Here is a 72,089-nt window from a genome sequence, read left to right on the forward strand (position 1 = left end):
TGTATAAACATGGAAATATCAGCACCGCTCTCTGTATGAAAATGGAGATATCTACACCGCTATCTGTATGCACATGGAAATATCTACACTGCTATCTGTATGAACATGGAAATAGCTACACCGTTATCTGTATGAACATGGAAATAGCTACACCGCTATCTGTATGAACATGGAAATATCTGCACCGCCATCTGTATGAACATATAAATATCTACACCGCCATCTGTATTAAGATGGAGATACCTACACCGCTATCTGTATAAACATGGAAATATCTACACCGCTATCTGTATAAACATGGAAATATCTACACCGCTTTCTGTATAAACATGGAAATATCTACACCGCTACCTGTATAAACATGGAAATATCAGCACCGCTATCTCTATTAACATGGAAATATCTACAACGCTATCTGTTTGAAGATGGAAATATATACACCGCTAACTGCATGAAAATGAAAATATCTACACAGCTATCTGCATATAGATGGAAATATCTACACAGCTATCCCTTTACACATGGAAATAACTACACCGCTATCTGTATGAACATGGAAATGTCTACACCGCCATCTGTATGAACATGGAAATATCTGCACCGCCATCTGTATGAACATATAAATATCTACACCGCCATCTCTATTAAGATGGAGATATCTACACCACTATCTGTATAAACATGGAAATATCAGCACCGCTCTCTGTATGAAAATGGAAATATCTACACCGCTATCTGTATGAACATGGAAATACCTTCACTGCTATCTGTATGAACATGGAAATAGCTACACCGTTATGTGTATGAAAATGGAAATAGCTACACCGCTATCTGTATGAACATGGAAATATCTACACCACTCTCTGTATGAACATGGAAATATCTACACCGCTATCAGTATGAACATGGATATATCTAAACAGCCCTCTGGATGAACATGGAAATATCCACACCGCTATCTGTGTAAACATGCATACATCTTCACCGCTATCTGTAAAAACATGGAAATATCTACACTGCTATCTCTATGAACATGGAAATATCTACACCGCTCTCTGTATGAACATGGATATATCTACACAGCCCTCTGGATGAACATGGAAATATCCACACCGCTATCTGTGTAAACATGCATACATCTTCACCGCTATCTGTATAAACATGGAAATATCTACACCGCTATCTGTATGAACATGGAAATATCTACACCGCTATCTGTTTGAAGATGGAAATATATACATCGCTATCTGCATGAAAATGGAAATATCTACTCAGATATCTGCATATAGATGGAAATATCTACACAGCAATCTCTTTACACATGGAAATAACTACACCGCTATCTGAATGAACATGGACATATCTACACCGCCATCAGTATGAACATGGAAATATCTGCACGGCCATCTGTATGAACATATAAATATCTACACCGCCATCTGTATTAAGATGGAGATATCTACACCGCAATCTGAATAAACATGGAAATATCTACACCGCTATTTGTATAAACATGGAAATATCTACACCACTATCTGTATATAAATGGAAATATCTACACCACTACCTGTATAAACATGGAAATATCAGCACCGCTATCTCTATGAACCTGGAAATGTCTACACCGCTATCTGAATGAACATGGAAATATCTACACCGCTATCTGTTTGAAGATGGAAATATATACACCGCTATCTGCATGAAAATGGAAATACCTACACAGCTATCTGCATGAAAATGGAAATATCTACACAGATATCTGCATATACATGGAAATATCTACACAGCTATCTCTTTACACATGTAAATAACTACACCGCTATCTGTATGAACATGGAAATATCTACACCGCCATCTGTATGAACATGGAAATATCTGCACCGCCATCTGTATGAACATATAAATATCTACACTGCCATCTGTATTAAGATGGAGATATCTACACCGATATCTGAATAAACATGGAAATATCTACACCGCTATCTGTATAAACATGGAAATATCAGCACCGCTATCTGTATGAACATGGAAATATCAGCCCCTCTATCTGTGTGAACATGGAGATATCTACACCGCCATCTGGATGAACATGGATATATCTACACAGCCGTCTGGAGGAACATGGAAATATCTACACCGCTATCTGTATGAACATGGAAATAGCTACACCGCTATCTGTATGAACATGGAAATTTCTACACCGCTATCTGTATGAACATGGATATATCTACACCGCTATCTGTATGAACAAGGAAATATCTTCACCGCCATCTGTACGAACATGGATACATCTTCAGAGCCATCTGGATGAACATGGAAATATCTACACCGCTATCTGTATGAACATGGAAATATCTTCACCGCCATCTGTATGAAAATGGATATGGCTACACAGCCATCTGGATGAACATGGAAATATCTACACCGCGATCTGTATGAACATGGAAATATCTACACCGCTTTCTGTGTAAACATGCATACACCTTCACCGCTATCTGTATAACCATGGAAATATCTACACCGCTATCTGTATGAACATGGAAATATCTATACCGCTATCTGTTTGAACATGGAAATATCTAAAGCGCTATCTGCATGAAAATGGAAATATCTACACAGCTATCTGCATATACATGGAAATATCTACACAGCTATCTCTTTACACGTGGAAATAACTACACCGCTATCTGTATGAACATGGAAATATCTTCACCACCATCTGTATGAACATGGATATATCTACACAGCCATCTGGATGAACATGGAAATATCTACACCGCTATCTGTATGAAGATGGAAATATCTACAACGCTATCTGTGTAAACATGCATACATCTTCACCGCTATCTATATAAACATGGAAATATCTACACTGCTATCTGTATGAACATGGAAATAACTACACCGCTATCTGTTTGAACATGGAAATATCTACACCACTATCTGCATGAAAATGGAAATATCTACACAGCGATCTGCATATACATGGAAATATCTATAAAGCTATCTCTTTACACTTTGAAATAACTACAGCGCTATCTCTATAATCACGGAAATATCTACACCGCCATCTGTATGAACATGGAAATATCTGCACCGCCATCTGTATGAACATATAAATATCTACACCGCCATCTATATTAAGATGGAGATATCTACACCGCTATCTGTATAAACTTGGAAATATCTACACCGCTATCTGTATAAACATGGAAATATCTACACCGCAATCTGTATAAACATGGAAATATCTACACCGCTACCTGTATAAACATGGAACTATCAGCACCGCTATCTGAATGAACATGGAAATATCTACACCGATATCTGAACATGGAAATATCTACACCGCTATCTGTATGAACATGGAAATAGCTACACCGCTATCTGTATGATCATGGAAATATCTTCAACGCCATCTGTATGAACATGGATATATCTACACAGCCATCTGTATGAATATGGAAATATCTACACCGCTATCTGTATGAACATGGAAATATCTACACCGCTATCTGTATGAACATGGAAATATATTCACCGCCATCTGTATGAACATGGATATGTCTACACATCCATCTGGATGAACATGGAAAAATCTACACCGCGATCTGTATGAACATGGGAATATCTACACCGCTATCTGTGTAAACATGCATACACCTCCACCGCTATCTGTATAAACATGGAAATATCTACACCGCTCTCTGTATGAACATGGAAATATCTACACCGCTATCTGTTTGAACATGGAAATATCTAAACCGCTATCTGCATGAAAATGGAAATATCTACACAGCTATCTGCATATACATGGAAATATCTACACAGCTATCTCTTTACACATGGAAATAACTATTCCGCTATCTGTATGAACATGGAAATATCTACACTGCTATCTGTATGAACATGGAAATAGCTACACCGTTATGTGTATGAAAATGGAAATAGCTACACCGCTATCTGTACGAACATGGAAATACCTACATCGCTATCTGTATGAACATGAATATATCTACACAGCCATCTGGATGAACATGGAAATATCTACACCGCTATCTGTATGAACATGGAAATATCTACACCGCTATCTGTATGAACATGGATATATCTACACAGCCATCGGGATGAACATCGAAATATCTACGCCGATATCTGTGTAAACATGCATACATCTTCACCACTATCTGTATAAACATGGAAATATCTGCACCGCTATCGGTATGAACATGGAAATATCTACACCGCTATCTGTATAAACATGGAAATATCTACACCGCTACCTGTATAAACATAGAAATATCTACACCGCTATCTGTATAAACATGGAAATATCTACACCGCTACCTGTATAAACATGGAAATATCAGCACCGCTATCTGTATGAACATGGAAATATCTACACCGCTATCTGTATGAACATGGAAATATCTACACCGCTATCTGTATGAGCATGGAAATATCTACACCGCTATCTGTATGAACATGGAAATATCTACACCGCTATCTGTATGAACATGGAAATATCTACACCGCTATCTGAAGATGGAAATATATACACCGCTATCTGCATGAAAATGGAAATATCTACACAGCTATCTGCATGAAAATGGAAATATCTACACAGTTATCAGCATATACACGGAAATATCTACACAGCTATCTCTTTACACATGTAAATAACTACACCGCTATCTGTATGAACATGGAAATATCTACACCGCCGTCTGTATGAACATGGAAATATCTGCACCGCCATCTGTATGAACATATAAATATCTACACTGCCATCTGTATTAAGATGGAGATATCTACACCGCTATCTGAATAAACATGGAAATATCTACACTTCTGTCTGTATAAACATGGAAATATCAGCACCACTATCTGTATGAACATTGAAATATCAGCCCCTCTATCTGTATGAACATGGAGATACCTACACCGCCATCTGGATGAACATGGATATATCTACACAGCCGTCTGGAGGAACATGGAATTATCTACACCGCTATCTGTATGAACATGGAAATAGCTACGCCGCTATCTGTATGAACATGGAAATATCTACACCGCTATCTGTATGAACAAGGAAATATCTTCACCGCCATCTGTACGAACATGGATATATCTACAGAGCCATCTCGATGAACATGGAAATATCTACACCGCCATCTGAATGAACATATAAATATCTACACCGCCATCTGTATTAAGATGGAGATATCTACACCACTATCTGTATAAATCTGGAAATATCTACACCGCTATCTGTATAAACATGGAAATATCTTCACCGCTATCTGAATAAACATGGAAATTTCTACACCGCTACCTGTATAAACATGGAAATATCAGCACCGCTATCTGTAGGAACAAGGAGATATCTACACCGCCATCTGTATGAACATGGATATGTCTACACAGCCATCTGGAGGAACATGGAAATATCTACAACGCTATCTGTACGAACATGGAATTATCTACACCGCTATCTGTATGAACATGGAAATAGCTACACCGCTATCTGTATGAACATGGATATATCTACACAGCCATCTGGATGAACATGGAAATATCTACACCGCTATCTGTATGAACATGGAAATATCTACACCGCTATCTGTGTAAACATGCATACATCTTCACCGCTATCTGTATAAACATGGAAATATCTACACCGCTATCTGTATGAACATGGAAATAGCTACACCGCTATCTTTATGAACATGGAAATATCTACACCGCTATCTGTATGAACAAGGATATATCTACACAGCCGTCTGGATGAACATGGAAATATCTACACCGCTATCTGTGTAAACATGCATACATCTTCACCGCTGTCTGTATAAACATGGAAATATCTACACCGCTATCTGTATGAACATGGAAATATCTGCACCGCTATCTGTACGAACATGGAAATATCTACACCGCTATCTGTTTGAACATGGAAATATCTACACGGCTATCTGCATGAAAATGGAAATATATACACTGCTATCTGCATATACATGGAAATATCTACACAGCTATCTCTTTACACACGGAAATAACTACACCGCTATCTGTATGAACATGGAAATATCTACACCGCCATCTGTATGAACATGGAAATATCTGCACCGCCATCTGTATGAACATATAAATATCTACACCGCCATCTGTATTAAGATGGAGATATCTACACCGCTATCTGCATAAACACGGAAATATCTACACCGCTATCTGTATAAACATGGAAATATCTACACCGATATCTGTATAAACATGGAAATATCTACACCGCTACCTGTATAAACATGGAAATATCAGCACCGCTATCTGTATGAACATGGAAATATCTACACCGCTATCTGTATGAACATGGAAATAGCCACACCGCTATCTGTATGAACATGGAAATATCTTCACCGCTATCTGTATGGACATGGATATATCTACACCGCTATCTGTATGAACATGGAAATATCTTCACCGCCATCTGTACGAACATGGATATATCTACAGAGCCATCTGGATGAACATGGAAATATCTACAACGCCATCTGTATGAACATATAAATATCTACACCGCCATCTGTATTAAGATGGAGATATCTACACCGCTGTCTGTATAAACATGGAAATATCAACACCGCTATCTGTATAAACATAGAAATATCTACACCGCTATCTGTATAAACATGGAAATATCTACACCGCTACCTGTATAAACATGGAAATATCAGCACCGCTATCTGTATGAACATGGAAATATCTACATCGCTATCTGTATGAACATGGAAATATCTACACCACTATATGTATGAACATGGATATATCTAAACAGCCCTCTGGATGAACATGGAAATCTCTACACCGCTATCTGTGTAAACATGCATACATCTTCACCGCTATCTGTATAAACATGGAAATATCTACACCACTATCTCTATGAACATGGAAATACCTACACCGCTATCTGTTTGAAGATGGAAATATATACAAAGCTATCTGCATGAAAATGGAAATATCTACACAGCTATCTCTTTACACCTTGAAATATCTACACCGCTATCTGTAGGAACATGGAAATATCAGCACCGCTATCTGTATGAACATGGAAATATCTACACCACTCTCTGTATGAACATGGAAATATCTACACCGCTATCAGTATGAACATGGATATATCCAAACAGCCCTCTGGATGAACATGGAAATATCCACACCGCTATCTGTGTAAACATGCATACATCTTCACCGCTATCTGAATAAACATGGAAATATCTACACTGCTATCTCTATGAACATGGAAATATCTACACCGCTCTCTGTATGAACATGGAAATATCTACACCGCTATCAGTATGAACATGGATATATCTACACAGCCCTCTGGATGAACATGGAAATATCCACACCGCTATCTGTGTAAACATGCATACATCTTCACCGCTATCTGTATAAACATGGAAATATCTACACCGCTATCTGTATGAACATGGAAATATCTACACCGCTATCTGTTTGAAGATGGAAATATATGCATCGCTATCTGCATGAAAATGGAAATATCTACACAGATATCTGCATATAGATGGAAATATCTACACAGCAATCTCTTTACACATGGAAATAACTACACCGCTATCTGAATGAACATGGACATATCTACACCGCCATCTGTATGAACATGGAAATATCTGCACGGCCATCTGTATGAACATATAAATATCTACACCGCCATCTGTATTAAGATGGAGATATCTACACCGCAATCTGAATAAACATGGAAATATCTACAACGCTATTTGTATAAACATGGAAATATCTACACCACTATCTGTATATAAATGGAAATATCTACACCACTACCTGTATAAACATGGAAATATCAGCACCGCTATCTCTATGAACCTGGAAATGTCTACACCGCTATCTGAATGAACATGGAAATATCTACACCGCTATCTGTTTGAACATGTAAATATCTACACCGCTATCTGCATGAAAATGGTAATATCTACAAAGCTATCTGCATATACATGGAAATATCTACACAGCTATCTCTTTACACATGGAAATAACTACACCGCTATATCTATAAACATGGAAATATCTACACCGCCATCTGTATGAACATGGAAATATCTGCACCGCCATCTGTATGAACATATAAATATCTACACCACCATCTGTATTAAGAAGGAAATATCTAAAACGCTATCTGTATAAACATGGAAATATCTACACCGCTTCCTGTATAAACATGGAAATATCAGCACCGCTCTCTGTATGAAAATGGAGATATCTACACCGCTATCTGTATGCACATGGAAATATCTACACTGCTATCTGTATGAACATGGAAATAGCTACACCGTTATCTGTATGAACATGGAAATAGCTACACCGCTATCTGTATGAACATGGAAATATCTGCACCGCCATCTGTATGAACATATAAATATCTACACCGCCATCTGTATTAAGATGGAGATACCTACACCGCTATCTGTATAAACATGGAAATATCTACACCGCTATCTGTATAAACATGGAAATATCTACACCGCTTTCTGTATAAACATGGAAATATCTACACCGCTACCTGTATAAACATGGAAATATCAGCACCGCTATCTCTATTAACATGGAAATATCTACAACGCTATCTGTTTGAAGATGGAAATATATACACCGCTAACTGCATGAAAATGGAAATATCTACACAGCTATCTGCATATAGATGGAAATATCTACACAGCTATCCCTTTACACATGGAAATAACTACACCGCTATCTGTATGAACATGGAAATGTCTACACCGCCATCTGTATGAACATGGAAATATCTGCACCGCCATCTGTATGAACATATAAATATCTACACCGCCATCTCTATTAAGATGGAGATATCTACACCACTATCTGTATAAACATGGAAATATCAGCACCGCTCTCTGTATGAAAATGGAAATATCTACACCGCTATCTGTATGAACATGGAAATACCTTCACTGCTATCTGTATGAACATGGAAATAGCTACACCGTTATGTGTATGAAAATGGAAATAGCTACACCGCTATCTGTATGAACATGGAAATATCTACACCACTCTCTGTATGAACATGGAAATATCTACACCGCTATCAGTATGAACATGGATATATCTAAACAGCCCTCTGGATGAACATGGAAATATCCACACCGCTATCTGTGTAAACATGCATACATCTTCACCGCTATCTGTAAAAACATGGAAATATCTACACTGCTATCTCTATGAACATGGAAATATCTACACCGCTCTCTGTATGAACATGGATATATCTACACAGCCCTCAGGATGAACATGGAAATATCCACACCGCTATCTGTGTAAACATGCATACATCTTCACCGCTATCTGTATAAACATGGAAATATCTACACCGCTATCTGTATGAACATGGAAATATCTACACCGCTATCTGTTTGAAGATGGAAATATATACATCGCTATCTGCATGAAAATGGAAATATCTACTCAGATATCTGCATATAGATGGAAATATCTACACAGCAATCTCTTTACACATGGAAATAACTACACCGCTATCTGAATGAACATGGACATATCTACACCGCCATCAGTATGAACATGGAAATATCTGCACGGCCATCTGTATGAACATATAAATATCTACACCGCCATCTGTATTAAGATGGAGATATCTACACCGCAATCTGAATAAACATGGAAATATCTACACCGCTATTTGTATAAACATGGAAATATCTACACCACTATCTGTATATAAATGGAAATATCTACACCACTACCTGTATAAACATGGAAATATCAGCACCGCTATCTCTATGAACCTGGAAATGTCTACACCGCTATCTGAATGAACATGGAAATATCTACACCGCTATCTGTTTGAAGATGGAAATATATACACCGCTATCTGCATGAAAATGGAAATACCTACACAGCTATCTGCATGAAAATGGAAATATCTACACAGATATCTGCATATACATGGAAATATCTACACAGCTATCTCTTTACACATGTAAATAACTACACCGCTATCTGTATGAACATGGAAATATCTACACCGCCATCTGTATGAACATGGAAATATCTGCACCGCCATCTGTATGAACATATAAATATCTACACTGCCATCTGTATTAAGATGGAGATATCTACACCGATATCTGAATAAACATGGAAATATCTACACCGCTATCTGTATAAACATGGAAATATCAGCACCGCTATCTGTATGAACATGGAAATATCAGCCCCTCTATCTGTGTGAACATGGAGATATCTACACCGCCATCTGGATGAACATGGATATATCTACACAGCCGTCTGGAGGAACATGGAAATATCTACACCGCTATCTGTATGAACATGGAAATAGCTACACCGCTATCTGTATGAACATGGAAATTTCTACACCGCTATCTGTATGAACATGGATATATCTACACCGCTATCTGTATGAACAAGGAAATATCTTCACCGCCATCTGTACGAACATGGATACATCTTCAGAGCCATCTGGATGAACATGGAAATATCTACACCGCTATCTGTATGAACATGGAAATATCTTCACCGCCATCTGTATGAAAATGGATATGGCTACACAGCCATCTGGATGAACATGGAAATATCTACACCGCGATCTGTATGAACATGGAAATATCTACACCGCTTTCTGTGTAAACATGCATACACCTTCACCGCTATCTGTATAACCATGGAAATATCTACACCGCTATCTGTATGAACATGGAAATATCTACACCGCTATCTGTTTGAACATGGAAATATCTAAAGCGCTATCTGCATGAAAATGGAAATATCTACACAGCTATCTGCATATACATGGAAATATCTACACAGCTATCTCTTTACACGTGGAAATAACTACACCGCTATCTGTATGAACATGGAAATATCTTCACCACCATCTGTATGAACATGGATATATCTACACAGCCATCTGGATGAACATGGAAATATCTACACCGCTATCTGTATGAAGATGGAAATATCTACAACGCTATCTGTGTAAACATGCATACATCTTCACCGCTATCTATATAAACATGGAAATATCTACACTGCTATCTGTATGAACATGGAAATAACTACACCGCTATCTGTTTGAACATGGAAATATCTACACCACTATCTGCATGAAAATGGAAATATCTACACAGCGATCTGCATATACATGGAAATATCTATAAAGCTATCTCTTTACACTTTGAAATAACTACAGCGCTATCTCTATAATCACGGAAATATCTACACCGCCATCTGTATGAACATGGAAATATCTGCACCGCCATCTGTATGAACATATAAATATCTACACCGCCATCTATATTAAGATGGAGATATCTACACCGCTATCTGTATAAACTTGGAAATATCTACACCGCTATCTGTATAAACATGGAAATATCTACACCGCAATCTGTATAAACATGGAAATATCTACACCGCTACCTGTATAAACATGGAACTATCAGCACCGCTATCTGAATGAACATGGAAATATCTACACCGATATCTGAACATGGAAATATCTACACCGCTATCTGTATGAACATGGAAATAGCTACACCGCTATCTGTATGATCATGGAAATATCTTCAACGCCATCTGTATGAACATGGATATATCTACACAGCCATCTGTATGAATATGGAAATATCTACACCGCTATCTGTATGAACATGGAAATATCTACACCGCTATCTGTATGAACATGGAAATATATTCACCGCCATCTGTATGAACATGGATATGTCTACACATCCATCTGGATGAACATGGAAAAATCTACACCGCGATCTGTATGAACATGGGAATATCTACACCGCTATCTGTGTAAACATGCATACACCTCCACCGCTATCTGTATAAACATGGAAATATCTACACCGCTCTCTGTATGAACATGGAAATATCTACACCGCTATCTGTTTGAACATGGAAATATCTAAACCGCTATCTGCATGAAAATGGAAATATCTACACAGCTATCTGCATATACATGGAAATATCTACACAGCTATCTCTTTACACATGGAAATAACTATTCCGCTATCTGTATGAACATGGAAATATCTACACTGCTATCTGTATGAACATGGAAATAGCTACACCGTTATGTGTATGAAAATGGAAATAGCTACACCGCTATCTGTACGAACATGGAAATACCTACATCGCTATCTGTATGAACATGAATATATCTACACAGCCATCTGGATGAACATGGAAATATCTACACCGCTATCTGTATGAACATGGAAATATCTACACCGCTACCTGTATGAACATGGATATATCTACACAGCCATCGGGATGAACATCGAAATATCTACGCCGATATCTGTGTAAACATGCATACATCTTCACCACTATCTGTATAAACATGGAAATATCTGCACCGCTATCGGTATGAACATGGAAATATCTACACCGCTATCTGTATAAACATGGAAATATCTACACCGCTACCTGTATAAACATATAAATATCTACACCGCTATCTGTATAAACATGGAAATATCTACACCGCTACCTGTATAAACATGGAAATATCAGCACCGCTATCTGTATGAACATGGAAATATCTACACCGCTATCTGTATGAACATGGAAATATCTACACCGCTATCTGTATGAGCATGGAAATATCTACACCGCTATCTGTATGAACATGGAAATATCTACACCGCTATCTGTATGAACATGGAAATATCTACACCGCTATCTGAAGATGGAAATATATACACCGCTATCTGCATGAAAATGGAAATATCTACACAGCTATCTGCATGAAAATGGAAATATCTACACAGTTATCAGCATATACACGGAAATATCTACACAGCTATCTCTTTACACATGTAAATAACTACACCGCTATCTGTATGAACATGGAAATATCTACACCGCCGTCTGTATGAACATGGAAATATCTGCACCGCCATCTGTATGAACATATAAATATCTACACTGCCATCTGTATTAAGATGGAGATATCTACACCGCTATCTGAATAAACATGGAAATATCTACACTTCTGTCTGTATAAACATGGAAATATCAGCACCACTATCTGTATGAACATTGAAATATCAGCCCCTCTATCTGTATGAACATGGAGATACCTACACCGCCATCTGGATGAACATGGATATATCTACACAGCCGTCTGGAGGAACATGGAATTATCTACACCGCTATCTGTATGAACATGGAAATAGCTACGCCGCTATCTGTATGAACATGGAAATATCTACACCGCTATCTGTATGAACAAGGAAATATCTTCACCGCCATCTGTACGAACATGGATATATCTACAGAGCCATCTCGATGAACATGGAAATATCTACACCGCCATCTGAATGAACATATAAATATCTACACCGCCATCTGTATTAAGATGGAGATATCTACACCACTATCTGTATAAATCTGGAAATATCTACACCGCTATCTGTATAAACATGGAAATATCTTCACCGCTATCTGAATAAACATGGAAATTTCTACACCGCTACCTGTATAAACATGGAAATATCAGCACCGCTATCTGTAGGAACAAGGAGATATCTACACCGCCATCTGTATGAACATGGATATGTCTACACAGCCATCTGGAGGAACATGGAAATATCTACAACGCTATCTGTACGAACATGGAATTATCTACACCGCTATCTGTATGAACATGGAAATAGCTACACCGCTATCTGTATGAACATGGATATATCTACACAGCCATCTGGATGAACATGGAAATATCTACACCGCTATCTGTATGAACATGGAAATATCTACACCGCTATCTGTGTAAACATGCATACATCTTCACCGCTATCTGTATAAACATGGAAATATCTACACCGCTATCTGTATGAACATGGAAATAGCTACACCGCTATCTTTATGAACATGGAAATATCTACACCGCTATCTGTATGAACATGGATATATCTACACAGCCGTCTGGATGAACATGGAAATATCTACACCGCTATCTGTGTAAACATGCATACATCTTCACCGCTGTCTGTATAAACATGGAAATATCTACACCGCTATCTGTATGAACATGGAAATATCTGCACCGCTATCTGTACGAACATGGAAATATCTACACCGCTATCTGTTTGAACATGGAAATATCTACACGGCTATCTGCATGAAAATGGAAATATATACACTGCTATCTGCATATACATGGAAATATCTACACAGCTATCTCTTTACACATGGAAATAACTACACCGCTATCTGTATGAACATGGAAATATCTACACCGCCATCTGTATGAACATGGAAATATCTGCACCGCCATCTGTATGAACATATAAATATCTACACCGCCATCTGTATTAAGATGGAGATATCTACACCGCTATCTGCATAAACACGGAAATATCTACACCGCTATCTGTATAAACATGGAAATATCTACACCGATATCTGTATAAACATGGAAATATCTACACCGCTACCTGTATAAACATGGAAATATCAGCACCGCTATCTGTATGAACATGGAAATATCTACACCGCTATCTGTATGAACATGGAAATAGCCACACCGCTATCTGTATGAACATGGAAATATCTTCACCGCTATCTGTATGAACATGGATATATCTACACCGCTATCTGTATGAACATGGAAATATCTTCACCGCCATCTGTACGAACATGGATATATCTACAGAGCCATTTGGATGAACATGGAAATATCTACAACGCCATCTGTATGAACATATAAATATCTACACCGCCATCTGTATTAAGATGGAGATATCTACACCGCTGTCTGTATAAACATGGAAATATCAACACCGCTATCTGTATAAACATAGAAATATCTACACCGCTATCTGTATAAACATGGAAATATCTACACCGCTACCTGTATAAACATGGAAATATCAGCACCGCTATCTGTATGAACATGGAAATATCTACATCGCTATCTGTATGAACATGGAAATATCTACACCACTATATGTATGAACATGGATATATCTAAACAGCCCTCTGGATGAACATGGAAATCTCTACACCGCTATCTGTGTAAACATGCATACATCTTCACCGCTATCTGTATAAACATGGAAATATCTACACCACTATCTCTATGAACATGGAAATACCTACACCGCTATCTGTTTGAAGATGGAAATATATACAAAGCTATCTGCATGAAAATGGAAATATCTACACAGCTATCTCTTTACACCTTGAAATATCTACACCGCTATCTGTAGGAACATGGAAATATCAGCACCGCTATCTGTATGAACATGGAAATATCTACACCACTCTCTGTATGAACATGGAAATATCTACACCGCTATCAGTATGAACATGGATATATCCAAACAGCCCTCTGGATGAACATGGAAATATCCACACCGCTATCTGTGTAAACATGCATACATCTTCACCGCTATCTGAATAAACATGGAAATATCTACACTGCTATCTCTATGAACATGGAAATATCTACACCGCTCTCTGTATGAACATGGAAATATCTACACCGCTATCAGTATGAACATGGATATATCTACACAGCCCTCTGGATGAACATGGAAATATCCACACCGCTATCTGTGTAAACATGCATACATCTTCACCGCTATCTGTATAAACATGGAAATATCTACACCGCTATCTGTATGAACATGGAAATATCTACACCGCTATCTGTTTGAAGATGGAAATATATGCATCGCTATCTGCATGAAAATGGAAATATCTACACAGATATCTGCATATAGATGGAAATATCTACACAGCAATCTCTTTACACATGGAAATAACTACACCGCTATCTGAATGAACATGGACATATCTACACCGCCATCTGTATGAACATGGAAATATCTGCACGGCCATCTGTATGAACATATAAATATCTACACCGCCATCTGTATTAAGATGGAGATATCTACACCGCAATCTGAATAAACATGGAAATATCTACAACGCTATTTGTATAAACATGGAAATATCTACACCACTATCTGTATATAAATGGAAATATCTACACCACTACCTGTATAAACATGGAAATATCAGCACCGCTATCTCTATGAACCTGGAAATGTCTACACCGCTATCTGAATGAACATGGAAATATCTACACCGCTATCTGTTTGAACATGTAAATATCTACACCGCTATCTGCATGAAAATGGTAATATCTACAAAGCTATCTGCATATACATGGAAATATCTACACAGCTATCTCTTTACACATGGAAATAACTACACCGCTATATCTATAAACATGGAAATATCTACACCGCCATCTGTATGAACATGGAAATATCTGCACCGCCATCTGTATGAACATATAAATATCTACACCGCCATCTGTATTAAGAAGGAAATATCTAAAACGCTATCTGTATAAACATGGAAATATCTACACCGCTTCCTGTATAAACATGGAAATATCAGCACCGCTCTCTGTATGAAAATGGAGATATCTACACCGCTATCTGTATGCACATGGAAATATCTACACTGCTATCTGTATGAACATGGAAATAGCTACACCGTTATCTGTATGAACATGGAAATAGCTACACCGCTATCTGTATGAACATGGAAATATCTGCACCGCCATCTGTATGAACATATAAATATCTACACCGCCATCTGTATTAAGATGGAGATACCTACACCGCTATCTGTATAAACATGGAAATATCTACACCGCTATCTGTATAAACATGGAAATATCTACACCGCTTTCTGTATAAACATGGAAATATCTACACCGCTACCTGTATAAACATGGAAATATCAGCACCGCTATCTCTATTAACATGGAAATATCTACAACGCTATCTGTTTGAAGATGGAAATATATACACCGCTAACTGCATGAAAATGGAAATATCTACACAGCTATCTGCATATAGATGGAAATATCTACACAGCTATCCCTTTACACATGGAAATAACTACACCGCTATCTGTATGAACATGGAAATGTCTACACCGCCATCTGTATGAACATGGAAATATCTGCACCGCCATCTGTATGAACATATAAATATCTACACCGCCATCTCTATTAAGATGGAGATATCTACACCACTATCTGTATAAACATGGAAATATCAGCACCGCTCTCTGTATGAAAATGGAAATATCTACACCGCTATCTGTATGAACATGGAAATACCTTCACTGCTATCTGTATGAACATGGAAATAGCTACACCGTTATGTGTATGAAAATGGAAATAGCTACACCGCTATCTGTATGAACATGGAAATATCTACACCGCTATCTGTATGAACATGGATATATCTACACAGCCATCTGGATGAACATGGAAATATCTACACCGCTATCTGTATGAACATGGAAATATCTACACCGCTATCTGTATGAACATGGATATATCTACACAGCCATCTGGATGAACATGGAAATATCTACACCGCTATCTGTATGAACATGGAAATATCTACACCGCTATCTGAAGATGGAAATATATACACCGCTATCTGCATGAAAATGGAAATATCTACACAGCTATCTGCATGAAAATGGAAATATCTACACAGTTATCAGCATATACACGGAAATATCTACACAGCTATCTCTTTACACATGTAAATAACTACACCGCTATCTGTATGAACATGGAAATATCTACACCGCCATCTGTATGAACATGGAAATATCTGCACCGCCATCTGTATGAACATATAAATATCTACACTGCCATCTGTATTAAGATGGAGATATCTACACCGCTATCTGAATAAACATGGAAATATCTACACTTCTGTCTGTATAAACATGGAAATATCAGCACCACTATCTGTATGAACATTGAAATATCAGCCCCTCTATCTGTATGAACATGGAGATACCTACACCGCCATCTGGATGAACATGGATATATCTACACAGCCGTCTGGAGGAACATGGAAATATCTACACCGCTATCTGTATGAACATGGAAATAGCTACGCCGCTATCTGTATGAACATTGAAATATCTACACCGCTATCTGTATGAACAAGGAAATATCTTCACCGCCATCTGTACGAACATGGATATATCTACAGAGCCATCTCGATGAACATGGAAATATCTACACCGCCATCTGAATGAACATATAAATATCTACACCGCCATCTGTATTAAGATGGAGATATCTACACCACTATCTGTATAAATCTGGAAATATCTACACCGCTATCTGTATAAACATGGAAATATCTTCACCGCTATCTGAATAAACATGGAAATTTCTACACCGCTACCTGTATAAACATGGAAATATCAGCACCGCTATCTGTAGGAACATGGAGATATCTACACCGCCATCTGTATGAACATGGATATGTCTACACAGCCATCTGGAGGAACATGGAAATATCTACAACGCTATCTGTACGAACATGGAATTATCTACACCGCTATCTGTATGAACATGGAAATAGCTACACCGCTATCTGTATGAACATGGATATATCTACACAGCCATCTGGATGAACATGGAAATATCTACACCGCTATCTGTATGAACATGGAAATATCTACACCGCTATCTGTGTAAACATGCATACATCTTCACCGCTATCTGTATAAACATGGAAATATCTACACCGCTATCTGTATGAACATGGAAATAGCTACACCGCTATCTTTATGAACATGGAAATATCTACACCGCTATCTGTATGAACATGGATATATCTACACAGCCGTCTGGATGAACATGGAAATATCTACACCGCTATCTGTGTATACATGCATACATCTTCACCGCTGTCTGTATAAACATGGAAATATCTACACCGCTATCTGTATGAACATGGAAATATCTGCACCGCTATCTGTACGAACATGGAAATATCTACACCGCTATCTGTTTGAACATGGAAATATCTACACGGCTATCTGCATGAAAATGGAAATATATACACTGCTATCTGCATATACATGGAAATATCTACACAGCTATCTCTTTACACATGGAAATAACTACACCGCTATCTTTATGAACATGGAAATATCTACACCGCCATCTGTATGAACATGGAAATATCTGCACCGCCATCTGTATGAACATATAAATATCTACACCGCCATCTGTATTAAGATGGAGATATCTACACCGCTATCTGCATAAACACGGAAATATCTACACCGCTATCTGTATAAACATGGAAATATCTACACCGATATCTCTATAAACATGGAAATATCTACACCACTACCTGTATAAACATGGAAATATCAGCACCGCTATCTGTATGAACATGGAAATATCTACACCGCTATCTGTATGAACATGGAAATAGCCACACCGCTATCTGTATGAACATGGAAATATCTTCACCGCTATCTGTATGAACATGGATATATCTACACCGCTATCTGTATGAACATGGAAATATCTTCACCGCCATCTGTACGAACATGGATATATCTACAGAGCCATCTGGATGAACATGGAAATATCTTCAACGCCATCTGTATGAACATATAAATATCTACACCGCCATCTGTATTAAGATGGAGATATCTACACCGCTGTCTGTATAAACATGGAAATATCAACACCGCTATCTGTATAAACATAGAAATATCTACACCGCTATCTGTATAAACATGGAAATATCTACACCGCTACCAGTATAAACATGGAAATATCAGCACCGCTATCTGTATGAACATGGAAATATCTACATCGCTATCTGTGTGAACATGGAAATATCTACACCGCTATATGTATGAACATGGATATATCTAAACAGCCCTCTGGATGAACATGGAAATCTCTACACCGCTATCTGTGTAAACATGCATACATCTTCACCGCTATCTGTATAAACATGGAAATATCTACACCACTATCTCTATGAACATGGAAATACCTACACCGCTATCTGTTTGAAGATGGAAATATATACAAAGCTATCTGCATGAAAATGGAAATATCTACACAGCTATCTCTTTACACCTTGAAATATCTACACCGCTATCTGTAGGAACATGGAAATATCAGCACCGCTATCTGTATGAACATGGAAATATCTACACCACTCTCTGTATGAACATGGAAATATCTACACCGCTATCAGTATGAAGATGGATATATCTAAACAGCCCTCTGGATGAACATGGAAATATCCACACCGCTATCTGTGTAAACATGCATACATCTTCACCGCTATCTGTATAAACATGGAAATATCTACACTGCTATCTCTATGAACATGGAAATATCTACACCGCTCTCTGTATGAACATGGAAATATCTACACCGCTATCAGTATGAACATGGATATATCTACACAGCCCTCTGGATGAACATGGAAATATCCACACCGCTATCTGTGTAAACATGCATACATCTTCACCGCTATCTGTATAAACATGGAAATATCTACACCGCTATCTGTATGAACATGGAAATATCTACACCGCTATCTGTTTGAAGATGGAAATATATGCATCGCTATCTGCATGAAAATGGAAATATCTACTCAGATATCTGCATATAGATGGAAATATCTACACAGCAATCTCTTTACACATGGAAATAACTACACCGCTATCTGAATGAACATGGACATATCTACACCGCCATCTGTATGAACATGGAAATATCTGCACGGCCATCTGTATGAACATATAAATATCTACACCGCCATCTGTATTAAGATGGAGATATCTACACCGCAATCTGAATAAACATGGAAATATCTACAACGCTATTTGTATAAACATGGAAATATCTACACCACTATCTGTATATAAATGGAAATATCTACACCACTACCTGTATAAACATGGAAATATCAGCACCGCTATCTCTATGAACCTGGAAATGTCTACACCGCTATCTGAATGAACATGGAAATATCTACACCGCTATCTGTTTGAACATATAAATATCTACACCGCTATCTGCATGAAAATGGAAATATCTACAAAGCTATCTGCATATACATGGAAATATCTACACAGCTATCTCTTTACACATGGAAATAACTACACCGCTATATCTATAAACATGGAAATATCTACACCGCCATCTGTATGAACATGGAAATATCTGCACCGCCATCTGTATGAACATATAAATATCTACACCGCCATCTGTATTAAGAAGGAAATATCTAAACCGCTATCTGTATAAACATGGAAATATCTACACCGCTTCCTGTATAAACATGGAAATATCAGCACCGCTCTCTGTATGAAAATGGAGATATCTACACCGCTATCTGTATGCACATGGAAATATCTACACTGCTATCTGTATGAACATGGAAATAGCTACACCGTTATCTGTATGAACATGGAAATAGCTACACCGCTATCTGTATGAACATGGAAATATCTGCACCGCCATCTGTATGAACATATAAATATCTACAACGCCATCTGTATTAAGATGGAGATACCTACACCGCTATCTGTATAAACATGGAAATATCTACACCGCTATCTGTATAAACATGGAAATATCTACACCGCTTTCTGTATAAACATGGAAATATCTAAACCGCTACCTGTATAAACATGGAAATATCAGCACCGCTATCTCTATTAACATGGAAATATCTACAACGCTATCTGTTTGAAGATGGAAATATATACACCGCTAACTGCATGAAAATGGAAATATCTACACAGCTATCTGCATATAGATGGAAATATCTACACAGCTATCCCTTTACACATGGAAATAACTACACCGCTATCTGTATGAACATGGAAATGTCTACACCGCCATCTGTATGAACATGGAAATATCTGCACCGCCATCTGTATGAACATATAAATATCTACACCGCCATCTCTATTAAGATGGAGATATCTACACCACTATCTGTATAAACATGGAAATATCAGCACCGCTCTCTGTATGAAAATGGAAATATCTACACCGCTATCTGTATGAACATGGAAATACCTTCACTGCTATCTGTATGAACATGGAAATAGCTACACCGTTATGTGTATGAAAATGGAAATAGCTACACCGCTATCTGTATGAACATGGAAATATCTACACCGCTATCTGTATGAACATGGATATATCTACACAGCCATCTGGATGAACATGGAAATATCTACACCGCTATCTGTATGAACATGGAAATATCTACACCGCTATCTGTATGAACATGGATATATCTACACAGCCATCTGGATGAACATGGAAATATCTACACCGCTATCTGTGTAAACATGCTTACATCTTCACAACTATCTGTATAAACATGGAAATATCTGCATCGCTATCGGTATGAACATGGGAATATCTACACCGCTATCTGTTCAGACATGGAAATATCTACACAGCTATCTGCATGAAAATCGAAATATCTACACTGCTATCTGCATATACATTTAAATATCTACACAGCTATCTCTTTACACATGGAAATAACTACGCCACTATCTGTATGAACATGGAAATAACTACACCGCCATCTGTATGAACATGGAAATATCTGCACCGCCATCTCTATGAACATATAAATATCTACAAGGCCATCTGTATTAAGATGGAGATATCTACACTGCTATCTGTATAAACATGGAAATATCTACACCGCCATCTGTATGAACATATAAATACACCGCCATCTGTATTAAGAAGGGAATATCTAAACCGCTATCTGTATAAACATGGAAATATCTACACCGCTGCCTGTATAAACATGGAAATATCAGCACCGCTATCTGTATGAACATGGAAATATCTACACCGCTATCTGTAGGAACATGGAAATAGCTACACCGCTGCCTGTATAAACATGGAAATATCAGCACCGATATCTGTATGAACATTGAAATATCTACACCACTATCTGTATGAACATGGATATATCTACACAGCCATCTGGATGAACATGGAAATATCTACACCACTATCTGTATGAACATGGAAATATCTACACCGCTATCTGTGTAAACATGCATACAACTTCACCGCTATCTGTATAAACATGGAAATATCTACACCGCTATCTGTATGAACATGGAAATATCTACACCGCTATCTGTATGAACATGGAAATATCTACACCGCTATCTGTTTGAACATGGAAATATCTACACCGCTATCTGCATGAAAATGGAAATATCTACACTGCTATCTGCATATACATGGAAATATCTACACAGATATATCTTTACACATGGAAATAACTACACCGATATCTGTATGAACATGGAAATATCCACACCGCCATCTGTATGAACATGGAAATATCTGCACCGCCATCCGTATGAACATATAAATATCTACACCGACATCTGTATTAAGATGGAGATATCTACACCGCTATCTGTTGAAACATGGAAATATCTACACCGCTATCTGTATAAACATGGAAATATCTACACCGCTATCTGTATAAACATGGAAATATCTACACCGCTACCTGTATAAACATGGAAATATCAGCACCGCTATCGGTATGAACATGGAAATACCTACACCGCTATCTGTATGAACATGGAAATATCTACACCGCTATCTGTATGAACATGGAAATATCTACACCGCTATCTGTATGAACATGGATATATCTACACTGCCCTCTGGATGAACATGGAAATATCCACACCGCTATCTGTGTAAACATGCATACATCTTCACCGCTATCTGTATAAACATGGAAATATCTACACCACTATCTGTATGAACATGGAAATATCTAAACCGCTATCTGTATAAACATGGAAATACCTACACCGCTATCTCTATAAACATGGAAATATCAGCACCGCTCTCTATATGAACATGGAAATATCAGCCCCTCTATCTGTACGAACATGGAAGTATCTACACCGCTATCTCTATGAACATGGAAATATCTACACCGCTACCTGTTTGAACATGGAAATATCTATACCGCTATCTGCATGAAAATGGAAATACATACACAGCTATCTGCATTTACATGGAAATATCTACACAGCTATCTCTTTACACATGGAAATAACTACACCGCTATCTGTATGAACATGGAAATATCTTCACCGCCATCTGTAGGAACATGGATATATCTACACAGCCATCTGGATGAACATGGAAATATCTACACCGCTATCTGTTTGAACATGGAAATATCTACACCGCTATCTGTGTAAACATGCATACATCTTCAAAGCTCTCTCTATAAACATGGAAATATCTACACTGCTATCTGTATGAACATGGAAATATCTACACCGCTATCTGTTTGAACATGGAAATATCTACACCGCTATCTGCATGAAAATGGAAATATCAACAAAGCTATCTGCATATACATGGAAACATCTACACAGCTATCTCTTTACACATGGAAATAATTACACCGCTATCTGTATGAACATGGAAATATCTACACCGAAATCTGTATGAACATGGAAATATCTGCACGGCCATCTGTAAGAACATATAAATACACCGCCATCTGTATTAAGATGGAGATATCTACACCGCTATCTGAATAAACATGGAAATATCTACACCGCTATCTTTATAAACATGGAAATATCTACACCACTATCTGTATAAACATGGAAATATCTACACCGCTACCTGTATAAACATGGAAATATCAGCAACGCTATCTCTATTAACCTGGAAATGTCTACACCGCTATCTGAATGAACATGGAAATATCTACACCGCTATCTGTTTGAACATGTAAATATCTACACCGCTATCTGCATGAAAATGGAAATATCTACAAAGCTATCTGCATATACATGGAAATATCTACACAGCTATCTCTTTACACATGGAAATAACTACACCGCTATCTCTATAAACATGGAAATATCTACACCACCATCAGTATGAACATGGAAATATCTGCACCGCCATCTGTATGAACACATAAATATCTACACCGCCATCTGTATAAAGAAGGAAATACCTAAACCGCTATCTGTATAAACATGGAAATATCTACACCGCTGCCTGTATAAACATGGAAATATCAGCACCACTCTCTGTATGAAAATGGAGATATCTACACCGCTATCTGTATGAACATGGAAATATCTACACTGCTATCTGTATGAACATGGAAGTAGCTACACCGTTATCTGTATGAACATGGAAATAGCTCCACCGCTATCTGTATGAACATGGAAATATCTACACCGCTATCTGTATGAACATGGATATATCTAAACAGCCATCTGGATGAACATGGAAATATCTACACCGCTATCTGTATGAACATGGAAATATCTACACCGCTATCTGTATGAACATGGATATATCAACACAGCCATCTGGATAAACTTGGAAATATCTACACCGCTATCTGTGTAAACATGCATACATCTTCACCTCTATCTGTATAAACACGGAAATATGTACACTGCTATCTGTATGAACATGGAAATATCTGCACCGCTATCTGTATGAACATGGAAATATCTACACCGCTATCTGTTTGAACATGGAAATATCTACACCGCTATCTGCATGAAAATGGAAATATCTACACTGCTATCTGCATATACATGGAAATATCTACACAGCTATCTCTTTACGCATGGAAATAACTACACCGCTATCTGTATGAACATGGAAATATCTACACTGCCATCTGTATGAACATGGAAATATCTGCACCACCATCTGTATGAATATATAAATATCTACACCGCCATCTGTATTAAGATGGAGATATCTACACCGCTATCTGTACAAACATGGAAATATCTACACCGCTATCTGTGTAAACATGGAAATATCTACACCGCTATCTGTATAAACATGGAAATCTCTACACCGCTACCTGTATAAACATGGAAATATCAGGACCGCTATCTGTATGAACCTGGAAATATCTACACCGCTATCTGTATGAACATGGAAATATCTACACCGCTATCTGTATGAACATGGAAATATCTACAAAGCTATCAGAATGAACATGGAAATATCTACACCGCTATCTGAACATGTAAATATCTACACCGCTATCTGCAAGAAAATGGAAATATCTACACAGCTATCTGCATATACATGGAAATATCTACACAGCTATCTCTTTACACATGGAAATAACTACACCGCTATATCTATAAACATGGAAATATCTACACCACCATCTGCATGAACATGGAAATATCTGCACCGCCATCTGTTTGAACATATAAATATCTACACCGCCATCTGTATTAAGAAGGAAATATCTAAACCGCTATCTGTATAAACCTGGAAATATCAGCACCACTCTCTGTATGAAAAAGGAAATATCTACACCGCTATCTGAATGAACATGGAAATATCTACACTGCTATCTGTATGAACGTGGAAATAGCTACACCGTTATGTGTATGAAAATGTAAATAGCTACACCGCTATCTGTACGAACGTGGAAATATCTACACCGCTATCTGTATGAACATGGATATATCTACACAGCCATCTGGATGAACATGGAAATATCTACACCGCTATCTGTATGAACATGGAAATATCTACACCGCTACCTGTATAAACATGGAAATATCTACACCGCTATGTGTATAAACATGGAAATATCTACACCACTACCTGTATAAACATGGAAATATCAGCACCGCTATCTGTATGAACATGAAATATCTACACCGCTATCTGTAGGAACATGGATATATCTACACAGCCATCTGGATGAACATGGAAATATCTACACCGCTATCTGTATGAACATGGAAATATCTACACCGCTATCTGTATGAACATGGATATATCTACACAGCCATCTGGATGAACATGGAAATATCTAAACCGCTATCTGTGTAAACATGCATACATCTTCACCGCTATCTGTATAAACACGGAAATATGTACACTGCTATCTGTATGAACATGGAAATATCTGCACCGCTATCTGTATGAACATGGAAATATCTACACCGCTATCTGTTTGAACATGGAAATATCTACACCGCTATCTGCATGAAAATGGAAATATCTACACTGCCAACTGCATATACATGGAAATATCTACACAGCTATCTCTTTACGCATGGAAATAACTACACCGCTATCTGTATGAACATGGAAATATCTACACCGCCATCTGTATGAACATGGAAATACCTGCACCGCCATCTGTATGGACATATGAATATCTACACCGCCATCTGTATTAAGATGGAGATATCTACACCGCTATCTGTATAAACATGGAAATATCTACACCGCTATCTGTATAAACATGGAAATATCTACACCGCTATCTGTATAAACATGGAAATATCTACACCGCTACCTGTATAAACATGGAAATATCAGGACCGCTATCTGTATGAACCTGGAAATATCTACACCGCTATCTGTATGAACATGGAAATATCTACACCGCTATCTGTATGAACATGGAAATCTCTACAAAGCTATCTGAATGAACATGGAAATATCTACACCGCTATCTGTTTGAACATGTAAATATCTACACCGCAATCTGCAAGAAAATGGAAATATCTACACAGCTATCTGCATATACATGGAAATATCTACACAGCTATCTCTTTACACATGGAAATAACTACACCGCTATATCTATAAACATGGAAATATCTACACCACCATCTGCATGAACATGGAAATATCTACACCGCTATCTGTATAAACATGGAAATATCTACACTGCTACCTGTATAAACATGGAAATATCAGCACCGCTATCTGTATGAACATGGAAATATCTACACCGCTATCTGTATGAACATGGAAATATCTACACCGCTATCTGTATGAACATGGAAATATCTACACCGCTATCTGTATGAACATGGAAATATCTACACCGCTATCTGTATGAAAATGGAAATATCTACACCGCTATCTGTTTGAAGATGGAAATATATACACCGCTATCTGCATGAAAATGGAAATATCTACACAGCTATCTGCATGAAAATGGAAATATCTACACAGATATCTGCATATACATGGAAATATCTACACAGCTATCTCTTTACACATGTAAATAACTACACCGCTATCTGTATGAACATGGAAATATCTACACCGCCATCTGTATGAACATGGAAATATCTGCACCGCCATCTGTATGAACATATAAATATCTACACTGCCATCTGTATTAAGATGGAGATATCTACACCGCTATCTGAATAAACATGGAAATATCTACACCGCTATCTGTATAAACATGGAAATATCAGCACCGCTATCTGTATGAACATGGAAATATCAGCCCCTCTATCTGAGTGAACATGGAGATATCTACACCGCCATCTGGATGAACATGGATATATCTACACAGCCGTCTGGAGGAACATGGAAATATCTACACCGCTATCTGTATGAACATGGAAATAGCTACACCGCTATCTGTATGAACATGGAAATTTCTACACCGCTATCTGTATGAACATGGATATATCTACACCGCTATCTGTATGAACAAGGAAATATCTTCACCGCCATCTGTACGAACATGGATACATCTTCAGAGCCATCTGGATGAACATGGAAATATCTACACCGCTATCTGTATGAACATGGAAATATCTTCACCGCCATCTGTATGAAAATGGATATGGCTACACAGCCATCTGGATGAACATGGAAATATCTACACCGCGATCTGTATGAACATGGAAATATCTACACCGCTTTCTGTGTAAACATGCATACACCTTCACCGCTATCTGTATAACCATGGAAATATCTACACCGCTATCTGTATGAACATGGAAATATCTACACCGCTATCTGTTTGAACATGGAAATATCTAAAGCGCTATCTGCATGAAAATGGAAATATCTACACAGCTATCTGCATATACATGGAAATATCTACACAGCTATCTCTTTACACGTGGAAATAACTACACCGCTATCTGTATGAACATGGAAATATCTTCACCACCATCTGTATGAACATGGATATATCTACACAGCCATCTGGATGAACATGGAAATATCTACACCGCTATCTGTATGAAGATGGAAATATCTACAACGCTATCTGTGTAAACATGCATACATCTTCACCGCTATCTATATAAACATGGAAATATCTACACTGCTATCTGTATGAACATGGAAATAACTACACCGCTATCTGTTTGAACATGGAAATATCTACACCACTATCTGCATGAAAATGGAAATATCTACACAGCGATCTGCATATACATGGAAATATCTATAAAGCTATCTCTTTACCCTTGGAAATAACTACAGCGCTATCTCTATAATCACGGAAATATCTACACCGCCATCTGTATGAACATGGAAATATCTGCACCGCCATCTGTATGAACATATAAATATCTACACCGCCATCTATATTAAGATGGAGATATCTACACCGCTATCTGTATAAACTTGGAAATATCTACACCGCTATCTGTATAAACATGGAAATATCTACACCGCAATCTGTATAAACATGGAAATATCTACACCGCTACCTGTATAAACATGGAACTGTCAGCACCGCTATCTGAATGAACATGGAAATATCTACACCGATATCTGAACATGGAAATATCTACACCGCTATCTGTATGAACATGGAAATATCTACACCGCTATCTGTATGAACATGGAAATATCTTCACCGCCATCTGTATGAACATGGATATATCTACAAAGTCTTCTGTATGAACATGGAAATATCAGAACCGCTATCTGTATAAACATGGAAATATCTACACCGCTATCTGTATAAACATGGAAATATCTACACCACTACCTGTATAAACATTGAAATATCAGCACCGCTATCTATATGAACATGGAAATATCTTCACCGCTATCTGTATGAACATGGAAATATCTACACCGCTATCTGTATGAACATGGAAATATGTACACCGCTATCTGTATGAACATGGAAATATCTACACCGCTATCTGTTTGAACATGGAAATATCTACACAGCTATCTGTATAAAGATGGAAATATCTACACAGCTATCTCTTTACACATGGAAATAACTACACCGCTATCTCTATAAACATGGAAATATCTACACCGTCATCTGTATGAACATGGAAATATCTGCACCGCCATCTGTATGAACATATAAATATCTACACCGCCATCTGTATTAAGAAGGAGATATCTACACAGCTATCTGTATAAAGATGGAAATATCTACACCGCTATCTGTATAAACATGGAAATATCTACACCGCTATCTGCATAAACATGGAAATATCTACACGGCTACCTGTATAAACATGGAAATATCAGCACCGCTATCGGTATGAATATGGAAATATCTACACCGCTATCTGTATGAACATGGATATATCTACACTGCTATCTGTATGAACATGGAAATATCTTTACCGCCATCTGTATGAACATGGATATATCTACAAAGTCATCTGTATGAACACGGAAATATCAGAACCGCTATCTGAATGAACATGGAAATATCTACACCGCTATCTGTATGAACATGGAAATAGCTACACCGCTATCTGTATGAACATGGATATATCTACACAGCCATCTGGACGAACATGGAAATATCTACACCGCTATCTGTGTAAACATGCATACATCTTCACCGCTATCTGTATAAACATGGAAATATCTACACGGCTATCTTTATGAACCTGGAAATATCTACACCGCTATCTGTATGAACATGGAAATATCTACACCGCTATCTGTTTGAACATGGAAATATCTACACGACTATCTGCATGAAAATAGAAATATCTACACTGCTATCTGCATAAACATTTAAATATGTACACTTCTATCTCTTTACACATGGAAATAACTACACCGTTACCTGTATGAACATGGAAATATCTACACCGCCATCTGTATGAACATGGAAATATCTGCATCGCCATCTGTATGAACATATAAATATCTACACCGCCATCTGTATTAAGAAGGAGATATCTACACCGCTATCAGTATAAAGATGGAAATATCTACACCGCTATCTGTATAAACATGGAAATATCTACACAGCTATCTGCATAAACATGGAAATATCTACACGGCTACCTGTATAAACATGGAAATATCAGCACCGCTATCGGTATGAACATGGAAATATCTACACCGCTATCTGTATGAACATGGATATATCTACACCGCTATCTGTATGAACATGGAAATATCTTTACCGCCATCTGTATGAACATGGATATATCTACAAAGTCATCTGTATGAACATGGCAATATCAGAACCGCTATCTGAATGAACATGGAAATATCTACACCGCTATCTGTATGAACATGGAAATAGCTACACCGCTATCTGTATGAACATGGATATATCTACACAGGCATCTGGACGAACATGGAAATATCTACACCGCTATCTGTGTAAACATGCATACATCTTCACCGCTATCTGAATAAACATGGAAATATCTACACCGCTATCTGTATGAACATGTAAATATACACAGCGCTATCTGTTTGAAGATGGAAATATATACACCGCTACCTGCATGAAAATGGAAATATCTACACAGCTATATCTTTACACATGGAAATAACTACACCGCTATCTGTATGAACATGGAAATATCTACACCGCCATCTGTATGTACATGGAAATATCTGCACCGCCATCTGTATGAACATATAAATATCTACACCGCCATCTGAATTAAGATGGAGATATCTACACTGCTATCTGTATAAACATGGAAATATCTACACCGCCATCTGTATGAGCATATAAATATCTACGCGGCCATCTGTATTAAGAAGGAAATATCTAAACCGCTATCTGTATAAACATGGAAATATCTACACCGCTGCCTGTATAAACTAGGAAATATCAGCACCGCAATCTGTATGAACATGGAAATATCTACACCGCTATCTGTTTGAACATGGAAATATCTACACCGCTATCTGCATGAAAATGGAAATATCTACACTGCTATCTGCATACACATTTAAATATCTACACAGCTATCTCTTTACACATGGAAATAACTACACCGCTATCTGTATGAACATGGAAATATCTGCACCGCCATCTGTATGAACATATAAATATCTACACCGCCATCTGTATTAAGATGGAGATATCTACACTGCTATCTGTATAAACATGGAATTATCTACACCGCTATCTGTATAAACATGGAAATATCTACACCGCTATCTGTATAAACATGGAAATATCTACACCACTACCTGTATAAACATGGAAATATCAGCACCGCCATCTGTATGAACATGGAAATATCTACACCGCCATCTGTATGAACATGGAAATATCTACACCGCTATCTGTATGAACATGGAAATATCTACACCGTTATCTGTATGAACATGGAAATATCTACACCGCTATCTGTTTGAACATGGAAATATCTACACCGTTGTCTGCATGAAAATCGAAATATCTACACAGCTATCTGCAAATACATGGAAATATCTACACAGCTATCTCTTAACACATGGAAATAACTACACCGCTATCTCTATAAACATGCAAATATCTACACCGCCATCTGTATGAACATGGAAATATCTGCACCGCCATCTGTATTAAGAAGGAAATATCTAAACCGCTATCTGTATGAACATTGAAATATCTACACCGCTATCTGTATGAACATGGAAATATCTACACCGCTATCTGTGTAAACATGCATACATCTTCACCGCTATCTGTATAAACATGGAAATGTCTACAAGGCTATCTGTATGAACATGGAAATATCTACACCGCTATCTGTACGAACATGGAAATATCTAAACCGCTATCTGCATGAAAATAGAAATATCTACACAGCTATCTGCATATACATGGAAATATCTACACAGCTATCTCTTTACACATGGAAATAACTACACCGCTATCTGTATGAACATGGAAATATCTGCACCGCCATCTGTATGAACACATAAATATCTACACCGCCATCTGTATTAAGATGGAGATACCTACACCGCTATCTCTATAAACATGGAAATATCTACACCGCTATCTGTATGAAGATGGAAATATCTACACCGATATCTGTATGAACATGGAAATATCTACACCGCTATCTGTTTGAACATGGAAATATCTACACTGCTATCTGCATGAAAATGGAAATATCTACACCGCTATCTGTATGAACATGGAAATATCTACACCGATATCTGTATGAACATGGAAATATCTACACCGATATCTGTATGAACATGGAAATATCTACACCGCCATCTGTATGAACATGGAAATATCTACACCGCTATCTGTATGAACATGGAAATATCTACACCGTTATCTGTATGAACATTGAAATATCTACAGCGCTATCTGAACATGGAAATATCTACACCGCTGTCTGCATGAAAATGGAAATATCTACACAGCTATCTGCAAATACATGGAAATATCTACACAGCTATCTCTTAACACATGGAAATAACTACACCGCTATCTCTATAAACATGGAAATAGCTACACCGCCATCTGTATGAACATGGAAATATCTGCACCGCCATCTGTATGAACATATAAATATCTACACCGCCATCTGTATTAAGAAGGAAATATCTAAACCGCTATCTGTATGAACATTGAAATATCTACACCGCTATCTGTATGAACTTGGAAATATCTACATCGCTATCTGTGTAAACATGCATACATCTTCACCGCTATCTGTATAAACATGGAAATATCTACACAGCTATCTGCATAAACATGGAAATATCTACACGGCTACCTGTATAAACATGGAAATATCAGCACCGCTATCGGTATGAACATGGAAATATCTACACCGCTATCTGTTTGAACATGGATATATCTACACCGCTATCTCTATGAACATGGAAATATCTTTACCGCCATCTGTATGAACATGGATATATCTACAAAGTCATCTGTATGAACATGGAAATATCAGAACCGCTATCTGAATGAACATGGAAATATCTACACCGCTATCTGTATGAACATGGAAATAGCTACACCGCTATCTGTATGAACATGGATATATCTACACAGCCATCTGGACGAACATGGAAATATCTACACCGCTATCTGTGTAAACATGCATACATCTTCACCGCTATCTGAATAAACATGGAAATATCTACACCGCTATCTGTATGAACATGTAAATATCCACACCGCTATCTGTTTGAAGATGGAAATATATACACCGCTACCTGCATGAAAATGGAAATATCTACACAGCTATATCTTTACACATGGAAATAACTACACCGCTATCTGTATGAACATGGAAATATCTACACCGCCATCTGTATGTACATGGAAATATCTGCACCGCCATCTGTATGAACATATAAATATCTACACCGCCATCTGAATTAAGATGGAGATATCTACACTGCTATCTGTATAAACATGGAAATATCTACACCGCCATCTGTATGAGCATATAAATATCTACGCGGCCATATGTATTAAGAAGAAAATATCTAAACCGCTATCTGTATAAACATGGAAATATCTACACCGCTGCCTGTATAAACTAGGAAATATCAGCACCGCAATCTGTATGAACATGGAAATATCTACACCGCTATCTGTTTGAACATGGAAATATCTACACCGCTATGTGCATGAAAATGGAAATATCTACACTGCTATCTGCATATACATTTAAATATCTACACAGCTATCTCTTTACACATGGAAATAACTACACCGCTATCTGTATGAACATGGAAATATCTGCACCGCCATCTGTATGAACATATAAATATCTACACCGCCATCTGTATTAAGATGGAGATATCTACACTGCTATCTGTATAAACATGGAATTATCTACACCGCTATCTGTATAAACATGGAAATATCTACACCGCTATCTGTATAAACATGGAAATATCTACACCACTACCTGTATAAACATGGAAATATCAGCACCGCCATCTGTATGAACATGGAAATATCTACACCGCCATCTGTATGAACATGGAAATATCTACACCGCTATCTGTATGAACATGGAAATATCTACACCGTTATCTGTATGAACATGGAAATATCTACACCGCTATCTGTTTGAACATGGAAATATCTACACCGTTGTCTGCATGAAAATCGAAATATCTACACAGCTATCTGCAAATACATGGAAATATCTACACAGCTATCTCTTAACACATGGAAATAACTACACCGCTATCTCTATAAACATGCAAATATCTACACCGCCATCTGTATGAACATGGAAATATCTGCACCGCCATCTGTATTAAGAAGGAAATATCTAAACCGCTATCTGTATGAACATTGAAATATCTACACCGCTATCTGTATGAACATGGAAATATCTACACCGCTATCTGTGTAAACATGCATACATCTTCACCGCTATCTGTATAAACATGGAAATGTCTACAAGGCTATCTGTATGAACATGGAAATATCTACACCGCTATCTGTACGAACATGGAAATATCTAAACCGCTATCTGCATGAAAATAGAAATATCTACACAGCTATCTGCATATACATGGAAATATCTACACAGCTATCTCTTTACACATGGAAATAACTACACCGCTATCTGTATGAACATGGAAATATCTGCACCGCCATCTGTATGAACACATAAATATCTACACCGCCATCTGTATTAAGATGGAGATACCTACACCGCTATCTCTATAAACATGGAAATATCTACACCGCTATCTGTATGAAGATGGAAATATCTACACCGATATCTGTATGAACATGGAAATATCTACACCGCTATCTGTTTGAACATGGAAATATCTACACTGCTATCTGCATGAAAATGGAAATATCTACACCGCTATCTGTATGAACATGGAAATATCTACACCGATATCTGTATGAACATGGAAATATCTACACCGATATCTGTATGAACATGGAAATATCTACACCGCCATCTGTATGAACATGGAAATATCTACACCGCTATCTGTATGAACATGGAAATATCTACACCGTTATCTGTATGAACATTGAAATATCTACAGCGCTATCTGAACATGGAAATATCTACACCGCTGTCTGCATGAAAATGGAAATATCTACACAGCTATCTGCAAATACATGGAAATATCTACACAGCTATCTCTTAACACATGGAAATAACTACACCGCTATCTCTATAAACATGGAAATAGCTACACCGCCATCTGTATGAACATGGAAATATCTGCACCGCCATCTGTATGAACATATAAATATCTACACCGCCATCTGTATTAAGAAGGAAATATCTAAACCGCTATCTGTATGAACATTGAAATATCTACACCGCTATCTGTATGAACTTGGAAATATCTACATCGCTATCTGTGTAAACATGCATACATCTTCACCGCTATCTGTATAAACATGGAAATATCTACACAGCTATCTGCATAAACATGGAAATATCTACACGGCTACCTGTATAAACATGGAAATATCAGCACCGCTATCGGTATGAACATGGAAATATCTACACCGCTATCTGTTTGAACATGGATATATCTACACCGCTATCTCTATGAACATGGAAATATCTTTACCGCCATCTGTATGAACATGGATATATCTACAAAGTCATCTGTATGAACATGGAAATATCAGAACCGCTATCTGAATGAACATGGAAATATCTACACCGCTATCTGTATGAACATGGAAATAGCTACACCGCTATCTGTATGAACATGGATATATCTACACAGCCATCTGGACGAACATGGAAATATCTACACCGCTATCTGTGTAAACATGCATACATCTTCACCGCTATCTGAATAAACATGGAAATATCTACACCGCTATCTGTATGAACATGTAAATATCCACACCGCTATCTGTTTGAAGATGGAAATATATACACCGCTACCTGCATGAAAATGGAAATATCTACACAGCTATATCTTTACACATGGAAATAACTACACCGCTATCTGTATGAACATGGAAATATCTACACCGCCATCTGTATGTACATGGAAATATCTGCACCGCCATCTGTATGAACATATAAATATCTACACCGCCATCTGAATTAAGATGGAGATATCTACACTGCTATCTGTATAAACATGGAAATATCTACACCGCCATCTGTATGAGCATATAAATATCTACGCGGCCATATGTATTAAGAAGAAAATATCTAAACCGCTATCTGTATAAACATGGAAATATCTACACCGCTGCCTGTATAAACTAGGAAATATCAGCACCGCAATCTGTATGAACATGGAAATATCTACACCGCTATCTGTTTGAACATGGAAATATCTACACCGCTATGTGCATGAAAATGGAAATATCTACACTGCTATCTGCATATACATTTAAATATCTACACAGCTATCTCTTTACACATGGAAATAACTACACCGCTATCTGTATGAACATGGAAATATCTGCACCGCCATCTGTATGAACATATAAATATCTACACCGCCATCTGTATTAAGATGGAGATATCTACACTGCTATCTGTATAAACATGGAATTATCTACACCGCTATCTGTATAAACATGGAAATATCTACACCGCTATCTGTATAAACATGGAAATATCTACACCACTACCTGTATAAACATGGAAATATCAGCACCGCCATCTGTATGAACATGGAAATATCTACACCGCCATCTGTATGAACATGGAAATATCTACACCGCTATCTGTATGAACATGGAAATATCTACACCGTTATCTGTATGAACATGGAAATATCTACACCGCTATCTGTTTGAACATGGAAATATCTACACCGTTGTCTGCATGAAAATCGAAATATCTACACAGCTATCTGCAAATACATGGAAATATCTACACAGCTATCTCTTAACACATGGAAATAACTACACCGCTATCTCTATAAACATGCAAATATCTACACCGCCATCTGTATGAACATGGAAATATCTGCACCGCCATCTGTATGAACATGTAAATATCTACACCGCCATCTGTATTAAGAAGGAAATATCTAAACCGCTATCTGTATGAACATTGAAATATCTACACCGCTATCTGTATGAACATGGAAATATCTACACCGCTATCTGTGTAAACATGCATACATCTTCACCGCTATCTGTATAAACATGGAAATGTCTACAAGGCTATCTGTATGAACATGGAAATATCTACACCGCTATCTGTACGAACATGGAAATATCTAAACCGCTATCTGCATGAAAATAGAAATATCTAAACAGCTATCTGCATATACATGGAAATATCTACACAGCTATCTCTTTACACATGGAAATAACTACACCGCTATCTGTATGAACATGGAAATATCTGCACCGCCATCTGTATGAACACATAAATATCTACACCGCCATCTGTATTAAGATGGAGATACCTACACCGCTATCTCTATAAACATGGAAATATCTACACCGCTATCTGTATGAAGATGGAAATATCTACACCGATATCTGTATGAACATGGAAATATCTACACCGCTATCTGTTTGAACATGGAAATATCTACACTGCTATCTGCATGAAAATGGAAATATCTACACCGCTATCTGTATGAACATGGAAATATCTACACCGATATCTGTATGAACATGGAAATATCTACACCGATATCTGTATGAACATGGAAATATCTACACCGCCATCTGTATGAACATGGAAATATCTACACCGCCATCTGTATGAACATGGAAATATCTACACCGCTATCTGTATGAACATGGAAATATCTACACCGTTATCTGTATGAACATTGAAATATATACAGCGCTATCTGTTTGAACATGGAAATATCTACACCGCTGTCTGCATGAAAATGGAAATATCTACACAGCTATCTGCAAATACATGGAAATATCTACACAGCTATCTCTTAACACATGGAAATAACTTCACCGCTATCTCTATAAACATGGAAATAGCTACACCGCCATCTGTATGAACATGGAAATATCTGCACCGCCATCTGTATGAACATATAAATATCTACACCGCCATCTGTATTAAGAAGGAAATATCTAAACCGCTATCTGTATGAACATTGAAATATCTACACCGCTATCTGTATGAACTTGGAAATATCTACACCGCTATCTGTGTAAACATGCATACATCTTCACCGCTATCTGTATAAACATGGAAATGTCTACAAGGCTATCTGTATGAACATGGAAATATCTACACCGCTATCTGTACGAACATGGAAATATCTAAACCGCTATCTGCATGAAAATAGAAATTTCTACACAGCTAACTGCATATACATGGAAATATCTACACAGCTATCTCTTTACACATGGAAATAACTACACCGCTATCTGTATGAACATGGAAATATCTGCACCGCCATCTGTATGAACACATAAATATCTACACCGCCTTCTGTATTAAGATGGAGATACCTACACCGCTATCTGTATAAACATGGAAATATCTGCGCCGCTATCTGTATAAACATGGAAATATCTACACCGCTATCTGTATAAACATGGAAATATCAGCACCGCTATCTGTATGAACATGGAAATATCAGCCCCTCTATCTGTATGAACATGGAAGTATCTACACCGCTATCTGTATGAACATGGAAATATCTACACCGCTATCTGTATGAACATGGAAATATCTACACCGCTATCTGTTTGAACATGGAAATATCTACACCGCTATCTGTATGAACACGGAAATATCTACACCGCTATCTGTTTAAACATGGAAATATCTAAACCGCTATCTGCATGAAAATGGAAATATATACACAGCTATCTGCATATACATGGAAATATCTAAACAGCTATCTCTTTACACATGGAAATAACTACACCGCTATCTGTATGAACATGGAAATATCTTCACCGCCATCTGTATGAACATGGATATATCTACACAGCCATCTGGATGAACATGGAAATATCTACACCGCTATCTGTATGAACATGGAAATATCTACACCGCTATCTGTGTAAACATGCATACATCTTCACCGCTAACTGTAAAAACATGGAAATATCTACACTGCTATCTGTATGAACATGGAAATATCTACACCGCTATCTGTTTGAACTTGGAAATATCTACACGGCTATCTGTATGAAAATGGAAATATCTACACAGCTATCTGCATATACATGGAAATATCTACAAAGCTATCTCTTTACACATGGAAATAAGTACAGCGCTATCTCTATAAACATGGAAATAGCTACACCGCCATCTGTATGAACATGGAAATATCTGCACCACCATCTGTATGAACATTTAAATATCTGCACCGCCATCTATATTAAGATGGAGATATCTACACCTCTATCTGTATAAACTTGGAAATATCTACACCGCTATCTGTATAAACATGGAAATATCTACACCGCAATCTGTATAAACATGGAAATATCTACACCGCTACCTGTACATACATGGAAATATCAGCACAGCTATCTGTATGAACATGGAAATATCTACACCGCTATCTCTATGAACATGGAAATATCTACACCGCTATCTCTATAAACATGGAAATATCTACACCGCCATCTGTATGAAAATGGAAATATCTGCACCGCCATCTGTATGAACATATAAATATCTACACCGCCATCTGTATTAAGAAGGAGATATCTACACCGCTATCAGTATAAAGATGGAAATATCTACACCGCTATCTGTATAAACATGGAAATATCTACACAGCTATCTGCGTAAACATGGAAATATCTACACGGCTACCTGTATAAACATGGAAATATCAGCACCGCTATCGGTATGAACATGGAAATATCTACACCGCTATCTGTATGAACATGGATATATCTACACCGCTATCTGTATGAACATGGAAATATCTTTACCGCCATCTGTATGAACATGGATATATCTACAAAGTCATCTGTATGAACATGGAAATATCAGAACCGCTATCTGAATGAACATGGAAATATCTACACCGCTATCTGTATGAACATGGAAATAGCTACACCGCTATCTGTATGAACATGGATATATCTACACAGCCATCTAGACGAACATGGAAATATCTACACCGCTATCTGTGTAAACATGCATACATCTTCACCGCTATCTGAATAAACATAGAAATATCTACACCGCTATCTGTATGAACATGGAAATATCCACACCGCTATCTGTTTGAAGATGGAAATATATACACCGCTACCTGCATGAAAATGGAAATATCTACACAGCTATCTATTTACACATGGAAATAATTACACCGCTATCTGTATGAACATGGAAATATCTACACCGCCATCTGTATGTACATGGAAATATCTGCACCGCCATCTGTATGAACATATAAATATCTAAACCGCCATCTGTATTAAGATGGAGATATCTACACTGCTATCTGTATAAACATGGAAATATCTACACCGCCATCTGTATGAGCATATAAATATCTACGCCGCCATCTGTATTAAGAAGGAAATATCTAAACCGCTATCTGTATAAACATGGAAATATCTACACCGCTGCCTGTATAAACAAGGAAATATCAGCACCGCTATCTGTATGAACATGGAGATATCTACACCGTTATCTGTATGAACATGGAAATATCTACACCGCTATCTGTATGAACATGGAAATAGCTACACCGCTATCTGTATGAACATGGATATATCTACACAGCCATCTGGATGAACATGGAAATATCTACACCGCTATCTCTGTAAACATGCATAGATCTTCACCTCTTTCTGTATAAACATGGAAATATCTACACCGCTATCTGTATGAACATGGAAATATCTACACCGATATCTGTATGAACATGGAAATATCTAAACCGCTATCTGTTTGAACATGGAAATATCTACAGCGCTATCTGCATGAAAATGGAAATATCTACACTGCTATCTGCGTATACATTTAAATATCTACACAGCTATCTCTTTACACATGGAAATAACTGCACCGCTATCTGTAAGAACATGGAAATATCTGCACCGCCATCTGTATGAACATATAAATATCTACACCGCCATCTGTATTAAGATGGAGATATCTACACTGCTATCTGTATAAACATGGAATTATCTACACTGCTATCTGTATAAACATGGAAATATCTACACCGCTATCTGTATAAACATGGAAATATCTACACCACTACCTGTATAAACATGGAAATATCAGCACCGCTATCTGTATGAACATGGAAATATCTACACCGCCATCTGTATGAACATGGAAATATCTACACTGCTATCTGTATGAACATGGAAATATCTACACCGTTATCTGTATGAACATGGAAATATCTACACCGCTATCTGTTTGAACATGGAAATATCTACACCGCTGTCTGCATGAAAATCGAAATATCTACACAGCTATCTGCAAATACATGGAAATATCTACAAAGCTATCTCTTAACACATGGAAATAACTACACCGCTATCTCTATAAACATGCAAATATCTACACCGCCATCTGTATGAACATGGAAATATCTGCACCGCCATCTGTATGAACATATAAATATCTACACCGCCATCTGTATTAAGAAGGAAATATCTAAACCGCTATCTGTATGAACATTGAAATATCTACACCGCTATCTGTATGAACATGGAAATATCTACACCGCTATCTGTGTAAACATGCATACATCTTCACCGCTATCTGTATAAACATGGAAATGTCTACAAGGCTATCTGTATGAACATGGAAATATCTACACCGCTATCTGTACGAACATGGAAATATCTAAAACGCTATCTGCATGAAAATAGAAATATCTACACAGCTATATGCATATACATGGAAATATCTACACAGCTATCTCTTTACACATGGAAATAACTACACCGCTATCTGTATTAACATGGAAATATCTGCACCGCCATCTGTATGAACACATAAATATCTACACCGCCATCTGTATTAAGGTGGAGATACCTACACCGCTATCTCTATAAACATGGAAATATCTACACCGCTATCTGTATGAACATGGAAATATCTACACCGATATCTGTATGAACATGGAAATATCTACACCGCTATCTGTTTGAACATGGAAATATCTACACTGCTATCTGCATGAAAATGGAAATATCTACACCGCTATCTGTATGAACATGGAAATATCTACACCGATATCTGTATGAACATGGAAATATCTACACCGATATCTGTATGAACATGGAAATATCTACACCGCCATCTGTATGAACATGGAAATATCTACACCGCTATCTGTATGAACATGGAAATATCTACACCGTTATCTGTATGAACATTGAAATATCTACAGCGCTATCTGAACATGGAAATATCTACACCGCTGTCTGCATGAAAATGGAAATATCTACACAGCTATCTGCAAATACATGGAAATATCTACACAGCTATCTCTTAACACATGGAAATAACTACACCGCTATCTCTATAAACATGGAAATAGCTACACCGCCATCTGTATGAACATGGAAATATCTGCACCGCCATCTGTATGAACATATAAATATCTACACCGCCATCTGTATTAAGAAGGAAATATCTAAACCGCTATCTGTATGAACATTGAAATATCTACACCGCTATCTGTATGAACTTGGAAATATCTACATCGCTATCTGTGTAAACATGCATACATCTTCACCGCTATCTGTATAAACATGGAAATATCTACACAGCTATCTGCATAAACATGGAAATATCTACACGGCTACCTGTATAAACATGGAAATATCAGCACCGCTATCGGTATGAACATGGAAATATCTACACCGCTATCTGTTTGAACATGGATATATCTACACCGCTATCTCTATGAACATGGAAATATCTTTACCGCCATCTGTATGAACATGGATATATCTACAAAGTCATCTGTATGAACATGGAAATATCAGAACCGCTATCTGAATGAACATGGAAATATCTACACCGCTATCTGTATGAACATGGAAATAGCTACACCGCTATCTGTATGAACATGGATATATCTACACAGCCATCTGGACGAACATGGAAATATCTACACCGCTATCTGTGTAAACATGCATACATCTTCACCGCTATCTGAATAAACATGGAAATATCTACACCGCTATCTGTATGAACATGTAAATATCCACACCGCTATCTGTTTGAAGATGGAAATATATACACCGCTACCTGCATGAAAATGGAAATATCTACACAGCTATATCTTTACACATGGAAATAACTACACCGCTATCTGTATGAACATGGAAATATCTACACCGCCATCTGTATGTACATGGAAATATCTGCACCGCCATCTGTATGAACATATAAATATCTACACCGCCATCTGAATTAAGATGGAGATATCTACACTGCTATCTGTATAAACATGGAAATATCTACACCGCCATCTGTATGAGCATATAAATATCTACGCGGCCATATGTATTAAGAAGAAAATATCTAAACCGCTATCTGTATAAACATGGAAATATCTACACCGCTGCCTGTATAAACTAGGAAATATCAGCACCGCAATCTGTATGAACATGGAAATATCTACACCGCTATCTGTTTGAACATGGAAATATCTACACCGCTATGTGCATGAAAATGGAAATATCTACACTGCTATCTGCATATACATTTAAATATCTACACAGCTATCTCTTTACACATGGAAATAACTACACCGCTATCTGTATGAACATGGAAATATCTGCACCGCCATCTGTATGAACATATAAATATCTACACCGCCATCTGTATTAAGATGGAGATATCTACACTGCTATCTGTATAAACATGGAATTATCTACACCGCTATCTGTATAAACATGGAAATATCTACACCGCTATCTGTATAAACATGGAAATATCTACACCACTACCTGTATAAACATGGAAATATCAGCACCGCCATCTGTATGAACATGGAAATATCTACACCGCCATCTGTATGAACATGGAAATATCTACACCGCTATCTGTATGAACATGGAAATATCTACACCGTTATCTGTATGAACATGGAAATATCTACACCGCTATCTGTTTGAACATGGAAATATCTACACCGTTGTCTGCATGAAAATCGAAATATCTACACAGCTATCTGCAAATACATGGAAATATCTACACAGCTATCTCTTAACACATGGAAATAACTACACCGCTATCTCTATAAACATGCAAATATCTACACCGCCATCTGTATGAACATGGAAATATCTGCACCGCCATCTGTATGAACATGTAAATATCTACACCGCCATCTGTATTAAGAAGGAAATATCTAAACCGCTATCTGTATGAACATTGAAATATCTACACCGCTATCTGTATGAACATGGAAATATCTACACCGCTATCTGTGTAAACATGCATACATCTTCACCGCTATCTGTATAAACATGGAAATGTCTACAAGGCTATCTGTATGAACATGGAAATATCTACACCGCTATCTGTACGAACATGGAAATATCTAAACCGCTATCTGCATGAAAATAGAAATATCTAAACAGCTATCTGCATATACATGGAAATATCTACACAGCTATCTCTTTACACATGGAAATAACTACACCGCTATCTGTATGAACATGGAAATATCTGCACCGCCATCTGTATGAACACATAAATATCTACACCGCCATCTGTATTAAGATGGAGATACCTACACCGCTATCTCTATAAACATGGAAATATCTACACCGCTATCTGTATGAAGATGGAAATATCTACACCGATATCTGTATGAACATGGAAATATCTACACCGCTATCTGTTTGAACATGGAAATATCTACACTGCTATCTGCATGAAAATGGAAATATCTACACCGCTATCTGTATGAACATGGAAATATCTACACCGATATCTGTATGAACATGGAAATATCTACACCGATATCTGTATGAACATGGAAATATCTACACCGCCATCTGTATGAACATGGAAATATCTACACCGCCATCTGTATGAACATGGAAATATCTACACCGCTATCTGTATGAACATGGAAATATCTACACCGTTATCTGTATGAACATTGAAATATATACAGCGCTATCTGTTTGAACATGGAAATATCTACACCGCTGTCTGCATGAAAATGGAAATATCTACACAGCTATCTGCAAATACATGGAAATATCTACACAGCTATCTCTTAACACATGGAAATAACTTCACCGCTATCTCTATAAACATGGAAATAGCTACACCGCCATCTGTATGAACATGGAAATATCTGCACCGCCATCTGTATGAACATATAAATATCTACACCGCCATCTGTATTAAGAAGGAAATATCTAAACCGCTATCTGTATGAACATTGAAATATCTACACCGCTATCTGTATGAACTTGGAAATATCTACACCGCTATCTGTGTAAACATGCATACATCTTCACCGCTATCTGTATAAACATGGAAATGTCTACAAGGCTATCTGTATGAACATGGAAATATCTACACCGCTATCTGTACGAACATGGAAATATCTAAACCGCTATCTGCATGAAAATAGAAATTTCTACACAGCTAACTGCATATACATGGAAATATCTACACAGCTATCTCTTTACACATGGAAATAACTACACCGCTATCTGTATGAACATGGAAATATCTGCACCGCCATCTGTATGAACACATAAATATCTACACCGCCTTCTGTATTAAGATGGAGATACCTACACCGCTATCTGTATAAACATGGAAATATCTGCGCCGCTATCTGTATAAACATGGAAATATCTACACCGCTATCTGTATAAACATGGAAATATCAGCACCGCTATCTGTATGAACATGGAAATATCAGCCCCTCTATCTGTATGAACATGGAAGTATCTACACCGCTATCTGTATGAACATGGAAATATCTACACCGCTATCTGTACGAACATGGAAATATCTACACCGCTATCTGTTTGAACATGGAAATATCTACACCGCTATCTGTATGAACACGGAAATATCTACACCGCTATCTGTTTAAACATGGAAATATCTAAACCGCTATCTGCATGAAAATGGAAATATATACACCGCTATCTGCATATACATGGAAATATCTAAACAGCTATCTCTTTACACATGGAAATAACTACACCGCTATCTGTATGAACATGGAAATATCTTCACCGCCATCTGTATGAACATGGATATATCTACACAGCCATCTGGATGAACATGGAAATATCTACACCGCTATCTGTATGAACATGGAAATATCTACACCGCTATCTGTGTAAACATGCATACATCTTCACCGCTAACTGTAAAAACATGGAAATATCTACACTGCTATCTGTATGAACATGGAAATATCTACACCGCTATCTGTTTGAACTTGGAAATATCTACACGGCTATCTGCATGAAAATGGAAATATCTACACAGCTATCTGCATATACATGGAAATATCTACAAAGCTATCTCTTTACACATGGAAATAAGTACAGCGCTATCTCTATAAACATGGAAATAGCTACACCGCCATCTGTATGAACATGGAAATATCTGCACAACCATCTGTATGAACATTTAAATATCTGCACCGCCATCTATATTAAGATGGAGATATCTACACCTCTATCTGTATAAACTTGGAAATATCTACACCGCTATCTGTATAAACATGGAAATATCTACACCGCAATCTGTATAAACATGGAAATATCTACACCGCTACCTGTACATACATGGAAATATCAGCACAGCTATCTGTATGAACATGGAAATATCTACACCGCTATCTCTATGAACATGGAAATATCTACACCGCTATCTCTATAAACATGGAAATATCTACACCGCCATCTGTATGAAAATGGAAATATCTGCACCGCCATCTGTATGAACATATAAATATCTACACCGCCATCTGTATTAAGAAGGAGATATCTACACCGCTATCAGTATAAAGATGGAAATATCTACACCGCTATCTGTATAAACATGGAAATATCTACACAGCTATCTGCGTAAACATGGAAATATCTACACGGCTACCTGTATAAACATGGAAATATCAGCACCGCTATCGGTATGAACATGGAAATATCTACACCGCTATCTGTATGAACATGGATATATCTACACCGCTATCTGTATGAACATGGAAATATCTTTACCGCCATCTGTATGAACATGGATATATCTACAAAGTCATCTGTATGAACATGGAAATATCAGAACCGCTATCTGAATGAACATGGAAATATCTACACCGCTATCTGTATGAACATGGAAATAGCTACACCGCTATCTGTATGAACATGGATATATCTACACAGCCATCTAGACGAACATGGAAATATCTACACCGCTATCTGTGTAAACATGCATACATCTTCACCGCTATCTGAATAAACATAGAAATATCTACACCGCTATCTGTATGAACATGGAAATATCCACACCGCTATCTGTTTGAAGATGGAAATATATACACCGCTACCTGCATGAAAATGGAAATATCTACACAGCTATCTCTTTACACATGGAAATAATTACACCGCTATCTGTATGAACATGGAAATATCTACACCGCCATCTGTATGTACATGGAAATATCTGCACCGCCATCTGTATGAACATATAAATATCTAAACCGCCATCTGTATTAAGATGGAGATATCTACACTGCTATCTGTATAAACATGGAAATATCTACACCGCCATCTGTATGAGCATATAAATATCTACGCCGCCATCTGTATTAAGAAGGAAATATCTAAACCGCTATCTGTATAAACATGGAAATATCTACACCGCTGCCTGTATAAACAAGGAAATATCAGCACCGCTATCTGTATGAACATGGAGATATCTACACCGTTATCTGTATGAACATGGAAATATCTACACCGCTATCTGTATGAACATGGAAATAGCTACACCGCTATCTGTATGAACATGGATATATCTACACAGCCATCTGGATGAACATGGAAATATCTACACCGCTATCTCTGTAAACATGCATAGATCTTCACCTCTTTCTGTATAAACATGGAAATATCTACACCGCTATCTGTATGAACATGGAAATATCTACACCGATATCTGTATGAACATGGAAATATCTAAACCGCTATCTGTTTGAACATGGAAATATCTACAGCGCTATCTGCATGAAAATGGAAATATCTACACTGCTATCTGCGTATACATTTAAATATCTACACAGCTATCTCTTTACACATGGAAATAACTGCACCGCTATCTGTAAGAACATGGAAATATCTGCACCGCCATCTGTATGAACATATAAATATCTACACCGCCATCTGTATTAAGATGGAGATATCTACACTGCTATCTGTATAAACATGGAATTATCTACACTGCTATCTGTATAAACATGGAAATATCTACACCGCTATCTGTATAAACATGGAAATATCTACACCACTACCTGTATAAACATGGAAATATCAGCACCGCTATCTGTATGAACATGGAAATATCTACACCGCCATCTGTATGAACATGGAAATATCTACACTGCTATCTGTATGAACATGGAAATATCTACACCGTTATCTGTATGAACATGGAAATATCTACACCGCTATCTGTTTGAACATGGAAATATCTACACCGCTGTCTGCATGAAAATCGAAATATCTACACAGCTATCTGCAAATACATGGAAATATCTACAAAGCTATCTCTTAACACATGGAAATAACTACACCGCTATCTCTATAAACATGCAAATATCTACACCGCCATCTGTATGAACATGGAAATATCTGCACCGCCATCTGTATGAACATATAAATATCTACACCGCCATCTGTATTAAGAAGGAAATATCTAAACCGCTAACTGTATGAACATTGAAATATCTACACCGCTATCTGTATGAACATGGAAATATCTACACCGCTATCTGTGTAAACATGCATACATCTTCACCGCTATCTGTATAAACATGGAAATATCTACACCGCCATCTGTATGAGCATATAAATATCTACGCCGCCATCTGTATTAAGAAGGAAATATCTAAACCGCTATCTGTATAAACATGGAAATATCTACACCGCTGCCTGTATAAACAAGGAAATATCAGCACCGCTATCTGTATGAACATGGAGATATCTACACCGTTATCTGTATGAACATGGAAATATCTACACCGCTATCTGTATGAACATGGAAATAGCTACACCGCTATCTGTATGAACATGGATATATCTACACAGCCATCTGGATGAACATGGAAATATCTACACCGCTATCTCTGTAAACATGCATAGATCTTCACCTCTTTCTGTATAAACATGGAAATATCTACACCGCTATCTGTATGAACATGGAAATATCTACACCGATATCTGTATGAACATGGAAATATCTAAACCGCTATCTGTTTGAACATGGAAATATCTACAGCGCTATCTGCATGAAAATGGAAATATCTACACTGCTATCTGCGTATACATTTAAATATCTACACAGCTATCTCTTTACACATGGAAATAACTGCACCGCTATCTGTAAGAACATGGAAATATCTGCACCGCCATCTGTATGAACATATAAATATCTACACCGCCATCTGTATTAAGATGGAGATATCTACACTGCTATCTGTATAAACATGGAATTATCTACACTGCTATCTGTATAAACATGGAAATATCTACACCGCTATCTGTATAAACATGGAAATATCTACACCACTACCTGTATAAACATGGAAATATCAGCACCGCTATCTGTATGAACATGGAAATATCTACACCGCCATCTGTATGAACATGGAAATATCTACACTGCTATCTGTATGAACATGGAAATATCTACACCGTTATCTGTATGAACATGGAAATATCTACACCGCTATCTGTTTGAACATGGAAATATCTACACCGCTGTCTGCATGAAAATCGAAATATCTACACAGCTATCTGCAAATACATGGAAATATCTACAAAGCTATCTCTTAACACATGGAAATAACTACACCGCTATCTCTATAAACATGCAAATATCTACACCGCCATCTGTATGAACATGGAAATATCTGCACCGCCATCTGTATGAACATATAAATATCTACACCGCCATCTGTATTAAGAAGGAAATATCTAAACCGCTATCTGTATGAACATTGAAATATCTACACCGCTATCTGTATGAACATGGAAATATCTACACCGCTATCTGTGTAAACATGCATACATCTTCACCGCTATCTGTATAAACATGGAAATGTCTACAAGGCTATCTGTATGAACATGGAAATATCTACACCGCTATCTGTACGAACATGGAAATATCTAAAACGCTATCTGCATGAAAATAGAAATATCTACACAGCTATATGCATATACATGGAAATATCTACACAGCTATCTCTTTACACATGGAAATAACTACACCGCTATCTGTATTAACATGGAAATATCTGCACCGCCATCTGTATGAACACATAAATATCTACACCGCCATCTGTATTAAGGTGGAGATACCTACACCGCTATCTCTATAAACATGGAAATATCTACACCGCTATCTGTATGAACATGGAAATATCTACACCGATATCTGTATGAACATGGAAATATCTACACCGCTATCTGTTTGAACATGGAAATATCTACACCGCTATCTACATGAAAATGGAAATATCTACACTGCAATCTGCATATACATTTAAATATCTACACAGCTATCTCTTTACACATGGAAATAACTACACCGCTATCTGTATGAACATGGAAATATCTGCACCGCCATCTGTATGAACACATAAATATCTACACCGCCATCTGTATTAAGATGGAGATACCTACACCGCTATCTGTATAAACATGGAAATATCTACACCGCTATCTGTATAAACATGGAAATATCTACACCGCTATCTGTATAAACATGGAAATATCAGCACCGCTATCTGTATCAACATGGAAATATCAGCCCCTCTATCTGTATGAACATGGAAGTATCTACACCGCTATCTGTATGAACATGGAAATATCTACACCGCTATCTGTATGAACATGGAAATATCTACACCGCTATCTGTTTGAACATGGAAATATCTACACCGCTACCTGTACAAACATGGAAATATCAGCACCGCTATCTGTATGAACATGGAAATATCTACACCGCTATCTCTATGAATATGGAAATATCTACACCGGTATCTGTATGAACATGGAAATATCTACACCGCTATCTGTTTGAACATGGAAATATCTACACTGCTATCTGCATATACATTTAAATACTTACACAGCTATCTCTTTGCACATGGAAATAACTAAACCGCTATCTGTATGAACATGGAAATATCTACACCGCCATCTGTATGAACATGGAAATATCTGCACTGCCATCTGTATGAACATATAAATATCTACACCGCCATCTGTATTAAGATGGAGATACCTACACTGCTATCTGTATAAACATGGAAATATCTACACCGCCATCTGTACGAACATATAAATATCTACACCGCCATCTGTATGAAAATATAAATATCTACACCGCCATCTGTATTTAGATAGAGATATCTCCACTGCTATCTGTATAAACATGGAAATATCTACTCCGCTATCTCTATAAACATGGAAATATCTACACCGCCATCTGTATGAACATGGAAATATCTGCACCGCCATCTGTATGAACATATAAATATCTACACCGCCATCTGTATTAAGATGGAGATATCTACACTGCTGTCTGTATAAATATGCAAATATCTACACCGCCATCTGTATGAACATATAAATATCTACGCCGCCATCTGTATTAAGAAGGAAATATCTAAACCGCTATCTGTATAAACATGGAAATATCTACACCGCTGCCTGTAGAAGCAAGGAAATATCAGCACCGCTATCTGTATGAACATGGAAATATCTACACCGCTATCTGTATGAACATGGAAATATCTACACCGCTATCTGTATGAACATGGAAATAGCTACACCGCTATCTGTATGAACATGGATATATCTACACAGCCATCTGGATGAACATGGAAATATCTACACCGCTATCTCTGTAAACATGCATAGATCTTCACCGCTATCTGTATAAACATGGAAATATCTACACTGCTATCTGTATGAACATGGAAATATCTACACCGCTATCTGTATGAACATGGAAATATCTACACCGCTATCTGTTTGAACATGGAAATATCTACATCGCTATCTGCATGAAAATGGAAATATCTACACTGCTATCTGCATATACATTTAAATATCTACACAGCTATCTCTTCACACATGGAAATAACTACACCGCTATCTGTATGAACATGGAAATATCTGCACCGCCATCTGTATGAACATATAAATATCTACACCGCCATCTGTATTAAGATGGAGATATCTACACTGCTATCTGTATAAAAATGGAATTATCTACACCGCTATCTGTATAAACATGGAAATATCTACACCGCTATCTGTATAAACATGGAAATATCTACACCACTACCTGTATAAACATGGAAATATCAGCACCGCTATCTGTATGAACATGGAAATATCTACACCGTTATCTGTATGAACATGGAAATATCTACACCGCTATCTGTTTGAACATGGAAATATCTACACCGCTGTCTGCATGAAAATGGAAATATCTACACAGCTATCTGCAAATACATGGAAATATCTACACAGCTATCTCTTAACACATGGAAATAACTACACCGCTATCTCTATAAACATGGAAATATCTACACCGCAATCTGTATGAACATGGAAATATCTGCACCGCCATCTGTATGAACATATAAATATCTACACCGCCATCTGTATTAAGAAGGAAATATCTAAACCGCTATCTGTATGAACATTAAAATATCTACACCGCTATCTGTATGAACATGGGAATATCTACACCGCTATCTGTGTAAACATGCATACATCTTCACCGCTATCTGTATAAACATGGAAATGTATACAAGGCCATCTGTATGAACATGGAAATATCTACACCGCCATCTGTACGAACATGGAAATATCTAAACCGCTATCTGCATGAAAATAGAAATATCTACACAGCTATCTGCATATACATGGAAATATCTACACAGCTATCTGTTTGAACATGGAAATACCTACACCGCTATCTGTATGAACACGGAAATATCTACACCGCTATCTGTTTAAACATGGAAATATCTACACCGCTGTATGCATGAAAATGGAAATATCTACACAGCTATCTGCAAATACATGGAAATGTCTACACAGCTATCTCTTAACACATGGAAATAACTACACCGCTATATCTATAAACATGGAAATAACTACACCGCTATCTGTATGAACATGGAAATATCTGCACCGCCATCTGTATGAACACATAAATATCTACACCGCCATCTGTATTAAGATGGAGATACCTACACCGCTATCTGTATAAACATGGAAATATCTACACCGCTATCTGTATAAACATGGAAATATCTACACCGCTATCTGTATAAACATGGAAATATCAGCACCGCTATCTGTATGAACATGGAAATATCAGCCCCTCTATCTGTATGAACATGGAAGTATCTACACCGCTATCTGTATGAACATGGAAATATATACTCCGCTATCTGTATGAAGACGGAAATATCTACACCGCTATCTGAACATGGAAATATCTACACCGCTATCTGTATGAACACGGAAATATCTACACCGCTATCTGTTTAAACATGGAAATATCTAAACCGCCATCTGCATGAAAATGGAAATATATACACAGCTATCTGCATATACATGGAAATATCTACACAGCTATCTCTTTACACATGGAAATAACTACACCGCTATCTGTATGAACATGGAAATATCTTCACCGCAATCTGTAGGAACATGGATATATCTACACAGCCATCTGGATGAACATGGAAATATCTACACCGCTATCTGTATGAACATGGAAATATCTACACCGCTATCTGTGTAAACATGCATACATCTTCACCGCTATCTGTAAAAACATGGAAATATCTACACTGCTATCTGTATGAACATGGAAATATCGACACCGCTATCTGTTTGAACATGGAAATATCTACACGGCTATCTGCATGAAAATGGAAGTATCTACACAGCGATCTGCATATACATGGAAATATCTACAAAGCTATCTCTTTACACATGGAAATAAGTACAGCGCTATCTCTGTAAACATGGAAATAGCTACACTGCCATCTGTATGAACATGGAAATATCTGCACCGCCATCTGAATGAACATGTAAATATCTACACCGCCATCTATATTAAGATGGAGATATCTACACCACTATCTGTATAAACTTGGAAATATCTACACCGCTATCTGTATAAACATGGAAATATCTACACCGCAATCTGTATAAACATGGAAATAACTACACCGCTACCTGTACAAACATGGAAATATCAGCACCGCTATCTGTATGAACATGGAAATATCTACACCGCTATCTGTGTAAACATGCATACACCTTCACCGCTATCTGTATAACCATGGAAATATCTACACCGCTATCTGTATGAACATGGAAATATCTACACCGCTATCTGTTTGAACATGGAAATATCTAAACTGCTATCTGCTTGAAAATGGAAATATCTACACAGCTATCTGCATATACATGGAAATATCTACACAGCTATCTCTTTACATGTGGAAATAACTACACCGCTATCTGTATGAACATGGAAATATCTTCACCGCCATCTGTATGAACATGGATATATCTACACAGCCATGTGGATGAACATGGAAATATCTACACCGCTATCTGTATGAAGATGGAAATATCTACAACGCTATCTGTGTAAACATGCATACATCTTCACCGCTATCTATATAAATATGGAAATATCTACACTGCTATCTGTATGAACATGGAAATATCTACACCGCTATCTGTTTGAACATGGAAATATCTACACCGCTATCTGCATGAAAGTGGAAATATCTACACAGCGATCTGCATATACATGGAAATATCTACAAAGCTATCTCTTTACACATGGAAATAACTACAGCGCTATCTCTATAAACATACAAATATCTACACCGCCATCTGTATGAACATGGAAATATCTGCACCGCCATCTGTATGAACATATAAATATCTACACCGCCATCTATATTAGGATGGAGATAACTACACCGCTATCTGTATAAACTTGGAAATATCTACACCGCTATCTGTACAAACATGGAAATATCTACACCGCAATCTGTATAAACATGGAAATATCTACACCGCTTCCTGTATAAACATGGAAATATCAGCACCGCTATCTGTATGAACATGGAAATATCTACACCGCTATCTGAACATGGAAATATCTTCAACGCTATCTGCATGAAAAGGGAAACATATACACAGCTATCTGCATATACATGGAAATATCTACGCAGCTATCTCTTTACACATGGAAATAACTACAGCGCTATCTCTATAAACATACAAATATCTACACCGCCATCTGTATGAACATGGAAATATCTGCACCGCCATCTGTATGAACATATAAATATCTACACCGCCATCTGTATTAAGAAGGAGATATCTACACCGCTATCTGTATAAAGATGGAAATATCTACACCACTATCTGTATAAACATGGAAATATCAACACAGCTATCTGCATAAACATGGAAATATCTACACCGCTACCTGTATAAACATAGAAATATCAGCACCGCTATCGGTATGAACATGGAAATATCTACACCGCTATCTGTATGAACATGGATATATCTACACCGCTATCTGTATGAACATGGAAATATCTTTACCGCCATCTGTATGAACATGGATATATCTACAAAGCCATCTGTATGAACATGGAAATATCAGAACCGCTATCTGAATGAACATGGAAATATCTACACCGCTATCTGTATGAACATGAAAATAGCTACACCGCTATCTGTATGAACATGGATATATCTACACAGCCATCTGGACGAACATGGAAATATCTACACCGCTATCTGTGTAAACATGCATACATCTTCACCGCTATCTGTATAAACATGGAAATATCTACACGGCTATCTTTATGAACCTGGAAATATCTACACCGCTATCTGTATGAACATGGAAATATCTACACCGCTATCTGTTTGAACATGGAAATATCTACACGACTATCTGCATGAAAATGGAAATATCTACACTGCTATCTGCATAAACATTTAAATATGTACACTTCTATCTCTTTACACACGGAAATAACTACACCGTTACCTGTATGAACATGGAAATATCTACACCGCCATCTGTATGAACATGGAAATATCTGCACCGCCATCTGTATGAACATATAAATATCTACACCGCCATCTGTATTAAGAAGGAGATATCTACACCGCTATCAGTATAAAGATGGAAATATCTACACCGCTATCTGTATAAACATGGAAATATCTACACAGCTATCTGCATAAACATGGAAATATCTACACGGCTACCTGTATAAACATGGAAATATCAGCACCGCTATCGGTATGAACATGGAAATATCTACACCGCTATCTGTATGAACATGGATATATCTACACCGCTATCTGTATGAACATGGAAATATCTTTACCGCCATCTGTATGAACATGGATATATCTACAAAGTCATCTGTATGAACATGGAAATATCAGAACCGCTATCTGAATGAACATGGAAATATCTACACCGCTATCTGTATGAACATGGAAATAGCTACACCGCTATCTGTATGAACATGGATATATCTACACAGCCATCTGGACGAACATGGAAATATCTACAACGCTATCTGTGTAAACATGCATACATCTTCACCGCTATCTGAATAAACATGGAAATATCTACACCGCTATCTGTATGAACATGGAAATATCCACACCGCTATCTGTTTGAAGATGGAAATATATAAACCGCTACCTGCATGAAAATGGAAATATCTACACAGCTATATCTTTACACATGGAAATAACTACACCGCTATCTGTATGAACATGGAAATATCTACACCGCCATCTGTATGTACATGGAAATATCTGCACCGCCATCTGTATGAACATATAAATATCTACACCGCCATCTGTATTAAGATGGAGATATCTACACTGCTATCTGTATAAACATGGAAATATCTACACCGCCATCTGTATGAGCATATAAATATCTACGCCGCCATCTGTATTAAGAAGGAAATATCTAAACCGCTATCTGTATAAACATGGAAATATCTACACCGCTATCTGTTTGAACATGGAAATATCTACACCGCTATCTGCATGAAAATGGAAATATCTACACTGCTATCTGCATATACATTTAAATATCTACACAGCTATCTCTTTACACATGGAAATAACTACACCGCTATCTGTATGAACATGGAAATATCTGCACCGCCATCTGTATGAACATATGAATATCTACACCGCCATCTGTATTAAGATGGAGATATCTACACTGCTATCTGTATAAACATGGAATTATCTACACCGCTATCTGTATAAACATGGAAATATCTACACCGCTATCTGTATAAACATGGAAATATCTACACCACTACCTGTATAAACATGGAAATATCAGCACCGCCATCTGTATGAACATGGAAATATCTACACCACCATCTGTATGAACATGGAAATATCTACACCGCTATCTGTATGAACATGGAAATATCTACACCGTTATCTGTATGAACTTGGAAATATCTACACCGCTATCTGTTTGAACATGGAAATATCTACACCGCTGTCTGCATGAAAATCGAAATATCTACACCGCTATCTGCATGAAAATGGAAATATCTACACCGCTATCTGTATGAACATGGAAATATCTACACCGCCATCTGTATTAAGAAGGAAATATCTAAACCGCTATCTGTATGAACATTGAAATATCTACACCGCTATCTGTATGAACATGGAAATATCTACACCGCTATCTGTGTAAACATGCATACATCTTCACCGCTATCTGTATAAACATGGAAATGTCTACAAGGCTATCTGTATGAACATGGAAATATCTACACCGCTATCTGTACGAACATGGAAATATCTAAACCGCTATCTGCATGAAAATAGAAATATCTACACAGCTATCTGCATATACATGGAAATATCTACACAGCTATCTCTTTACACATGGAAATAACTACACCGCTATCTGTATGAACATGGAAATATCTGCACCGCCATCTGTATGAACACATAAATATCTACACCGCCATCTGTATTAAGATGGAGATACCTACATCGCTATCTCTATAAACATGGAAATATCTACACCGCTATCTGTATGAACATGGAAATATCTACACCGATATCTGTATGAACATGGAAATATCTACACCGCTATCTGTTTGAACATGGAAATAACTACACCGCTATCTGCATGACAATGGAAATATCTACACCACTATCTGTATGAACATGGAAATATCTACACCGATATCTGTATGAACATGGAAATATCTACACTGATATCTGTATGAACATGGAAATATCTACACCGCCATCTGTATGAACATGGAAATATCTACACCGCTATCTGTATGAACATGGAAATATCTACACCGTTATCTGTATGAACATGGAAATATCTACACCGCTATCTGTTTGAACATGGAAATATCTACACCGCTGTCTGCATGAAAATGGAAATATCTACACAGCTATCTGCAAATACATGGAAATATCTACACAGCTATCTCTTAACACATGGAAATAAATACACCGCTATCTCTATAAACATGGAAATATCTACACCGCCATCTGTATGAACATGGAAATATCTGCACCGCCATCTGTATGAACATATAAATATCTACATCGCCATCTGTATTAAGAAGGAAATATCTAAACCGCTATCTGTATGAACATTGAAATATCTACACCGCTATCTGTATGAACATGGAAATATCTACACCGCTATCTGTGTAAACATGCATACATCTTCATCGCTATCTGTATAAACATGGAAATGTCTACAAGGCTATCTGTATGAACATGGAAATATCTACACCGCTATCTGTACGAACATGGAAATATCTAAACCGCTATCTGCATGAAAATAGAAATATCTACACAGCTAACTGCATATACATGGAAATATCTACACAGCTATCTCTTTACACATGGAAATAACTACACCGCTATCTGTATGAACTTGGAAATATCTGCACCGCCATCTGTATGAACACATAAATATCTTCACCGCCATCTGTATTAAGATGGAGATACCTACACCGCTATCTGTATAAACATGGAAATATCTGCGCCGCTATCTGTATAAACATGGAAATATCTACACCGCTATCTGTATAAACATGGAAATATCAGCACCGCTATCTGTATGAACATGGAAATATCAGCCACTCTATCTGTATGAACATGGAAGTATCTTCACCGCTATCTGTATGAACATGGAAATATCTACACCGCTATCTGTATGAACATGGAAATATCTACACCGCTATCTGTTTGAACATGGAAATATCTACACCGCTATCTGTATGAACACGGAAATATCTACACCGCTATCTGTTTAAACATGGAAATATCTAAACCGCTATCTGCATGAAAATGGAAATATATACACAGCTATCTGCATATATATGGAAATATCTACACAGCTATCTCTTTACACATGGAAATAAATACACCGCTATCTGTATGAACATGGAAAAATCTTCACCGCCATCTGTATGAACATGGATATATCTACACAGCCATCTGGATGAACATGGAAATATCTACACCGCTATCTGTATGAACATGGAAATATCTACACCGCTATCTGTGTAAACATGCATACATCTTCACCGCTAACTGTAAAAACATGGAAATATCTACACTGCTATCTGTATGAACATGGAAATATCTACACCGCTATCTGTTTGAACATGGAAATATCTACACGGCTATCTGCATGAAAAAGGAAATATCTACACAGCTATCTGCATATACATGGAAATATCTACAAAGCTATCTCTTTACACATGGAAATAAGTACAGCGCTATCTCTATAAACATGGAAATAGCTACACCGCCATCTGTATGAACATGGAAATATCTGCACCGCCATCTGTATGAACATTTAAATATCTGCACCGCCATCTATATTAAGATGGAGATATCTACACCTCTATCTGTATAAACTTGGAAATATCTACACCGCTATCTGTATAAACATGGAAATATCTACACCGCAATCTGTATAAACATGGAAATATCTACACCGCTACCTGTACATACATGGAAATATCAGCATCGCTATCTGTATGAACATGGAAATATCTACACCGCTATCTCTATGAACATGGAAATATCTACACCGGTATCTGTATGAACATGGAAATATCTACACCGCTATCTGTTTGAACATGGAAATATCTACACCGCTATCTGCATGAAAATGGAAATATGTACACTGCTATCTGCATATACATTTAAATATCTACACAGCTATCTCTTTACACATGGAAATTACTAAACCACTATCTGTATGAACATGGAAATATCTACACCGCCATCTGTATGAACATGGAAATATCTGCACCGCCATCTGTATGAACATATAAATATCTACACCGCCATCTGTATTAAGATGGAGATACCTACACTGCTATCTGTATAAACATGGAAATATCTACACCGCCATCTGTACGAACATATAAATATCTACACTGCCATCTGTATGAAAATATAAATATCTACACCGCCATCTGTATTTACATAGAGATATCTCCACTGCTATCTGTATAAACATGGAAATATCTACTCCGCTATCTCTATAAACATGGAAATATCTACACCGCCATCTGTATGAACATGGAAATATCTGCACCGCCATCTGTATGAACATATAAATATCTACACCGCCATCTGTATTAAGAAGGAGATATCTACACCGCTATCAGTATAAAGATGGAAATATCTACACCGCTATCTGTATAAACATGGAAATATCTACACAGCTATCTGCATAAACATGGAAATATCTACACGGCTACCTGTATAAACATGGAAATATCAGCACCGCTATCGGTATGAACATGGAAATATCTACACCGCTATCTGTATGAACATGGATATATCTACACCGCTATCTGTATGAACATGGAAATATCTTTACCGCCATCTGTATGAACATGGATATATCTCTAAAGTCATCTGTATGAACATGGAAATATCAGAACCGCTATCTGAATGAACATGGAAATATCTACACCGCTATCTGTATGAATATGGAAATAGCTACACCGCTATCTGTATGCACATGGATATATCTACACAGCCATCTGGACGAACATGGAAATATCTACACCGCTATCTGTGTAAACATGCATACATCTTCACCGCTATCTGAATAAAGATGGAAATATCTACACCGGTATCTGTATGAACATGGAAATATCCACACCGCTATCTGTTTGAAGATGGAAATATATACACCGCTACCTGCATGAAAATGGAAATATCTACACAGCTATCTCTTTACACATAGAAATAACTACACCGCTATCTGTATGAACATGGAAATATCTACACCGCCATCTGTATGTACATGGAAATATCTGCACCGCCATCTGTATGAACATATAAATATCTACACCGCCATCTGTTTTAAGATGGAGATATCTACACTGCTATCTGTATAAACATGGAAATATCTACACCGCCATCTGTATGAGCATATAAATATCTACGCCGCCATCTGTATTAGGAAGGAAATATCTAAACCGCTATCTGTATAAACATGGAAATATCTACACCGCTGCCTGTATAAACAAGGAAATATCAGCACCGTTATCTGTATGAACATGGAAATATCTACACCGCTATCTGTATGAACATGGAAATATCTACACCGCTATCTGTATGAACATGGAAATAGCTACACCGCTATCTGTATGAACATGGATATATCTACACAGCCATCTGGATGAACATGGAAATATCTACACCGCTATCTCTGTAAACATCCATAGATCTTCACCTCTTTCTGTATAAACATGGAAATATCTACACCGCTATCTGTATGAACATGGAAATATCTACACCGATATCTGTATGAACATGGAAATATCTACACCGCTATCTGTTTGAACATGGAAATATCTACACCGCTATCTGCATGAAAATGGAAATATCTACACTGCTATCTGCATATACATTTAAATATCTACACAGCTATCTCTTTACACATGGAAATAACTGCACCGCTATCTGTATGAACACGGAAATATCTGCACCGCCATCTGTATGAACATATAAATATCTACACTGCAATCTGTATTAAGATGGAGATATCTACACTGCTATCTGTATAAACATGGAATTATCTACACCGCTATCTGTATAAACATGGAAATATCTACACCGCTATCTGTATAAACATGGAAATATCTACACCACTACCTGTATAAACATGGAAATATCAGCACCGCTATCTGTATGAACATGGAAATATCTACACCGCCATCTGTATGAACATGGAAATATCTACACTGCTATCTGTATGAACATGGAAATATCTACACCGTTATCTGTATGAACATGGAAATATCTACACCGCTATCTGTTTGAACATGGAAATATCTACACCGCTGTCTGCATGAAAATCGAAATATCTACACAGCTATCTGCAAATACATGGAAATATCTACAGAGCTATCTCTTAACACATGGAAATAACTACACCGCTATCTCTATAAACATGCAAATATCTACACCGCCATCTGTATGAACATGGAAATATCTGCACCGCCATCTGTATGAACATATAAATATCTACACCGCCATCTGTATTAAGAAGGAAATATCTAAACCGCTATCTGTATGAACATTGAAATATCTACACCGCTATCTGTATGAACATGGAAATATCTACACCGCTATCTGTGTAAACATGCATACATCTTCACCGCTATCTGTATAAACATGGAAATGTCTACAAGGCTATCTGTATGAACATGGAAATATCTACACCGCTATCTGTACGAACATGGAAATATCTAAACCGCTATCTGCATGAAAATAGAAATATCTACACAGCTATCTGCATATACATGGAAATATCTACACAGCTATCTCTTTACACATGGAAATAACTACACCGCTATCTGTATGAACATGGAAATATCTGCACCGCCATCTGTATGAACACATAAATATCTACACCGCCATCTGTATTAAGGTGGAGATACCTACACCGCTATCTCTATAAACATGGAAATATCTACACCGCTATCTGTATGAACATGGAAATATCTACACCGATATCTGTATGAACATGGAAATATCTACACCGCTATCTGTTTGAACATGGAAATATCTACACCGCTATCTACATGAAAATGGAAATATCTACACTGCAATCTGCATATACATTTAAATATCTACACAGCTATCTCTTTACTCATGGAAATAACTACACCGCTATCTGTATGAACATGGAAATATCTGCACCGCCATCTGTATGAACATATAAATATCTACACCGCCATCTGTATTAAGATGGAGATATCTACACTGCTATCTGTATAAACATGGAATTATCTACACCGCCATCTGTATTAAGAAGGAAATATCTAAACCTCTATCTGTATGAACATTGAAATATCTACACCGCTATCTGTATGAACATGGAAATATCTACTCCGCTATCTGTGTAAACATGCATACATCTTCACCGCTATCTGTATAAACATGGAAATGTCTACAAGGCTATCTGTATGAACATGGAAATATCTACACCGCTAACTGTACGAACAAGGAAATATCTAAACCGCTAACTGCATGAAAATAGAAATATCTACACAGCTATCTGCATATACATGGAAATATCTACAAAGCTATCTCTTTACACATGGAAATAACTACACCGCTATCTGTATGAACATGGAAATATCTGCACCGCCATCTGTATGAACACATAAATATCTACACCGCCATCTGTATTAAGATGGAGATACCTACACCGCTATCTGTATAAACATGGAAATATCTACACCGCTATCTGTATAAACATGGAAATATCTACACCGCTATCTGTATAAACATGGAAATATCAGCACCGCTATCTGTATGAACATGGAAATATCAGCCCCTCTATCTGTATGAACATGGAAGTATCTACACCGCTATCTGTATGAACATGGAAATATCTACACCGCTATCTGTATGAACATGGAAATATCTACACCGCTATCTGTTTGAACATGGAAATATCTACACCGCTACCTGTACAAACATGGAAATATCAGCACCGCTATCTGTATGAACATGGAAATATCTACACCGCTATCTCTATGAACATGGAAATATCTACACCGGTATCTGTATGAACATGGAAATATCTACACCGCTATCTGTTTGAACATGGAAATATCTACAGCGCTATCTGCATGAAAATGGAAATATCTACACTGCTATCTGCATATACATTTAAATATCTACACAGCTATCTCTTTACACATGGAAATAACTAAACCGCTATCTGTATGAACATGGAAATATCTACACCGCCATCTGTATGAACATGGAAATATCTGCACTGCCATCTGTATGAACATATAAATATCTACACCGCCATCTGTATTAAGATGGAGATACCTACACTGCTATCTGTATAAACATGGAAATATCTACACCGCCATCTGTACGAACATATAAATATCTACGCCGCCATCTGTATGAAAATATAAATATCTACACCGCCATCTATACTTAGATAGAGATATCTCCACTGCTATCTGTATAAACATGGAAATATCTACACCGCCATCTGTATGAACATGGAAATATCTGCACCGCCATCTGTATGAACATATAAATATCTACACCGCCATCTGTATTAAGATGGAGATATCTACACTGCTGTCTGTATAAATATGGAAATATCTACACTGCCATCTGTATGAACATATAAATATCTACGCCGCCATCTGTATTAAGAAGGAAATATCTAAACCGCTATCTGTATAAACATGGAAATATCTACACCGCTGCCTGTATAAACAAGGAAATATCAGCACCGCTATCTGTATGAACATGGAAATGTCTACACCGCTATCTGTATGAACATGGAAATAGCTACACCGCTATCTGTATGAACATGGATATATGTACACATCCATCTGGATGAACATGGAAATATCTACACCGCTATCTCTGTAAACATGCATAGAACTTCACCGCTATCTGTATAAACATGGAAATATCTACACTGCTATCTGTATGAACATGGAAATATCTACACCGCTATCTGTATGAACATGGAAATATCAACACAGCCATCTGGATAAACTTGGAAATATCTACACCGCTATCTGTATGAACATGGAAATATCTACACCGCTATCTGTATGAACATGGATATATCAACACAGCCATCTGGATAAACTTGGAAATATCTACACCGCTATCTGTGTAAACATGCATACATCTTCACCTCTATCTGTATAAACACGGAAATATGTACACTGCTATCTGTATGAACATGGAAATATCTGCACCGCTATCTGTATGAACATGGAAATATCTACACAGCTATCTGTTTGAACATGGAAATATCTACACCGCTATCTGCATGAAAATGGAAATATCTACACTGCTATCTGCATATACATGGAAATATCTACACAGCTATCTCTTTACGCATGGAAATAACTACACCGCTATCTGTATGAACATGGAAATATCTACACTGCCATCTGTATGAACATGGAAATATCTGCACCACCATCTGTATGAACATATAAATATCTACACCGCCATCTGTATTAAGATGGAGATATCTACACCGCTATCTGTATAAACATGGAAATATCTACACCACTATCTGTATAAACATGGAAATATCTACACCGCTATCTGTATAAACATGGAAATATCTACACCGCTACCTGTATAAACATGGAAATATCAGGACCGCTATCTGTATGAACCTGGAAATATCTACACCGCTATCTGTATGAACATGGAAATATCTACACCGCTATCTGTATGAACATGGAAATATCTACAAAGCTATCAGAATGAACATGGAAATATCTACACCGCTATCTGAACATGTAAATATCTACACCGCTATCTGCAAGAAAATGGAAATATCTACACAGCTATCTGCATATACATGGAAATATCTACACAGCTATGTCTTTACACATGGAAATAACTACACCGCTATATCTATAAACATGGAAATATCTACACCACCATCTGCATGAACATGGAAATATCTGCACCGCCATCTGTTTGAACATATAAATATCTACACCGCCATCTGTATTAAGAAGGAAATATCTAAACCGCTATCTGTATAAACCTGGAAATATCAGCACCACTCTCTGTATGAAAAAGGAAATATCTACACCGCTACCTGAATGAACATGGAAATATCTACACTGCTATCTGTATGAACATGGAAATAGCTACACCGTTATGTGTATGAAAATGGAAATCGCTACACCGCTATCTGTACGAACGTGGAAATATCTACACCGCTATCTGTATGAACATGGATATATCTACACAGCCATCTGGATGAACATGGAAATATCTACACCGCTATCTGCATGAAAATGGAAATATCTACACTGCTATCTGCATATACATGGAAATATCTACACAGCTATCTCTTTACGCATGGAAATAACTACACCGCTATCTGTATGAACATGGAAATATCTACACCGCCATCTGTATGAACATGGAAATATCTGCACCGCCATCTGTATGAACATATAAATATCTACACCGCCATCTGTATTAAGATGGAGATATCTACACCGCTATCTGTATAAACATGGAAATATCTACACCGCTATCTGTATAAACATGGAAATATCTACACCGCTATCTGTATAAACATGGAAATATCTACACCGCTACCTGTATAAACATGGAAATATCAGGACCGCTATCTGTATGAACCTGGAAATATCTACACCGCTATCTGTATGAACATGGAAATATCTACACCGCTATCTGTATGAACATGGAAATATCTACAAAGGTATCTGAATGAACATGGAAATATCTACACCGCTATCTGTTTGAACATGTAAATATCTACACCGCAATTTGCAAGAAAATGGAAATATCTACACAGCTATCTGCATATACATGGAAATATCTACACAGCTATCTCTTTACACATGGAAATAACTACACAGCTATATCTATAAACATGGAAATATCTACACCACCATCTGCATGAACATGGAAATATCTGCACCGCCATCTGTTTGAACATATAAATATCTACACCGCCATCTGTATTAAGAAGGAAATATCTAAACCGCTATCTGTATAAACCTGGAAATATCAGCACCACTCTCTGTATGAAAAAGGAAATATCTACACCGCTATCTGAATGAACATGGAAATATCTACACTGCTATCTCTATGAACATGGAAATAGCTACACCGTTATGTGTATGAAAATGGAAATAGCTACACCGCTATCTGTACGAACATGGAAATATCTACACCGCTATCTGTATGAACATGGATATATCTACACAGCCATCTGGATGAACATGGAAATATCTACACCGCTATCTGTATGAACATGGAAATATCTACACTGCTATCTGTATGAACATGGATATATCTACACAGCCATCTGGATGAACATGGAAATATCTACACCGCTATCTGTGTAAACATGCATACATCTTCACCACTATCTGTATAAACATGGAAATATCTGCACCGCTATCGGTATGAACATGGAAATATCTACACCGCTATCTGTATGAACATGGAAATATCTACACCGCTACCTGTATAAACATGGAAATATCTACACCGCTATCTGTATGAAGATGGAAATATCTACAACGCTACCTGTGTAAACATGCATACATCTTCACCGCTATCTATATAAACATGGAAATATCTACACTGCTATCTGTATGAACATGGAAATAACTACAACGCTATCTGTTTGAACATGGAAATATCTACACCACTATCTGCATGAATATGGAAATATCTACACAGCGATCTGCATATACATGGAAATATCTATAAAGCTATCTCTTTACACTTTGAAATAACTACAGCGCTATCTCTATAATCACGGAAATATCTACACCGCCATCTGTATGAACATGGAAATATCTGCACCGCCATCTGTATGAACATATAAATATCTACACCGCCATCTATATTAAGATGGAGATATCTACACCGCTATCTGTATAAACTTGGAAATATCTACACCGCTATCTGTATAAACTTGGAAATATCTACACCGCAATCTGTATAAACATGGAAATATCTACACCGCTACCTGTATAAACATGGAACTATCAGCACCGCTATCTGAATGAACATGGAAATATCTACACCGATATCTGAACATGGAAATATCTACACCGCTATCTGTATGAACATGGAAATAGCTACACCGCTATCTGTATGATCATGGAAATATCTTCAACGCCACCTGTATGAACATGGATATATCTACACAGCCATCTGTATGAATATGGAAATATCTACACCGCTATCTGTATGAACATGGAAATATCTACACCGCTATCTGTATGAACATGGAAATATCTTCACCGCCATCTGTACGAACATGGATATGTCAACACATCCATCTGGATGAACATGGAAAAATCTACACCGCGATCTGTATGAACATGGGAATATCTACACCGCTATCTGTGTAAACATGCATTCACCTCCACCGCTATCTGTATAAACATGTAAATATCTACACCGCTCTCTGTATGAACATGGAAATATCTACACCGCTATCTGTTTGAACATGGAAATATCTAAACCGCTATCTGCATGAAAATGGAAATATATACACAGCTATCTGCATATACATGGAAATATCTACACAGCTATCTCTTTACACATGGAAATAACTACACCGCTATCTGTATGAACATGGAAATATCTACACTGCTATCTGTATGAACATGGAAATAGCTACACCGTTATGTGTATGAAAATGGAAATAGCTACACCGCTATCTGTACGAACATGGAAATATCTACATCGCTATCTGTATGAACATGAATATATCTACACAGCCATCTGGATGAACATGGAAATATCTACACCGCTATCTGTATGAACATGGAAATATCTACACCGCTATCTGTATGAACATGGATATATCTACACAGCCATCTGGATGAACATCGAAATATCTACACCGATATCTGTGTAAACATGCATACATCTTCACCACTATCTGTATAAACATGGAAATATCTGCACCGCTATCGGTATGAACATGGAAATATCTACACCGCTATCTGTATAAACATGGAAATATCTACACCGCTACCTGTATAAACATAGAAATATCTACACCGCTATCTGTATAAACATGGAAATATCTACACCGCTACCTGTATAAACATGGAAATATCAGCACCGCTATCTGTATGAACATGGAAATATCTACACCGCTATCTGTATGAACATGGAAATATCTACACCGCTATCTGTATGAACATGGAAATATCTACACCGCTATCTGTATGAACATGGAAATATCTACACCGCTATCTGTGTAAACATGCATACATCTTCACCGCTATCTGTATAAACATGGATATGTCTACACATCCATCTGGATGAACATGGAAAAATCTACACCGCGATCTGTATGAACATGGGAATATCTACACCGCTATCTGTGTAAACATGCATACACCTCCACCGCTATCTGTATAAACATGGAAATATCTACACCGCTCTCTGTATGAACATGGAAATATCTACACCGCTATCTGTTTGAACATGGAAATATCTAAACCGCTATCTGCATGAAAATGGAAATATCTACACAGCTATCTGCATATACATGGAAATATCTACACAGCTATCTCTTTACACATGGAAATAACTACACCGCTATCTGTATGAACATGGAAATATCTACACTGCTATCTGTATGAACATGGAAATAGCTACACCGTTATGTGTATTAAAATGGAAATAGCTACACCGCTATCTGTACGAACATGGAAATATCTACATCGCTATCTGTATGAACATGAATATATCTACACAGCCATCTGGATGAACATGGAAATATCTACACCGCTATCTGTATGAACATGGAAATATCTACACCGCTATCTGTATGAACATGGATATATCTACACAGCCATCTGGATGAAAATCGAAATATCTACACCGATATCTGTGTAAACATGCATACATCTTCACCACTATCTGTATAAACATGGAAATATCTGCACCGCTATCGGTATGAACATGGAAATATCTACACCGCTATCTGTATAAACATGGAAATATCTACACCGCTACCTGTATAAACATAGAAATATCTACACCGCTATCTGTATAAACATGGAAATATCTACACCGCTACCTGTATAAACATGGAAATATCAGCACCGCTATCTGTATGAACATGGAAATATCTACACCGCTATCTGTATGAACATGGAAATATCTACACCGCTATCTGTATGAACATGGAAATATCTACACCGCTATCTGTATGAACATGGAAATATCTACAATGCTATCTGTATGAACATGGAAATATCTACACCGCTATCTGTTTGAAGATGGAAATATATACACCGCTATCTGCATGAAAATGGAAATATCTACACAGCTATCTGCATGAAAATGGAAATATCTACACAGTTATCTGCATATACATGGAAATATCTACACAGATATCTCTTTACACATGTAAATAACTACACCGCTATCTGTATGAACATGGAAATATCTACACCGCCATCTGTATGAACATGGAAATATCTGCACCGCCATCTGTATGAATATATAAATATCTACACTGCCATCTGTATTAAGATGGGGATATCTACACCGCTATCTGAATAAACATGGAAATATCTACACTTCTGTCTGTATAAACATGGAAATATCAGCACCACTATCTGTATGAACATTGAAATATCAGCCCCTCTATCTGTATGAACATGGAGATACCTACACCGCCATCTGGATGAACATGGATATATCTACACAGCCGTCTGGAGGAACATGGAAATATCTACACCGCTATCTGTATGAACATGGAAATAGCTACGCCGCTATCTGTATGAACATGGAAATATCTACACC

This window comes from Gorilla gorilla, chromosome 21 (assembly GCF_029281585.2).
Source record: "Gorilla gorilla gorilla isolate KB3781 chromosome 21, NHGRI_mGorGor1-v2.1_pri, whole genome shotgun sequence".
Classification (NCBI taxonomy): domain Eukaryota; kingdom Metazoa; phylum Chordata; class Mammalia; order Primates; family Hominidae; genus Gorilla; species Gorilla gorilla.